The 69230-nt window shown below is 34.7% G+C and overlaps 6 protein-coding genes across 7 annotated transcripts; 4 read left to right on the forward strand and 2 right to left on the reverse strand.

The window, feature by feature from the left end:
• The first annotated feature begins 2318 nt into the window (after positions 1 to 2318).
• On the forward strand, positions 2319 to 5403 carry LOC133852373 (small ribosomal subunit protein eS24z). Its single transcript, XM_062289114.1, has 5 exons — positions 2319 to 2507; positions 3109 to 3150; positions 3484 to 3654; positions 4986 to 5072; positions 5158 to 5403. The coding sequence occupies exons 1-5, from the start codon at positions 2436 to 2438 to the stop codon at positions 5197 to 5199; spliced, it is 414 nt and encodes a 137-aa protein (XP_062145098.1). The 5' UTR covers positions 2319 to 2435; the 3' UTR covers positions 5200 to 5403.
• Positions 5404 to 15942: 10539 nt separating this feature from the next.
• LOC133851990 (guanosine deaminase) lies at positions 15943 to 20909 on the forward strand. Its single transcript, XM_062288638.1, has 5 exons — positions 15943 to 16264; positions 18252 to 18311; positions 18888 to 19078; positions 20244 to 20348; positions 20453 to 20909. The coding sequence occupies exons 1-5, from the start codon at positions 16249 to 16251 to the stop codon at positions 20639 to 20641; spliced, it is 561 nt and encodes a 186-aa protein (XP_062144622.1). The 5' UTR covers positions 15943 to 16248; the 3' UTR covers positions 20642 to 20909.
• A 2405-nt stretch (positions 20910 to 23314) lies between these two features.
• On the reverse strand, positions 23315 to 24458 carry LOC133852617 (probable transcription factor At5g28040). The gene has a single exon (XM_062289386.1). The coding sequence runs from the start codon at positions 24456 to 24458 to the stop codon at positions 23361 to 23363; it is 1098 nt and encodes a 365-aa protein (XP_062145370.1). The 3' UTR covers positions 23315 to 23360.
• Positions 24459 to 28454: 3996 nt separating this feature from the next.
• LOC133851591 (probable transcription factor At3g04930) lies at positions 28455 to 30002 on the forward strand. The gene has a single exon (XM_062288070.1). It carries the CDS (start codon positions 28641 to 28643, stop codon positions 29799 to 29801), a length of 1161 nt encoding a protein of 386 aa, XP_062144054.1. The 5' UTR covers positions 28455 to 28640; the 3' UTR covers positions 29802 to 30002.
• A 2053-nt stretch (positions 30003 to 32055) lies between these two features.
• LOC133883135 (uncharacterized) lies at positions 32056 to 34241 on the forward strand. The gene is made up of 2 exons (XM_062322357.1): positions 32056 to 32818; positions 33791 to 34241. Exon 1 carries the CDS (start codon positions 32215 to 32217, stop codon positions 32782 to 32784), a length of 570 nt encoding a protein of 189 aa, XP_062178341.1. The 5' UTR covers positions 32056 to 32214; the 3' UTR covers positions 32785 to 32818; positions 33791 to 34241.
• A 1434-nt stretch (positions 34242 to 35675) lies between these two features.
• Positions 35676 to 55023, reverse strand: LOC133883053 (5'-3' exoribonuclease 4). Of its 2 annotated transcripts, XM_062322239.1 has the most exons (22): positions 54700 to 55023; positions 53367 to 53469; positions 53213 to 53289; positions 52938 to 53129; positions 52658 to 52777; positions 52499 to 52561; positions 52238 to 52384; positions 51974 to 52138; positions 51659 to 51736; positions 47408 to 47494; positions 45764 to 45817; positions 44274 to 44369; positions 41103 to 41173; positions 40319 to 40447; positions 40086 to 40162; positions 39966 to 40006; positions 39789 to 39863; positions 38360 to 38511; positions 38151 to 38255; positions 37997 to 38072; positions 37459 to 37541; positions 35676 to 37225 (listed from the first exon to the last, which is right to left on the reverse strand). In XM_062322239.1, exons 1-22 carry the CDS (start codon positions 54892 to 54894, stop codon positions 36538 to 36540), a joined length of 2874 nt encoding a protein of 957 aa, XP_062178223.1. In that variant the 5' UTR covers positions 54895 to 55023; the 3' UTR covers positions 35676 to 36537. The 2 variants fall into 2 exon arrangements, with proteins under 2 accessions (XP_062178223.1, XP_062178224.1); XM_062322240.1 differs by lacking the exon at positions 53367 to 53469 and having other exon boundaries at positions 54700 to 54840.
• Positions 55024 to 69230: the final 14207 nt, after the last annotated feature.

A 69230-nucleotide genomic window follows, 5' to 3' on the forward strand; every position in this document is an offset into this window, starting at 1 on the left:
GTTTGAAATATTTGAGTTTCAGTTTTGAGTTTCTTAAATTGCAAAAAATAGTTTTCCCCCCAAAATGAAGAAATGACGTGGGTGTGTGATGTGGAGGTGTTTTGGTGATTTGGAAATTAAGTGAATGCTGACGTGTTTCACTGGACAGATGTCGACATTCTAGTGGTGCTAAGTGTCAGTGACGTGGCGAGCCGTTAGTTTTTGGACGGAGAAGTTAACCGAGGTACTTATTTGGTCATTTCCAAAAATTTAGGTATCGTCTGTGATGCGAATTGAAACTCAAGGACTAAAAAATAAAGTTGCCAAAACTCAGGGACTAAAAAGGTGTTCATCCCGAATACTTTTTTGAAAACGTAGAATTTTAAAGATTAATACGTGATTTTTAAGGTCAAGCTGAGATTTTGTCAAACACTTAACTACATTTTTAAAATTTACTTTAACCATTTTAAAATCGCAAATCCAAACCAAACGTGGAAGGCTGCCTTATCAAAGAAGGCTTCGAGAGGATTTTTTGTCTTCATTGGGTATGAGAGGTAGTTTATCGGTTGGTTCTAGCCTCCAGGCCTTCATTCCCTGTACAAATGAACTGACGATGTGCAAATCTTTTCTTCTTTTTATTTATTTATTTATGTGCAAATCTCTTTGAACTTGCACGATTTGAAATAGCATAACAAAGTTTTTGATTTTCAATTTTCAGTTGCTTGAGTTTTCATTAATTTGAAATAGGTCCTCCGTAAATTTTTCGTTCAATTTAACTATACACCATTAACGTTACATTAGCATTTTCGTCGCTTTACCTTAAAATATATATTTTTTTATTGTATTAAAAATTAAAAAATATTTGATGTTTTGAATTGTTTGTTAATATATTTGTTTTAAGAACAAAAAAATTAACAAATATGGCCTTGAAAAACAGTTAATAACGGGTTATTAATAACTACGTAATTACCTATTGCAATTGTGGTTGCAGTTACTTAAAAATGATAACCACCTTAAAGTCAACTTTTGAAACCTTCTTAAGTGATTTTGTAGCTGCCTTTTGCCATGTCCAAGGTATTTAGTGTCTTTAGTGACCACCTTTCCCTTATTTTCACTTCTCTCAAAAAAAAAAAAATATTAACTTCAAAATATATATATATATATATATATATATATATATATATATATTTGCTTTTTATATCATATCAATAATTTTTTATTATTATTTAAAAAAATAAAATACTACAATAAATTTTTTTTCTTCATATTAATTATTTATAATTTATATCAGATCAATTACTTTTTATTACTATTCAAAAACAAAACTTACTTAAAAAAAGTTATACTAAATACACCCATTAAAAAACACGCATAACTATTTGTTTTTTTTAATGAGGATCATCTCCATTTCATTTAAAAGTGAAACAATTTTGTCAAATTTTTCTGCCTAACCATCATATTTCAAGGATCCTTAGTAAGTGCATCGTTAACGAGCGTTAGGTGAAGGAAGCATTAATTAACTTAAAAACTGGATTGGCATGCGAGCCACAATAAGATCATATACGTTTCAAATGAAATGGATATTATCCATTTTATGATTAGAATTTAAAGTTGATGCATCTAATGGTTTACACGATCTCACACGTATCAACCTTGACTTCATGCACACCGTTAAATGCACCAACTTCAAATCTTGACATTTCATTTGATTAAATAAAAGCATAAATATATCATAACTCCCTGAGTCGGAGCGTGATTTAAAAATAATCAATCACTTTTTAAAAATGAATTTTAACTCATTCAGTTTTTCGCAAATTTGAAATGAGTCATTTCGTCATTTTTCCGTCAATTTACTCAATTTCAGTTAGTGCCACGTCAACCTTTTTGCCACATCACCTTAAAATATTATTTTTTTAATAATTTTATTTAAAAAGAAAAAAAAAAAGAGAGGAAGGGTTGGGGGTGGCTCGCGACCACCCTTGGCCCTAGGGGGTGGCCGCGCGGATACCCTCGACCCTTGGGAGTGACTTTTGAGCCAATCATTTTCAAATCGCGCTCCAACTCAAGCAGTTATCATACATTTACCTTAAATATAAAATCTAGACGATCCGAGCCGTGAATCGTTGTTAGGGCATGAGAAATTTCAAATTGTTTTCTCAAAGCCTAAGAAAAGTGTTTTGCAAATCAAGTCCAAGACCAAAAGCGCATGTAGCGGCCCAAAGGCCTATATTTACTTGGAAATTTGGGTTTTTTTTTTTTTAAAAAAAAATTGAGCCCAAATGGCCCATATGCGATTACAGGGTTCCATTTGAAACCCTAGGGCTGTATAAATTTATAAACCTCTTCTTTCACGAAGCAAACCTCTGAGCCTCCAAACTGCCTTTGCGCCTGTCTTTGCCTTAGTTGCTGTTGTGCTCCACTCAGATCGCCGACCTTCAACGACCAACAACATCAGCATGGCGGACAAGGCTGTGACTATCCGAACCAGGAAGTTTATGACCAACAGGCTTCTCTCCAGAAAGCAATTCGTGAGTTTTCTAGTCGACTTTCTGTTCTCTTTTCCCCTTGTCTTCTCTGTTTTCTCGGTATCCATGCAAGAGGTTAGGTCTGCTGGAAACAACCTTTTCATATCGAAGAAAACAAGGCTAAAAAGAGAAGGACAATAGAAATTTTAGATCTGATAGGTTAGTAAATATTGTTTTTTCTTAGATTCCTGCATTTCATTTCTTGGTAAGCAAACAGAGACTAAGGGGTTCTTGCTTTTAGTGCTTTTCTTTCATTTAAGATCACTTTTCTTCTTTTATTGTTTTTTCGTCGTTTTTACTAGGTTTATTGTTGTGGGATTATAGAGAAGACAAGAGATTTAGAAATATTGGATCTAAATAAGTTGTTAGTTTTAATAATAAAAAAAAAAGAATAAGAATCTATTCACCAATATAGTTGTTTATTGTCATCTTAGCAAAATTGGTTCTATTTTTAATTTCTTTGTTTTCTCAGAAACAGAACTCTTCATGGATTACTATTTTTTTTATCCCGCTGCCGAATATTGGAAATAAGATCAAGTTGTTAAAAGCTATTTATATTCTTGCACCACTTTTAAGAACCCCTGTTTTATCCCTGTTGTTGTAGGTCATTGATGTTCTTCATCCAGGAAGAGCCAATGTTTCGAAGGTAAATCCCTATTCAATTACAGCTGTTTCTAGTTTCTTTATTTTTTCGAATTGTAAGCTGTGTTTGTTGTTGTGAACTGGGTTGTGTGTTTCCTTAGAAACTTGGCAACTAAGGAGAAAACAGGAAATTTTATTTTGTGCAATTTATTCTGGATTTCAATCATTTCTGAAACTCAAATCTGTGTTATACCATATAGTTTCATGCCCTAGTTCGTCTGGTTTAACCTTTTGGATCTTCAGTTAAAAAAATGTGAATTTCATTCTTTCAATTATAAAACAACTAAATACCTGCATTGGTTCATTTGTTGTTCTTTGCCTTTTCTGTGATAAAAAGGCTGAGCTGAAGGAGAAGTTAGCAAGAATGTACGAAGTGAAAGACCCAAACTCGATCTTTGTTTTCAAGTTCCGGACTCACTTTGGAGGTGGAAAATCAACAGGTTTTGGTTTGATTTATGATTCTGTTGAGAATGCAAAGAAATATGAACCCAAGTACAGGCTCATCAGGGTAATTTTATCTGACCTCTTTATTTTGTTAAATTTTTTTGAGCTAGTTTATTTGTGCTTGTTTCTTGTCTTAACTTATTTTGAATGGTCTTTTGGAGTTTTTGTGTATACAAATTTCTAATAGATTAAATTAAATAATAGTGCATAGATGGGTGTTACTGCAATATTAAAATGTTTTTGGTGGTGGTGGTCATTTGGGGGGGGGGGGGTGTTGGGGAATTTTGTGCATATGCTTCTACAGTGTTATAACAATACTTTTTGGGTGGTGGAGAGGATTTTTAGGGGGAGGCCAATGAATGTTGTGTCAAATGGCACCTCCTCTCTATGGGAATATGGTGCAAAGTATCTCTTTCTACTTAGGTGTTTCCTTTGTATACTCAAAAGTGTACTAAGGGGTGCCTTATGCTTTTTTAATGAGATTGGATTATTACTTATAAAAAAAGAATATGGTGCAAAGTAAGTTTGTGGGGGTTCAAGACTCATTGGGTGCATAAAAGAAACTGCGTCAGAGGGGGGTTTTGGTTGAAAGAGATGATTGCTGTTTGTTGTGCTTAGTGACCTTATGAAATAATGCATAACCTAGTTGCTGGTCAAGTGTTTGACATAAAGTATCCAGTACCTGCCTTTTGTATTTTGAAATCCTTTGTAACACCACTCTCTTTGCTCTGCTTCTTATTTATTAAATGTCCCTCTCTTTAAATGTTAATTATTAAGATTTTGATAATAACAATGTGGAATGGACTCAAGAAAATAATCATTAGAGTTTGTGGGATATGAAAGGTTGTAATAAAAAAAAAGCATGGAATTCTGTGGCCAAAATAGAGATCTCAATAAAGAGGGATTGTAGTTATTTGTCAGTATTTTTCATATGAAAATGTGTTTGCTATTGAAGTTGCTGTGGTCAAAATAGAGATTTTGAAAGTATTTTATTTAGTTACGGTCTAGTTTAATAGCTTTCATGATTTAATGGTCTAGTAATATAGCCTCCATCGAAGTTTGTTTACTTCTTAAGACCGTTGTTAGTGCTTGCCTTGTGTTATACTTGACCTTTTTATCTATTAAGGTATTATCTCGTAATGCTTAGTCATTATCCCTCATCGTAAGACAAAGGTGTCAAAATCTGATTCTGAAGTATTAACAATGTGATCTGCTAAACAAGTTCTTAAGAAGTCCAGAAAAGGGCAAACATAGTATGTGAAACTGTAAACTCTTTTCACATAATCCTGTCTTGTTCTGTTACTAGGTCAAGGCATGCAATTATTTGCTTTGCTATTTTCAAAACTAATGGTGTATTGATCTTTTCTGTGCATATTATGCTTTTTTGCTTCGCAGAATGGACTTGATACTAAGGTAGAGAAGTCGAGGAAGCAGATGAAGGAGAGGAAAAACAGGGCGAAGAAGATACGTGGAGTAAAGAAGGTAAGCTTATTTTATTGCTATCATTTTTGTGGTTTCATGATGATAATGCACTTCTTACATTGTTGCTTCTTCCATTTCTATTCAGACAAAGGCTTCAGATGCTGCCAAGGCTGGAAAGAAGAAATGAGTTTTCAGGAGTTTTGTGCTGATCAATGCTGATTCGCACCAATGGATTTTATCTAATGGCTATAATTTCTTGTTAGGGACTTTCAAAGTAAAATCTTTCGGTGTTAGTGTTAATGTTTGTTTTCTGATCTTTTGTTGACAGTCAAGACATCGAGTATTTTGCCTAGCACAATTTTGAAATTTGAGTGGCAACACATTTTCAGTATTTTTTTTGTTTTTCATTTCATTTGTGAATCTAGCGAAGTACAATTAGCAGTAGAAACAAGTCCATGTGGTTGGGCTCTTAAAATGGTGCTTTGGGATTTCCTTGTTAGATTGTTGCCTCGGGCCCAAATCCAACCTAGCAAAGTGCATTTAGAAGTGTTGTTGGGCTCTTGAAATGATGCATTGGGTTTCTTTAGATCCCTGTAACGGGCCAAACCAAATCCCATGCTGGGCTCATTTACTTGTTTGGGCTAGTTTGGACAAGCAAAAAGCTGTCTTACTTTGGTGTCTTACTTTGGTGTTGTTAGAGCATTCCTAGTAGCCTCACCAAATTTTACTCATCAAAATAACTAAAAATTACTTTTTTCTATTCTGGTGAGCTACTTTATTAAAATTCTTTCAGCAGCCTCACCATTTTAACTAGTTAATATTCCATGTGGTTGGGCTCTTAAAATGGTGCTTTGGGATTTCCTTGTTAGATTGTTGCCTCGGGCCCAAATCCAACCTAACAAAGTGCATTTAGAAGTGTTGTTGGGCTCTTGAAATGATGCATTGGGTTTCTTTAGATTCCTGTAACGGGCCAAACCAAATCCCATGCTGGGCTCATTTACTTGTTTGGGCTAGTTTGGACAAGCAAAAAGCTGTCTTACTTTGGTGTCTTACTTTGGTGTTGTTAGAGCATTCCTAGTAGCCTCACCAAATTTTACTCATCAAAATAATTAAAAATTACTTTTTTCTATTCTGGTGAGCTACTTTATTAAAATTCTTTCAGCAGCCTCACCATTTTAACTAGTTAATATTTACTATTCCATTTAAATAATAATTTTTTCATATTTATTTATTTTTTTCTAAATAATCGTTTTATAAAAAATCATTTATATCCATGAATATAAGGATATTATCGTGTGAGAGATGAGAGATGGGAGAAAAAAGGAAAAAAATGTGTTAATCATGTGAGAGAGAAATGTGAAACAAAATTTAGTGAGTGTGTTGTTGAGTGAAAATGTTTCATCTAATTTGGTTAGTAATTTCAGTCATCAAATTTTTTTGGTTAAAATGGTGAGGCTGCTGGGAGTGGTTTTTCAGGATTTTCATCAAATTGGTTCATCAAAATAGCTAAAAAACTATTTTGGTGAAGCTACTAAAAATGCTCTTAGCTTGTTAAGTTTGCTGCTATATAATCATCATATATATGAATTAATGTGACATTAAAAAATGTTTATTTTTTTTAATTGTTATTTAGAGTGAAAATGTGGATGTGATTATTAATAACTAATATTCACATCTACATCGAATGACGTGGTTATTACTTTTAGGTAGCCGCAATAATTGAATGTGAATATTATTAAATGGTTATTACTTTTAGGTAACTACAATAATTGAATGTGGATATTATTTGTTATTTGTTAAGCGTTTATTACTATATCAAACTTAAATAAATTAAGATTTAACTTAATAAATCACGATTATTAGTCGCATATAAAAGGTTATTGTCTTATAGAGTAATTAAGATTTAGATTATCCAAAGAAAAAGGAAAAAAAAAAAAAAAGTCAATGTGATGTATAACTATGAAATATAGAGCTTTAGCATCCGGTTCTTTAATTATTTTTTTTGTTCAAATAATACCTAGCGACACTCTAAAAATGCCTTTACATACATCTCGTACTTTACAATTCTTCATGTTGCCAATGGTTATTTTTCATATATATAAAAAAACCATAAAAGCATTCCCGGTAGGGTTATTTATTGAATATTTTTAAAAAAAGTAATGCTAGAAATCATGTATTCAGTATACAACTATATGTTAATGCTTACGTGATAGTAACCAACCATTAGATTCCTTGTGAAAATGAAAATAAAAATTAAGGATTGATTTGAACTGCAACGTCAGTATTGTAGGATAGTTGTAGAAGGAAAATGTGGTATATAGCATAACTCTTCAAAGCATGAGAAAAAAAAAGAAGAAAGTTATATGATATGTAGAGTGTTCAAAGAATGAAAAATACTATATACTTTTCAAGAGTTAGGGTACTCTTGACATCAATTCAATAGAGCGAAAATAGGAATGATGGTGTAATATGTAAAATTACTTATATATTAATAGAGTAGAGAAATGAGAGTTGATGTAGAGTGCAACTGTGCAAGGGTAGTTGATACTGTGTGCATGAAAGGGATCATTTCCTTGTTTTGTTATTTTATTGGGTAAAGTTCATGCACCTCCCTCAAATTATCATCAAATTGATAATGTCTCCTCCAAACTTTCAATTTGGATAATCTTTCTCCCAAACGACCAAAAATTGCCAATGTTTCTATAATGACAAAAATGCCCTCAGTAAAATAAAAAGAATAATATTTTTTTAAAAAAATAAAACTAAAAAAAAATAAATACATAAAAACCAAGGGTGGCTAAATTTAAAAATTAGAAGAAAATTTAAAAAGTTTTCGCTTATTTATTTTTTTAAAAAATTAATTTTTTTTTGTTTTTTTTAAAAAGAAATTAAAAAAATTCGTTTTTCTTTAAAATAATTTTTTTTTCCAAATATTTTTTTAAAAAAATAATTTTTTCTTTTTTATTTTGAATTTATAAGGGTATTTTTGTTTTATTAAAAAAATATAAGGTCATTTTTGTCTTTTTGTTGGCTTTGAGGGAGACATTAATAATGTTTTAATAGTTTTGGAGAGGAACATTGTCCCAATTAAAAGTTTGGGGGACATTGTCAATCGGTATTAGTTTAAGGAGAGTACGAGAACTTTTTCCTATTTTATTATTTTATTTTCTATTCCCTTACCTTAGACATAAGGTAAGATATAATAGGATAGGATAGGAGGCAATCACTACCTTAGCATGGCTTGACCAACAACAACATCCTGGTTGAGTGTTTGACAATATCGCCATTTCACTCTTTCTTTTTTTTTTTTTTTGTGTTGGTCATCGTGCTAAACTTCCACGCCAAGCATATCTCCCTTAGAAATAATTCACTCCTTTGCTAGTTTTCCCTCTTGCTTGTCGGCTTGTAATGCTCTCACTCCTAAAGTGCTTGCTTGTGGGCTTTTGTTTCCAACTTTGACCACTCATTCTCCACATAAATGACTTTGGATATCCGCATTAAAATCCATTGGTATCCTACTTTTTTACTCCAAAGAATCAAACCCTATTGAGGGCATGTTTGACATTAAGAAGCTTAAAAAGTACTTTTAATACATAGAAAATTGTGCAAAACAAAAATAAGTCTGTTTGGTAAAAACTTTAAAAAAGTATACCAAAACGTACTTTTGGAGAAAGGCTTAAAAATGATATTTTTTTTTTTTTTTTTTTTAACTATAAAAGCTCTATTTCTTGACACGATCTCAAGCAAACTCTCTAAGTATTGAGTGTTCATGTTTTGTCAACTTTATAGGAACTTGCTGCAAAGCTAGCACATCTCAAACTCTCTTAATTTCTTGTTACAATTTTATCAAACAACAGGAAAAAAGGTCATAACCCTATAAATCCAAACCTATTATAGCTTCAGCCCAAAATCTTTATTCAACTCTTTGATCAATCAAATTATGTGAAATCACTTTCAAGTGGTTGTGCTAACAATGGGAGTTGGGGGATTCTTGGAATTCTGTGGGGCTTCTTTCTGTCCGGGCAGGAACTCCTTTCTCTAGTAGCGAGCCGATTGTTTGGGCAGAAACCTTTTTCTTTTTTCTTTTTTCTTTTTTTCTTTTTTCTTTTTTTCTTTTTTTTCTTTTTTTTGGTGTGCGGGCGCGGGGGGAGGGGTAGAGATTTGCAAAAGATCTCAATCCGTAAACCAACAAACCCTAAGACGAAATTCTGGTTGGGTTTGAAAAATAAAATTGACTTCTAATTTACTAAGTGTGTGATAGTGTGCAACAAAATATTTAAATTGCGAAACTTAAAAGAGACAAATATTTTGTTGACGAAGTAGAAACTCAGTTAAAAGAAAAACCACTCCGGGGCAGCCAAACCCAGAATTTCTACTATTCAGAAAACAAAGCTAGTACATAGAAAGTAACATTCACATATTCTAATGCAGCGATCGTTCCTATTACTCTGATATGAAACCTATCGTGAACGCTTCCCGACCAAGTCTTCTACTTGAAGGGGCCTTCAATGGAATCATTTACCTTAGGGTCAACCCCTAAGATAGACTTCATACGAACTGTTGAGCACACATTGACAACGGCTAGAGAGCTAGCGGATCTTCAAATCTCCCTAAATACCCTCTCTAAGCACTATGAAATTCTATACTGAATTCTTATAAAATACAAACCTATAGCCATCTATTTATAGGCTTACAGAAAACCTAATTCTGATCAAATTCGAACTTTGACAAGTAGCGTCTGGACAGTCACTTAGCTGCGTCCAGATGATCTTCTGCGATCGCCTTTCCAGAATAGCGCATTTCTTCCCAAAACAAGACCGCGTCCAGACAACTTGACTGAGCGTCTGGACAGTTAACGTTGTCACTCATGTCACTCATTTCCGCATCCGTAAAGAAGACCTGGAATATTCTAGAACACTGGGTAGCGTTCGGACGTGTTGCCACGGCATCCGGACGTCTGGTAGAACCTTCCAAATTAGTGTCTTCTGAAATCCAAATCCGTGTAGAACTCAAGAGTAGCTTGACCTAGCGTCTGAACGGTATAACTCGATCCTTCAGGCAGTTGCAACAGCTGAAGCTTCTAGACACTAAGGGGCGTCCAGACGCCTTCAAAGGCCCGTTCGGATGGTTACACAGTAATCAGCTGTTTCTGACTAGGAAATAGCATAGAATCTTCATAGACATCTTCTAGAAGCTTGTAAACAGACACAAGGCATGAATTGAGACACTGTCCATATTACTTGAAAACTTTGTATAGAACCAATATTCCTGTTAAAAAGCAACATTTACATAAAGTGTTTTTGTCAACTAGAATGTTGCCAATATAAAATACTAACAGGGTTTACGAAGAATATGTGAAATGCCCCGACTTTTATATAAGTTGCAAATGAGAAATATCATAATTCTACATGGCGCTACTACCTTTACATACACTCGCAGCAAAAGGAAACATGTATAATTCTTTTCTTTTTAAAATGGATCACATCTCACTCTTCATCACATAATACCGGAGCTTCTATTTGAAATAACATATTATGAATAGAACATAATATTATTACAACAACAAGAAACTACTATTGTCTTTAGATAAAATCAAAGATGCAAAAACGGCATTTTTACTCATAATTTTAAATATTGACTCAACATGAGTCAATCCTTCAAAAGGTGAGAGACCTCCTGCAAGTTTCATGAACAAAATCCTAGACAAGCATAAGGGTCATCATTTATCCCCTCCTCAGCAGTATCTGTAAAATTACCACAATTTTACAGGAAAAATGCGTGAGTCTACCACTCAGTAAGTATAAAATATACTGACCATACATGTGTGATGTGAGCCCCTCTTTTTTATTTGAAAATCTCTATCTTAAATTTACTAAATAGTTATTTTTGTAAGGTTTTTACAAAAGTGTTTAATTTCTAAAATTTCATAGCCGTTTTGTAAATCAAGCAGTTTTGTTAATACATACTTAATAAACAACCCAAATGTTTTTCTTTGCATAGAATACATGTCAAACCCATCTCATACCATATAGTATTAAAATAATTTATAGCAAGTTAATGAAAAACGATAATTAAAAACATAAAACAATCACATATTTGATTTACATAATAAATGCATTAACAAGTTCATTTATCACATTTCATACATTTAGACATTCATTTTTCATTTAATTTTTCCCGTAAGTCAAATGTATACTCTTACTTGGCCGCTGGAGCTTGCTAAGTGTATACCCCCACTTAACCGTTGGGTTGCTACCAATTTATCATTCTTATAGCTTCAAAGTGCTAAGTGTATATCCCCATTTAATTGCAGGGTTGGCCAGTCATTTTTATTTTCCCCTTACTAGCATTGGGGTGCTAAGTGTATAACCCCACTTAACCATTGGATACTCATATTTTACAAACTTTTCACATATCACATATAATGATATCTCATTTTCCTTTAAAAAATCATTTTCTTTAAACATATGAAATATATCATGTCAAAATAATTTATCATAATCATATTCCAAAATATACAGGCTCATATCACACTAGAAATATTGTACAACTTATGTAATAAAACATCACGTGTAGGGTCAGTAAGTTTTACACTTACAACTTTCACGCAATCTCATTTACCACTTTCACGCAATCTCTTGAAGTGATCTTTTGTATAATTAATACATACTCCCTTTTGATAAAAGAATCACTACTCTTTCTTGATCCTCACTCTTAGTTTTTTTATTTATGTGCGCAATGAACGAAAGAAAAAAAAGTACACAAAACACAGAAACCAAACAAATGATAGCCAATACATGAAGAGGCAACAGTTACTCTTATAGCTAAGGGCTTGGAATTATTGAATGATTTTGTTGAGATTTGTTTCTCCTATATTTGATCTTCTTTGGCTTCTTTGGTTGTCAAACATTTAATGTAGCCTACCTATTATTTCTTATCTTGCCTGTAGCCTGTAGGTGGCATGCATAATTTGAATTTATCAAAACATAGACAAATGATGTGCATTTTAGAAACAAAACGTGGAGGTGAATTAAATAAAGAGAGGCATGTGCTTTATCTTTTATTTTTCTATTGACAGAATTTCTCCATAATAAATGCAAGGCATGCCCTCTCATTTGATAAAACTTTGCTACTAATATATTTTTTTATTTAATAATTTTTTTTTTCACTAGCTTTCACGCCATGAAAGCTAGCCCTTTTTCTACGACATTTACAGAGAACCAACATTTACATCTCAATGCTATCTTGACTTTTTTGATTTATTTTTGATTTTATTTTATTTGGGGTAGAAGTAACTTGTGTGCATTTTCTTATAAATTTTCATGTCAACATAACTAGGCCTTAGCCTTGTCTTCTAGATGTTTTCTACACTTTTTTTTTTTTTTTTTTGTTTTTCAAAGACACTTTAGTTGACTAAATCAAATGTGTTTTTTCCTCTTTTTTTTTTTTTTTAAAAAAAATTTAATTTTAAAAAAAACTTATATTATTATTTTATAAATCACTTCAAAATATTATCTATTACTAGTAATAACTACTAGCCACCAACCTTAAACTAAATAACTAACTCTTTCTCTAATTAAAATAATTAATATAAATATTACCAAAATAAATACTACTTAAATTTAATTACTATATTTTTATTAATTATTAATATTCACAATTCTTTTATGCTTAGCTTTACAATATGTAACACTATTCAGAATTCAAATTCTGGGTGAGAATAAAGCCAAGCATGGCGACAAATAGTATGTGGTCATAGCTGCTTGTGATATGGACAAATTCATGCCTAGATTGGCATGTGGCAGAGCTCTCCATGATCTTTTCAACTCTACATATTTGTATTATTTTATGTGTGAAATATATATAATCTTAAAGATTGTCCATGACCACATTCAGATTCTCCCTCCTTAACAAGATCATATAAAATTTTATGTTGAGCCGCCCATACATACCACAAGACATATATAAAAAGGGAAAAAGTAGATCGATGGTGGTTGGTTCACAAACCATTACATGCTTTTGGTTTATCAAAAGAATAATGATAGTTGTACACCAAGTGTACAACAATCATACAACACCCTTCATAAGGGGTGGGTCCCACAGTGTATGGGGCCCACCCCTTGTGAAGGGGTGTTGTATGATTGTTGTACACTTGGTGTACAACAATCACTCCCCTTATCAAAAATACATAAATTAGTCCAAATTGTATTTATACATCACCCCTTTTTTTTTTTTTTTAGAGAAATGATCCATACACTCACATCTCACAACAGCCCCACAACAAGCTGACGTGACTGGTAATATTTTATTATTTTTTTTTGTTTTCTTTTTGTAAAAAAATAAGAAAATATTACCAGTCACATCAGCTTGTTGTGGGGCTGTTGTGAAAAATGAGTGTATGAATCATTTCTCTTTTTTTTTAACCATCCATAAATCCTAAATCCTATGTGGCGTGTTCTTTACAACTAAAAAAAAAACGAACATTAAACAATGAGGTTTGATTCCTACACTTACCGGTACAATAATTGCACAACACCCCCTCACATGGGGGTGGACCCTACATACTGGGCCTCACGGAAAATGTTAGATTTATAACACCAATACAACAACTGTACAACAATCCCTCATATGAGGGTGGGTCCCACATACTGGAGTCCACCCTCATGTGAGGGGTTGTTGTATTGGTGTTGTACAAAAATCAAATCCCGGGCCTCACCCCCATGTGAGGGGGTGTTGTGTAATTGTTGTGGTGGTGTTATAAATCCATTATTTTCCTTAAATAATACGACCATCTCCCTCTCTATAGAGGAGGGGAGGGGCTACCTAATTAGTGGGAAAAGAATATGATTAGGGGAAAAAGATTTGTGGGGAGGGGCTACCTAACTAGTGGGAAAAGAAACTGATTAGGGGGAAGTTTTTCAAGGGTAGGGGCTACTACCTAAGATTATTTCTAATAGTTTATGTATTTTTATATGTAAAATGGCTAATTAAAATCTACTTTTTTTATTTCAATTAATTGGTTTCAAAAAGTATCATTCATCCTATAATCTATTATTTCACTATATCATTTAAATATTATTTTGTTATTCTTTCTTTCTTTATTTAAAAATGACAATGTTAAAAAAAAAAACTAGCTTATCATTGAAAAAATATCTAATAATTAAAATAAAGAAAGATAAAGAAAGAATAAAAAAAATATATTTAAATGATATAGTGAAATAATAGATAATCGGATGTATGGTACATTTTGAAACCCATTAGTTAAAATAGATAAGTAGAATTTGGTTAGTCATTTTGCATATAAAAATACATAAGTCATTAAGAGTGCTTTAAGCCATTGAAAATGCTCTAGCTGGTAAGAAGAGAATCTGATTAGGGGGAAGTTTTTCACGCGATAGGCATGACAATAGAACAGAATAAATACCCAAAAAGTTATTTATATTTTATCCCACAAACTTTTTGTTTTTGATCTGAGCCATCCAAAAGCTTTTGTCATTTTTTTTTAAATGAAACTATCCCCTCAAAAGAGAGAGAGAGAGGTCGACAGATGGAGGATTTAAAAATAACCCTTCTAAATTGACACTTTTTGCAAACAGATTTCGTGTAAAAGTTCATTGATATTCTCAAAAGACGCATTAAAAGAAGAAAAAACACCATAACTTATAAAGTGATCAAATCATGTATCTCTCAGTGATATGTAAAATACTTTTAACATCTCGAAACTAGTATTTATAACATTTAGTCCTTACAAATTTCAATGCCTCCTTCAAATTTTAGAATTAAAATGCGTGCAAATATTTGATTTGAAATGGTAAAACTATCCATCCTTGTAAGAACCTTTTATTGTTTTTGTTTAGTTTAGTTTTGTACTACATGGATATTCCTTCAAATGACACGTCTATTAACAAAAATAATCAACCCTCTACTTCTTTATTACCTTTAAAAAATTATAAAACATAAAAATATAAACAAAAACAATAAACGGGGAAAGAAGGACAATTTTGATATTTTAAATAAAAAAAATATGGATGTGGGAATTATTTTGTTTAACTTTTCTGTATATTTTAACATCAAAATCTAAGAAATGGTACAAATTAAAAATGAAACGAAATGATGACTTTTTGGAGGAGTAAAGTGTCATGAATAGGGTAAGAACATTGTGTGTTTGGCTAACCATTTTTCGAGGTTGATGTGATATAAATATGAAAAGATTAGTGAAAAAAAAAAAATTACATTACAAGAAAAGAAAGGTAAAAGAAAATTATTTGTTAATAAGTCAATGTAAATAAATGATTTTGACTTTTTCTTCGAAAAAAAAAGGGAAGAAAAATGTAAAATAAATTTTGGAGTCGGCGATTTGAAATTAATTTCTTATTGTTTAAAATTAGTCATTTTGTAATTTTTTTCATCTAAATTTTTTTTATTTTCGTTAGTGTCACATTAACATTTTTGTCATATTATCTTAAAATATTTTTTTTATTATATTATAAATTTAAAACATAAAATTTTCTTTTTTCTCCTTTCTTTTTTTTTAAAAAAAATAAAAAAAATAAAAATGGGGGCTTGCTCGCCGCCTCCCCATGGGCCGAGGAAAGCTTTTAATGTAATTTTATAAATTTACGGGAATATAAGGGTTATTTTAGCATTGGCCTGTCTAATTTAACTCAAAATTTTAATGGGAATTGTGAGATTGTAAAATGTTGAAAATTTGATACACTACATTAAAATTGTAGAGAAAATATTGTAAAAATGATAAAAATTAGGAGATAATGAAGTTTCTTCTAAAATTAGTGAAGACCAAACTAAATTCGAGCTTTATAGTTTATTGTAGGTAAGTATTCTTTAATTTATATTTTGTAAGGCCCTGTTTGGTTTGTGCGAATAATTGGAATACCAGACGTGGAGGATTTATTAGGCGGAATAGAATGTAGTCTTTTGTAGACTTGAACAATGGTTGAACTGTCGTAGCAACGTGCTTCTGAAACTGAAAGTTTTTCTTTTCCATGAAGACCCTGAATTTTCTTTACTAGGAATCTCTCTCTCTCTCTCTCTCTCTCTCTCTCTCTCTCTGACTCTCTCCGTGAGTGTATAAATATTATCATACGTGGACGAGATTTTCGCGTCCTCCTCCTCAGTTTCTTCCTCTTTATAGTAGTTTATCCCCTCTTTTCTCGACCTTTTCTTGAATACCCATTTTCTTAATTAGTTCATTACCCTCTCCTTCGCATTTCCGGTCATGGAGGAGGCTAACGGTAAAGTCCTCTGCAACTGTTTTTCTTTGTTATAATTTCTCTTCTTTTGTTCTGTGGCAACTATTTGAGCTTGCTAGAACTGCAATCTATCTTGGTTGTCATTCTTTCTTATAAATGCTGAATTATGATTTAGAGTTTTGTTTTATGGAAATTGCCAGATGGATCCATTACCATCACCATGCTGCATTACATCTGTGTGTACGTATGTATGTATGTATGTATGTATGTATGTATATGTTTATGTTGTTGATTACAGGTTAAGATTCTTTAGATTGTTGAAAATTAGGTGTTGGAATTCTAGGTTGGGTCTGTTCTGTTTTCTACTTTTCCTGCAAATATGTTTCAGGGTATGTATGGATTTGCAGCCATAGACCCCCCTTCCTCTCCCCTCCTTTCTCTCTCCATGCATGATTTTACTTTTAGTTTTAAGGTGTGTTTGGTAATAGGCATCGCGACTTTTTTAATGAACTAATGTTGTTTTTGCAAAATGTTTTCCAAATTGATATTGTTTTACAACTCTTCTGAATCAGAGTTTTTTTCTCCCTTTTTTTTTTTTTTTTTTTTTTTTTCCCTTTTGAAGTTGATGAATTGACTTGGCTAGATTTTTTTTTTTAATTCAAGTTATTCACTAAGGAACTGAATATAGTCAACGGGAAGAAATGCACATCAAAAGCAAAATAATTAAAATAAACTGAGGATGCTAACCTTCAAATACAATATAATTTCAAACTTTCATGTTTTCTTTAATATGTTACCAATAAAGATGAAAATGAATGAAACATCGCAATTGTGATAAGAGAAATAGGAAGGTTGAAAGAGATAAAAAAAGACTAGATGTTGAGAAAGGATTATGGTTTTAGTGTACAGAAAATTAAAGAATTGAAGAAAAGGAGGAAGAGGCAAGATAAAACAACACTCCCTTTTCTTTTTAATCTTGGTTATCACTTTAAAGTAGTTCTCTTGCTTTCAAAGCAAAACATGCCTTGATGTAGCTCAAGATGCAATAAAAATGCCTTTTGAATGCTACTTAATGAGTTCCAAAATTGTTTTTATTTATTTATTTATTATTTGTTGAAATTAGTTCTTATTCCAAGTAGTAAAGGCTAAACAATGTGGTAAACACGTTTGAAACCTCATTTCTGAGAGCTGATTTCTTATGCACTTTCTTAATATGGCCCAATATTGTAAAGATCTAATTGCCAATTTCAAATATGATGACATTTTTCTTCCATTTCTCCATTGATTATCAAGTAGGTTGGAAACAATTGAAAAGGACATATTAAAATATTTCTGCATATTTTGGGTCTGGGTATTCAATCATTTGACTGTTTTTCCTTCAATTGACAATGGGGCCATTGCGGAAAAGAAATGCCATCAATGGTCAAATATGAAAATGGCATCATATTTGAAATTTGAACCTGATGAGTTTCCTTCATTTAGGGTGATGGTTCATAGTTTCTGTGATACTCCTATTATGCTACTAAGAAGCAACTGAGAATTAACCTTCTATTAGAAATAATACCTTGGGACAGATGTAATGATGTAAAGCAAATTGCTTCTGCTCCAAGAACAGAAGCCGTGTCAGTTGTAAGAGACGTGAATCCACATTTCCAATGGATTTTCTTGACTGTTCTTTCCAAACGTGGCATCATAATTTTCTTTTCAGAAATCACATACTAGTATTCATCTTGTGTTTGTTTTGTGAACTTTTCTTCCGAATGTTCCACCTACCTATTATTTCCCCTTCCATGGCAGTGCGAGATAAATTGGCTCTTTTATATATATAATATCCGTCCTGACTTTGAGAGATTGTAAATTTTTCCCCTTATACTGTTTCTAGCAATGCATATTGATTAAAATAGTTAATTTATTGAGAATTGGAATTATTAGACAATGATACTTTTTTTCTGCTTATATATGTTTTATGCATCTGGAAAAATTTCTAGTTGATGTTATTTACTCTCTTTTGCCCTCATTCTGTTCATAGTGGTGGGAGCTAAAGATGGAACAATTTCTGTAGCTTCTGCCTTTGCTGGCCATCAAGAAGGTAATTCCAAAGCCATCTCTTATTTCATCCCCCCCCACCCCTGAATTTGAGAGTTAATTGTTTTTACAGCCAGATGTATACTTCTTGGTGGTGAAGTCGGTCTATTATCTTCTCAAATTGTACATGTTGCTATACCATTTTATGTGGATATGTTAAGCATTTTTTCACCCATTTTGTACTCGAGTTTTTACCATATATCAGCTGGTAATCATCTTTAAAAGAGCTAAGCTTTTTCTTGATCAGTGTATTTTTGAAGAATGGCTTTTGTAAAAGAATTATATAAATCTAAACCATTTTACCAGCCTTCCATATAATCTACCAACTGAATTGAATTACTTATATTATGTCTGTTTTACTCAAATGGGGCATTGATTTGTTCACACCTGGTCTTGTGTAATTCCGCAACCCACCGCCTCTGCGACCAACCCCCAGCAAGGGGGGGGAGCCAAGGTCACAGAGGGGCTGACCCACCCCCTCCGTGGCCCCATCCCTTCGAATTGTTTTCCTTCTATAAATTGCAAGCTGGTACAAGTATGATTACATCATGATGTCCTTTCTTTGTGATTGTTCAAACAGTTGTACAGGATCGAGACCACAAATTCTTAACCCAAGCAGTTGAAGAAGCATATAAAGGGGTTGAATGTGGAGATGGAGGCCCATTTGGTGCAGTTGTTGTTCATAATGATGAGGTAGTTGTAAGCTGTCACAACATGGTTTTGAGAAACACTGACCCGACTGCACATGCAGAGGTTACTGCAATAAGAGAGGTTAGACCAAGAAATTATCCTATTGGCTTGTGTGGGTTATTTAATTACTTTGAGTATGGTGGTGCCAACTTCGTAGATTGTTTCTGTAGAAACTTAACTTTTAAATTGAAGGAAAGCTTATTTAAAAATCTTCAGTGATGCGTGAGGTTGAACCTATCATGAGAAAGGGCAGGTGCTTAGTATTAGTCGATATATGCTTTTGGCCATAATGACACACATGAATGGGTAGGACTTCTCCACACACACACACAAACACACAAAGACACACATGCAAGTTACCATAATTCTTGAGAACCATGTATGGGTGGATCTTTCATGTGGTTAGGAATAAGTGGTTTCAGATTGGTTTTGTTTCTTTCATATAATAATCTTGTTTCTATTGCCAATGCATTATTTGTTTCAATTTGTCCTAAAACACCTGCCTGCCCCCTATAAGTGAGAATTAATTGTTGTGTTTGATTAAGTTTTACTCTCTCTCTCTCTCCCTGACACACACACACACACACACACATGATGTCTAAATTTTTTAGAGCAATGGAATTTAGAATTAATATACAGATGCAATTCTCAATGTATGGACTTATGGGAATTTGAAAATTCTAGTACTTTATTGTGGATACCGAATAGGAAAAATAAAGTCTTCAATTGGTAATGTCTTACATTACTAGCGAAGTTGGTCCCAGCGTTATTTTGTTGGCAGCTGCTTTGAGCATCTATATGCTGGAGCTTTTCCAAAAACCTGATAAGCTACCTGAACCATGTGCGCAATCATTTTCCCCCTTTTGCTTTCAAAACAATGGTTAGTGAAGTGAACTGATAATAAATAACTAAATTTCTTGTTTTCATCCATTGGTTGGGACTATTATCCTAAACTTGAGTGAACCGGTGATGCTCGATATCTAGGAGTGCCGGTTGTTCTTTATCAGTAATGAAAATACAGACGATGTTCGGAAGAAAAATTAAAACAAAAAATATTTGGATTTGTGTCATTCAAAATTTCATTGTAGAGTTGCCAAAGTAATTACTTAATTGTAAGCATGGATATGCATATAGATCCAGACGAAGGAATCTTACATTATAATACCGAGCTTAAAATGTTTCTTTACAGTGTGTAATTAATTCTGTTCTTTTTGGATCTCATGCTTGGAATGGACTTCTTCCATAGGCCTGTAAAAAGTTGAATCAAATTGAGCTCTCAGAGTGTGAGATATATGCGTCTTGTGAGCCTTGTCCAATGTGCTTTGGTGCCATCCATCTTTCAAGAATCAAGGTCTGATTTTCAAAACTCTTTAATTTTGGATGACAATAATCACTGTTCCACATTACCTAAAATTTTGATATTGTCTGTTTGTTTATTAATTTTATTTTAAAAAGAGGTTGGTTTATGGAGCCAAAGCTGAAGCAGCTATATCGATCGGGTTTGATGATTTCATTGCGGATGCATTAAGAGGCACAGGGTTTTACCAGAAGGCTCACCTGGAGATCAAGAAAGCCGATGGTACTGGAGCTGTTATAGCAGAACAAGTGTTTGAGAAGACAAAAGCAAAGTTTACCATGTATTGATCTTCATAGTTTCCTCTATCCACTTCAAATCAAGAAAAAGAAAATTTCCTGTCTCATAATAAGTTACTCAAATAATTAATTTGAGTGTAAGAACAAATAATAATTTAAAGAGAGATAAAGAAAAGAGAGAAAACATAGATTTTAGGTGGTTTGACCTACAGCCTACAGCCACACGTCAAAGCCTTTTCTTTGGCTACATCTTCTTCTTCTTCTTTTTTTTATTGTATACAAGACTCTATTTATAGAGAAATATTTTGAACGTTACAAATCTCTTTTACTTCTACATTAACAGCAATAAATCTAATTTATCATCTTGTAACTTTTGTCTTTTGAGTGTTTGTAATTTTTGTCTTTTGAATACTTGTAACTCTTGTCTCTAAAGTTATTGTAACTCTTGTCTCAATACTGAGTTTTCTTGCTTGACCTCCGCAAATGATACATGTTTGAATTGTCAAGGGTTCTGAATTTGCATGATATTCTCTTAGTTCTTTTTACATGAACTCTGGGACACTTTTCAAGAAAGGAGAGGCAACGCTAAGACGAAAAATGGGAAAAGTCGTAGGTGTTATGTGTTAAGTGCATGTCAGATAAGGAGAATTGCTAATTAAGGTGCTTGTGAGACCATGAGAACTAGGGTTGTAAAGGCGGCAGCGGTCAGCAGTTATTGCCTTTAATTGCTAATCGCACAATCTTAGGGGCTGTTAGCAGTTTTGAGTACCAGTTAGTAGTTATTTATATCCAAACCGCCTGTCAGGTAGGAGCTTTTCGGATATATGTTAGTGTTTTGAGCCTCTTTTTAGGGCTTGTTTTATATGGTTTTTGGGCTGTTTTAGTGCTTTGGTATGAAACCTTATAGCTAAACGATGTTGTTTTTCTATACTATTTAAAATATATATATATATATATATATATTTTATATAAAAGGGAAGGCGGTTAGGGGTTAATAATTGTCCATTTGTACTGCAAATCAAAGATAATGTTCCTTTTGCTTGCTGATAACTTGATTAGGAATTGAAATAGGGGAACTTTTGAGTGGGGATGGATATGGCTTTCTTTTTCTTTTTCTTGTCTGAGCAGGAATGAGATATGGGTGTTGCTCCATATATTTAGTTTTTCATCTCTATGATGTTATGACGTCTGGGATTGTATTCCCATCTGATTTTCATTTACTTAATTGCTGTTTTTTCAGTTAAAAAGTTATTCCATTAATTGGTTTTTATTTTCATTTCCTTACCAAATTAAGACCATGCATACCAACTTTTGGTGCACAAAACAAATGAAACATTAATTAAGCTTCAATTCGAGGTAAAACTTCTCTTTCCTATTTTTTTTTTTTTTTGTTATATAAAATGTTGGGATAAATGCTAAATTGGTCTTGTGGTTTGAGGTCGTGACAAATAGCTTCTTAATGTTTAAAAAATGACAAATAACTTTGAGAAATTATTGGTGTATAACTTTTGTCTAACTTTACTTACGTGACAATTTATTTTTATTTATTTTTTTAAAGAAAATGACTTAACATTTCTCACACAGAGGTTTTATTATTTTTTGAAAATAAATAAATAAACTGTCAGGTAGACAAAATTAGACAAAAGATATATCAAGAGTTGTACAACAATCATTTCTCAATAACTTCTTCAAGAAAACAAAAACTTGTCGTGTGGCAAATAGCTATTTTGCCTATTACTGTGAGATATGGTCTTAAACTTCATGTCCTTATGACTTACATGCCCAATAATGAATTGAACAGAACCTCGTGTACATCAATTAAAGAATCCTGTGGCATTCTCAGAATGAACAAAATTAGCTACCTTGCTTCTATCAACGATCATTTAATTTTATATATCAAACCAAGATCTGCAGCACCTATATATGCAAATCATATGAACAAACTTTCAAAACCTACCTACTTCAGTGCTTACAAATCGTTGCCTAAAACTATTCTATCAATTCATGAAAAGATAGAACCCACAAATTATACTCAACCGTTGATCAATCACCTATTAAAGATTTTTCAAAATTAGTATATATATATCCTTGGCAGTTTGGTAATGTTTTAAATGAAAGATTTTAAAGAGCTTTGAAAGAACAAAGTCACAAAGAAAAAAAGAAAAAGGGCCCGTTTAATCCTACTCCTCTCCTTCTCCCCTTATTTTCACCTCCCAAAAAACATTAACTTCAAAACATTTTTAACATTTTTTACTTTTTATATCAAATCAACAATTTTTTATTATTATTTAAATAAAAAAAACCAACTACAATACAATTTTATTTTTTTTTCATTTTTTTCATATAAATTCGTTTTACTTTATATCACATTATCACATAAATCACTTTTTACTTTTACTCAACAAAAAAATTCTTCCCATAAAGGGAGGAGTTACTAAAGGTGGCCAAAGTCACGTTGACATTTATAAGACCAACTCACAAAAAGCTATTGCTTGAGTGTATGCTTTAGTACCGTGCAAGCAAAACATCGGACACGCCCGTGGCAGTGGTTTGTAGGGCAAAGATTTTTTTTTTATTTTTTTTTGACTCTGTTGAATCATAGAGAAATATTGGGCAACTAATTTCTTATAGATCATCTCATTTTATGCCAAAAAAAAAAAAAAAGAACAAAAAAGAACAAAAGAACAAAAAAAAGAAAAAAAAAGAAAAGAAAGAAGAGAGAGAGAGAGAAGAAAATCAAAGACCCAAAAAGTCTACAAATTAAGTTCCATCACCCTCCCATAGACCGCAATTCCTCCAATGCTCCCTTAATCTGATCCTGTATTAACTCCAACCGCTTCGAATACTCCTCCAACTCCAAAATCCGTTGCTCCCTCCACTTCTCATCCACCGCTTCCCCGCTCCGCAAATTCATTGTCGTCGCCGACACCCCGGCAGGACTCAATGGCGCCGACATCGGACTGAAGGCATTACTCAACAACTCCTTAAACAACGGCGACAAACAACTACTCCTCATTGTCTCCTCAATATTATCGTTATGATCATCGTTGTCGATGTTTTTGTGGTTTGACGCCGACCCATTATTCGATTTTATCGCCTTGGGAGGCCTCGAATCACCGACAACTTCCTCGCTCTCCACCTTAACATTGACAAGATTGAGGTCCTCAAGGTTAGGACTTGGTTCATGATCATGATCATCGTCCACGCCCCAGATCTTACGAGAAATTTCAAACGTGGCCTGATCGTGAGCGCTCCTAAAAGAAAAATCTTTGTCGGAGTCGATTTTGTAAAGAAAGTTCCGGTACTTCTTCTTTAGCCTGCGGAGCTTTTCGAAGAGTTGGTTCTTGTTGAAAACCACCTGGAGCTTGGACCTGATTTGGTCGTAGAACAATGCGGTGTCGTTGCAGTGAGTGCTGCCACGTCGCGTTTTGTAATCCAGGAACCCTTGCAAGAGCTCCATCTCGTCCTCCTTGGTCCAAATCCTATGGAACAGTGATCTCCGAGCATCTCTGTCGTCGTCGTCGTCATTGCGACGCCGTTTTCGATTGCCGATGACGGTGGTGGTGGTGGTGGTTGTAATCGGAGGGCGATCCCCTACCGCAGCGGCAGTGGCGGGGAGTGCTAAGGTGACAGACGCGGAGGCGTCGGTGACAGCTATGCCGACTGGAATATTGCGATCATCGTCAGTCGAGACGACGTCTTTTTTCTTTTTCTCCTCCTCGTCGTTGATGATAATGTCAATATTGTGAGTCGAAATGTAGTCGTCATCGTCTTCTTCTTCTTCTTCGCATTGGGAGGAAGAAGAGGAAGACGAAGAGGAAGACGAAGAGGAAGAGAACAGAATCCAGCCAACGAATGAAGAAATCATTTTCTTCGCTCATTTTAATGAAAAGGTTTAGGAGTTCTTAATTAATGAGTATTTGTTTGGTACGGACGGTTTCCAAACATGCTTTAAAATGGTAGGTCCGATTTGGAGCCAAAAAAACGTAGAATAAAAGGTGGTTGAAATTTGCCATTAAAAGAAACGCTGGAATTCCGGAGACAAAACACTACAATCCATTAGTTGCACTTGCAATATCCCAAGGATTTCGGACACACTTGAGGACATTTCACATTACTGGCCTATATATACGTAATTATCCCCGAAGAATAATAATAAAATAAAATAAAATAAATAATGAAAAATATATATGATAAAACTACTTATTTTTTACAAGTTCATCAAGTTGGATCTTTAGTTATCAAAATTAAAGAAAACAAAATACCACAAGTGAGGCTCCCCTCTTTTCTCTTTGTAAAGTAATTAATTAGGAAAAATGTAACTTATTACTCTTGATCTTTTATTATTTTTGTAATTAATTAACGTGTCAATTTAGGGTATTCATCTTTCAATTTTTTTTCAATTTCAACCATCCGTTAAAATTTTCCGTTAAATCCTGTTAAAATTTCCAAAACACCCTTATTTTTTTTGGGCAAAGAAAAAAAAAAAGTGCAAGGATTTAGGTGTTGGTCAGAATTTAATAAAATTTTCAAAAATACCCATGCTTGAATCTTTGAAAATTGTTATAATTTTTTTTTTAAAAAAAAAAAAACACAGGAGTATTTTGAAAATTTTGACATGATTTAACGAAAAATTCTAACGGATGGTTGAAATTGAAAAAAATTGAAATATGAATATCCTAAATTAACACTTTTTAAAGTTTGAGTATTTAACTGCAAAAGTGATGAAAGATCAGGGGTTATAAGTAAAGTTTCCCGATTAATTATTTAAGTCAGGATAGAAACCACACTTTTATCTTATTTTTCTTTTATTTATGTGGCACTATCAATTAACAATTGTTAAGAAAAAAAAGTTTAAAGAGCTAATTAGCAGCGACACATCAACAAAATATGATAAAAATGTGGTATATAACATTACTCATTATTTAGTTATGTTGCATTATATTATTAGAGAGTAATGTTACTTTTCACACCCATTTATCACATTCATTTCGAACTGCCTGACATTGTTTTAAGTGACAAAAATGAAAAAGTCACTTAAACACATCACGTCAGCCAATGTGATAAATGGATGTGAAGACTAAAGAGTAGCATTATTCATTATTAGGAGACAAGAATTCTCTCCATTTTACTTGAAATGGAAAGGAATCATTTCATTGTCAAAATTTTATTTTGTTGTATCTAATAGTTTATATGACGCTACATCATTTAAAAATTTAAAATGACGTGATAATATATTTACCATTAAATTTTATAAAATCTAATATTGGCCATTAAATAACGCATCTCATTTAATGGTCTTAAACAAGCATCTTAATTGCCTACCCATTTAGCTATTATATATAAATTATACAAGTTTCAAATTCACCATTAAATTTGTGAGACCTAATCTGTAGGGGCGGAACCAAGATTTTTGATGAGGGGGGACGGACTTGCATAAATACAAAAGTATATAGATATTTAAAATCTTCATAGATTTGTGTTTGTGCATATTGTTATTAAATAAAAGCATTGTAGTCTTATATTTAATCTCATGGCATCACAAACATACAGTGGTATAAACAACTAGCAAAATAGCTTATCTCTAAAAAAAAAAAAAAAAAAACAAGCAAAAAAAACTAAACATAATCTATAAGGTCTAATAAAAACGATACTTATAATCGTTGATTTTTTCTCCTAACAATCCTTTAAAGCCCCAAATAACAATGCTATGAGTCGAGCCAAACAATGGTGAAATCATAAATGATTAAACCATTTAACTTGTGTTACCAAAACAAATATTGTGAACCCAAATGACTGCAAAATAACCACTCAAAAAATTGATTATTGGTTAGAAGTCACTTAGAATAACCACTCAAAAAACCAAACCATTTAACTTTTTTTTTTCTTCGCATTTTCAGAGTCTTAAACCAAATTGAGTTTCTAGTTAGAAGCCAACTAGAATATAGAAGGAAATTAAATGAATGGGGTATTTTATATTTTGTGTTAAAAGATGGGGCAAAACTAAAAAAAAAAAGCTAAAATGGGACACATATTATTTTGGGGTGACAAAAGTATAATTTTGGGAGGAAAAAATTATTTTTTTGGTATATTTAAGGTTATTTTTAAAAAATTTGGGAGGACCTGCTAATCTGAGTTCTATAAATTCAATGATTGATTCGAAAATGATACGTGAAGAAGATATATTTATATAATTTCTCATATAGTTAACTAACATGTAATTTATTTAATCTTTTTTTGGTATGATCTTTTTTCAGCATCAAGGTGGAGAAAGAGTAAGGAAGTTGAGAAAAAGGTGAAGAATTTGGACCAAGAGCCCAACCAATCACTTTAAAGCAGTTAGGTATCAACCGATCGACAACTATCAAGTCAGATAAATGAATAAATCTTTTAAGGATAATTATTGCGTCGACAGTTTCTAAACAACATTGACGCCTTCAAAGAGATTTTGATAGCCTCACGTATTATTGGTGTTATGCCTTGAGACAGCTAAGCTTTAAATATCCATAACTTTGAAAATTATAACTGTATGTTAAGCTATCTGTTTGAGGTGTTTTTTTTTTCTTTTTCTTTTTCTTTTTTTTCTTTTTTCTTTTTTCTTTTTTTTTCAAAATTCAAATAATAGTAAGCTGCTGAGCAAAATTTACTTAACTTACTTTATAATTTGAAAGTATATCAACAAGGTAACGGGACAACATCTTTACATATTAAACGTTTACTCTGATACGGTTTTAAAAAAAAAAAAAAAAAAAAAACGTTTCATCTAATGCAATCTAGTGTATCCAGGCCCGCCTTTGCAAAGCCCACATTTTGAAGAGCCCATCTGGAGGGAGTGATGGGCTATCAAAGCAGACCAAAATCAGGGAAGGCCCCAATGACCAAGCCCACACCAAGTTCAAGATTAACGACAGGATGCACATGCGCCCCGATAGGAGTATATCCATTTGAGAGTCCCTTCTATCTGAACCATCAGTAAAACTCTATTTTTACAGCCTTGACACATCAGCTAAACATGCATGATAAAATAAGGATAAAAGCAGCTAATCCATCATCAAATTGGTGCACTTTTGTCTTTTCCTGTTATGGTCTAACTGGAACTGAACACCAACGACGGTGGCCGACTACACCCTCACCACTCTGGCTGAGTTTAGCCTCCACCACAGTCGGCTCTGATTACAGGTCCGGTTTATCTTGACTCCCGATTTCTCTTCTTTTCCTTGACACCCAACCCACAACTGGTTACAAGTTCGGTTTCTCTCTCTCTTAACTTGCAGACCATGAACCCCATCTTAGGTAAAGCATCAAACTCACCCAAATCAGCCACCCTAAATTGACACTTTTTAAAGTTTGAATACTTAACTACAAAAGTGATAAAAGATCCGAGATTATAAGTACTTATTCCTTATTTGTGTGACATTGTGACTTATCGGACCGATGCTAAAACTGTTCCAACTGCATTTTCATCTCTCTCCTTACCCTATAACTTCCTTTTCTATTCGGAATGGGAATGACTCTTTCCCATTCTGTTCTACTTTTAAAAAAGAAAAGTAAAAAGAAAAACAATGAAACTTAGTTAAACTCTTTTTTTACCAAACCAACAAGAATAAAATTGGGACGCACGACTCTGTGTGCGGATGAAGAGATAGCGTAACCTAAAGGAGTTCGTATTGACTTGTAATTTTTAATGGTTTAAGGGTGTGATTAGTGATTAGTGATTAGAGAGAAAAAAAAAGCCATAACCCTTGAAAACTCACACGCACCCCTGCATGCGCGTGGGTCCGCTGGTCCCCCCCACCCCCTCATTCTCCACCGAAATTAACCAAGTCCACCACGGATATATAGTCATATACAACGAAGCCTCGTGAGCCCCTTCACTCTCGGCCTAACCTAACCACCTCGCCCAACCTTAGCCCCACAACCCCAGACCCCAATCCCAACAAAAAAACAAAAAAAAACCAAAAAAAAAAAAACAAAAAAGAAAATCAAACCCAGGCTCTCTCTCTCTCTCTCTCTCCCTCTCCCTCCCTCTTTTACTCTAAAAATTTGTCTAATGGCCTCCTCCGAGCAAGACGACACCGTTTTCCCCGAAGAAGACCTCGACGATGACGACGACGAATTATCCGAAGACGACGACGAGGACGAGGACGAAATCGAAATCGAAAACGATGACGTCATCAACTCCGCCTCCCCATCCACCTCATCGCCCGCCGCCGACGCTGTGACCGTCGCCGTACCGGCTTCCTCGGTCCCCAACGGCGGCCTGGCGATTTCCACGTCGGCAATCGCCACCACCATGGCGATCGTCACGTCCTCCTCTACGCCTTCCCCTATACGACACCGTATCGAGGCCGAGGAGAAAAAGCCCCAGCCCCAGCCCATCGACGACTCGCGCAGGCTGTTCCAGCGGCTTTGGACCGACGAGGACGAGATCGAGCTCCTCCAGGGATTCCTCGACTACACGACGTCGCGGGGCTCCACGCACCACAACGACACCGCTTTGTTCTACGACCAGATCAAGTCCAAGCTCCAGCTCGACTTCAACAAGAACCAGCTCGTCGAGAAGCTTCGCCGTTTGAAGAAGAAGTACCGCAACGTCCTTGGTAAGATCACCGCCGGAAAGGACTTCTCCTTCAAGAGCCCCCACGACCAGGCCACCTTCGAAATCTCCCGCAAGATCTGGAGCAACGCCGAGAACGCAACCGGCCGCCTCGCTGTCGACGATTCTGTCTTCGACGACGAAGATCCCAACCTCAAAAACCCTAACTTCACCGACGAAATAGTCGAGAAGAAGCCGAATTTGACCCCAAAGTCGCGCAAGCGGCCCCGAACAGCGACTCGCAGCGAAGAGAAGCGAATTCCGTCGCAAACAGATAACAAAACTAACGGCAATGACAATACTAACGCTAGCAATTTGGGGGGTATGATTGAAGAGACGGTGAGGAGCTGCTTGTCGCCGCTGTTCAAGGAGCTGCTGAGCAATGCGATGGGGGTTGGGGGAAGAGGAATCGGAATTGGGTTCGGGGGATTGGGAATGAACGCGATGGCGATGAACGCGATGCCGTTGAGTTTCGGCGGAGGGGAAGGATCGGCGACGGACGAGCGGTGGAGGAAGCAGCAGATACTGGAGCTGGAGGTGTACGCCAAGCGGTTGGAGTTGGTGCAGGATCAGATTCGGGCGGCCTTGGAGGAGTTGCGGTCCACGGGACGGTGATTGGTTGATTCTAATCTATGGGGGCGTTGTAGTAAGTGGGCTGGTTTTTTTTTTTTTTTTTTCATATCATATTCGATGAATATTTATTTGGTGTTTATTGATAGCGTAGAGGGTAATTGCTTTTTGGGGTTTATACTTTCTGTTTATTTCGACACAGAACTCGTTCAATAATCGTATCTAATTGTTTAGTGTTTGGTAGTTTGTTCTTAATCTTTAAATGTTTGTAGAAAATGGTTTTATATAATATATATATATATATAGATTGTTTATTTCCAGAAAATGGTTTATTATATAGTTTATCCCCCGTAAGTAAATTAATTACCTTTCTGCATTTGTGTGACCTTTTCTCTGTTCATAAATGCTTAGTTCCCTTTGCTTTGTTTGCATAATGAAATTATTTTTCGGATCAGGATCTTCTACAATTATTTGTCAAATTTGAAAAAATTTGAACATGTGATTGTGAGAGATTACTTATGGGACCTACCTGACTGGATAAGTGATTGAGCAGTTCAATTTTTTATTTGGTCAAGTGTCTCTCACAATTATATGTCGAAATTTTCTGAAATTCAGACAAATAATTGTATAGAATCTTAATCTCCATTTTTCCCACCTGAAATGGCTGTTGAACAACCCCATTCAGGATCTTCTACCGGTTGTTTCACATTATTGGTTTCACCTTGGTACAATTCCTCCACGTTCAAACTGTTCTCAACTCGTGGTGATGTTTGCACATATTCCAGAGTCAGTCTTATCTTTTTTACATGCTCTACACACTAAAAATGGCCTCTTTTCATTCTTTTGTTATCTAGAATTTAAGCTCAGGTTGCTTCGATATAAAATGTATTTTGAAAATAATTTTTCTTATTTTCCGATATAATAGAAAATCATGATCAATTGAAAAATATTTTTGATTGACCAAAAAAATCCTTTTTAATTTCCGTAAAATAGTTTATTTTTAAAAAAAATAGTAAACTATTTTTCAAGTTAAAGCTTATACTTCTCAATTGCCGGACCATCGACAGAACTTCACCGGAACAACGTCGGACCACCGTCAGAACTCAAATTCTTAGGTTAATATTTTTAAAAAATTATTTATATTAATATTCTTATGTAGTAAACAAATAAATAAAAAAAATTATTTTTATTGGTTTATACGATTAAATGAAAATATAAAAAATATTTACGATTTTTTGTACGTTGAAAAATATTTTACAACAAAACAAATGAAACATTAATATTCGAAATAACATTCAAAACATTACTCCCATCAAAAAATCTAGTTGAAACTGAATGCTTCTTCACCGTTGTTTAATTTCTTCCTTAATTGTGAGAGGCATAGAATCCACAACAATATGCGGCTTGTTTGGTAGTCACCATTATAAATGTATTTTTAGATGGTAAATAAATATAAATTAATAGACCTTATTATTTATGCCCTCCTTTTTTACAACATCAGAATAGCACAGGTAATGGCGACGGCAACGAATGAACTACGAGAAAGAAAAAGGTGAGGAGGAGAAGTTCAAATTTGAATTTTTTTTTCTTTTTTTTTTTTAAAAAAAACAAAAACAAAAACCTTTCTACACAGCTTAAACGAGATTAACTACAAATATTTTCGGTTTAACAAAAAAAAATTTATCGTACTAAAAACCGAAAAAATAGATAAAGCTTTTTCCAAAAAAAGGTTTTCCGTTCAAACAAACGAGCATATTTAAATGAGATATGATGCATTGTTACTCCAAGACACAACTTTTAACCACTTTTATCCACGTGGCAACTTTTATTTTTCTTTTTTTTAAAAAAAAAAAAACAAAAAAAACCCTAAAGCTAGTTAGGGAACCACCTTGCCACATTAACAAAGTGGTCAAAAATTGTGTCTTAAGATAGCAAAAGATTATATCTCTATTTAAATTGTCATTTATATGCGTGTTTAACGCTTGAAATGATCGTTGTACAATCGTAGACAATTCCCGTCCAACTTTGTCTACGTAGTAGTTTATTTTCGTTATTTTTATTTATTTTTTTCAAAAAAAAATGACCTAGTATTTTTACTATAGTGATTTTATTATTTTTTTAAAAAAATAAAAATAAAAATAAACTGCCCGCAAAATTGGACGGAAATTGTTTCTAGGATTGTAGAAACAGCAGATCCCTCATTGATGACCTTCACCTTCAAAGTTCAAACTATAAATAATTAAATAAAATAAAATAAAATAAACTAAAATTCTAAATAAATTAAAATCTTGGCAAAATCTCAGACACTGCTCCCACCTTATCCAACTCAGTCCCTCTCAAAATCAGCATATACCTTCGCATGGATCCCTTTGATTACTCTTCAACCCAACACCAAGGATCAACAAAGAAACAATCATTTTAATCCACAGTTTCCTCAAAAGCACAAAGAAAAACATTCATGGCTTGTGCAGCAACAAGACCCACCTTCTCTTTCCACCTCTCATCCTCTTTCCCTCAATCCTCACCGCCAAAACCCAGACCCCATTTCATCAAACTCTCAATCCTTCACAAGCCCCACAGGCTGATCAGCACCGCACACTCCATTGACATATCCAAAGAAGACACGCCCACATCAAGCGAGCAACCAGCTTCACCCCCTGAAGAGCCGCAAGAATCTCAAGAAAAGATCGACAAGCGCCGCCTGGAAGAGAAGTTTGCGGTGTTAAACACCGGTATCTACGAGTGCAGGTCTTGTGGCCACAAGTACGATGAAGCGGTGGGAGACCCGTTATATCCGATACCGCCGGGTCTGCAGTTTGATAAGTTGCCGGAGGATTGGAGATGCCCGACTTGTGGGGCGGCGAGGAGCTTCTTTGAGAGTAAGAGTGTGGAGATTGCTGGGTTTGCCGAGAACCAACAGTTTGGGCTTGGAGGAAATGCTCTGACTTCTGGGCAGAAGGCTGTGCTTATATATGGGAGCTTGTTGGTTTTCTTTGTGTTGTTCTTGTCTGGGTACTGGCTGCAATAGTTTGGAATTGGAGAGGGAAAGATATGGGTAACAGGTAAGAGTTTTTGTAGCTCTTTTTATTTTTCATTTTAAGTAATATTGGCGGTGTTCTGTTTATGTATATTGGATTGTATTTTCTGAAATGAGAAAATGTTATGATTCTGGTTACTTGAGTAATTAGCAACGGTATATTTTGTTTTATGAAATTTTCTGTCATAGTAATATTTGAAGAACTGTAGTACAATTAGCTGAAAAGTATATTAGATTTGCCTTTTGTGTGGAAAATCGAGAGAAATTAAGAGGAAGGTACTGCTCTTTTATTGAGTAATAGAAGCAAGAATCGAACCATTGCCATCTAATAAAAAGATTTTTGGTTATAAAGGCTGCTTAGCATTGCAAGTATGGAGGATGTCCTTTAGATTGAACCTTGTGGCGTTCATTAGTTTGGAAGAATGGGTTCTTATAACCCTTTGGCAAGCAGAAGACTAAGAAGAAGAAGAGGAGGAAGAGGAAAAAATCAATAAGAATTCAGTAAATTAATTGGTGTAAATGAATTTGAAGAAGAAGAAGAAGGAAAAAAGCAATAAGAATGCAGTAAATTAATAGGTGTAAACGAATTCTCCACCCTTGTGTATGTATTGCAAACATCCTCAAGTTCAGTATCCACATGGCTAGAAGTACAGTCCTGCTTTTTATATGTTTCATATAATTTGGTATGTGTAAGTCAAACAAATTAATGTTCAAGAGTACTCCTTCACTTTAGCCACCAGCCATCACATTCTAAATTTATGGCAACTTCTTCAAATCTCTCATCTCTAACAAATAATCATGTCTGGATAACATGAATGACTACTCCTTGGTAGTATTTCGTGCTCTTTGTCCTTAATTTCTTCCTAAAATATCTGTTGTTCTTATAGAATTAAGTTTCCTATGTTGGAACCTTGTCCATATTCTAAAAGCTTTTCCTGTTCTAAAACTCAGTAGTATGTACAAGTCTTTAACAAAGCATCTTCCTCTGTCTATTCAGGCTTCATCAAGCAAATATATATTGTCGATTGATATCAATCAAAAATTGATCATTTGGTGGTATGTGCTCCACTGGTTAGCTGTGTTACAAGTAACTAAATCTAAATTTTAAGAGCAATGGAGGAGTTGCAGTAAGGTTTTCCAGCTGAATCCACTGCATTTATGCTGTTCGATGCATGGTATTATAGAAGTCTAAATGATGCGGGATGAGAAATGAATAATTGGATCTTTTAGTTTTATTTAGGTTATTAGTAATTAATTTATGTTTTAATTAATTTTTATTAGTTAAGGGTGTTATTTTGTAATTCAATAATGGGTTTGGCTCAAAGTCAGTCAAATTAGGGTTAGGATTTTGGTCAGTGTCTATTTAAGTGTATTTTTTTTTTTTGTTATAATCCAATGAAGACATAATAGAATTGAATAATTGATGAATGAACAGATTTATTCTTTGAGGTGTGACTCATCTTCTTCCTCTTCTTTTCCTAATGGTGTGACTCCACCAAATTTTCCTTCTCTTTGGATTGCGTGACTCGATCCATTTTTTTACAGCATATTTTTTCTCTGTTATTTTTCTACCAAATTCATTTGTCATGCACCACGAAAGTTGGATGGGCTTCAGGATTTCAGACCAACCTGTTTCTTTGGTTCCATTAGATTCTCTACTGGAGGCTACCAGCTTTCTTTGATTCTCCTTAATGGAATGCAGTTAAGAATGATGAGGTAATTTACAGCCTGATTAATTGCTAATGCCCTAGTTTCCCATCCATTAGAATTCCTGTGGTCTTTTGACTAGTATTTGAGAGTTCTAAGAGGTGGTGGTTGAACAACCTTATAGAATAAGGCTGGCCTGGAAATGTAGACAAAAATCAATGATGTTGCTGTTTTCCCATTCAAGCTAACGAATATCCTGTTGCTGCATGAGAGACTGCGATTGTGCTGATCAGGGTGATCTTCTACGTTTGTTCTTAAGTCGGCCAAGGGTTATCCTAGAAAATGTAGGGAAAAAAAAAAAATTGTAAGTTATCTACTGCCAAGGCCCAAGAGTTCTTGGGTTATTTACTACCTTTAAGACAAAGCTTGCCTTCAACTCAAAGCCCAGACACCACACACCAATCTTCCAAATAAAATATGAAAAGGGAATCTCAGGACCTCTGCTCTTATACCATGTTAAATTATCACTTGTCCTAAAAGCTTAAACTGATAAGAAGAGATAAATTTAATTACTTAATCAATACTTTAACACACATCTTCAAGTGTGGTACTCAAACTTCATTTTAATAGGTGATGCCCAATACATAAAATATTTAATGGAATTGAATAAATGACAGAGTCAAGGTTCAAACTTAAGACCTTTAGCTCTGATAAATTAGATATATTATTGTTAATATGAAAGTATAAAAGACTTGCAATTCTTGTGACATTATCTCTTGAGTTATTGTTACTATTATCTCAATAAGCCTGACAAGTCAAGCATTAATTTACATGAATAGATTCACCGAATAATGGAAGCAAAAGAATCGGGAGGGGAAAAAGAGTCGCAGATATCTTGGCAAACGAATCAACTCTTTAGCCCAAAATCCCATTCCCCCAGATTTATGTTGTCCTAAATTCATTTTATATAACACAAATGACTTATGTTCCATGGACACTTGGACAGTTGCAGAACAAAATAATCCCCCAAATCTTAACTAAAAGAAATAATCATCTGCAAAGTTCAGATTTTTTATTTTTTATTTTTTATTTTTTCAATGCGGGGAAAAGGGGAGTAATAATAATATTTTATAAATTTCTTGGGTACAACATACATTTTACATCACATGTGGTCACATAATGCGTTAGACCGCATTAGGTCTAAGTTGACAAAATAAAATTTAAAGATAATAAACTAAATGAAAGAGCTTGATAGATTAGCAAGATACATCGTAAATTTTTTTCAGTATCCGGAAACATTACAAATTGATCGGTAATTTGAGAGTGTAAGTGTAGTTTTTTTTTTTTTTTTTTTTTAGAGCTGTCAATAAAATAACTTATCCAGAATGAACAGCATACGCACCGATTACATCTTCCCATCTATAAGATGGAAGATCAGAGTCTGCGACTGAAATGTACAATCAGTGCTTTCTGCTGACTAAAAAACAAAACAATTACAAAGAACAGCAAAATGAAAAGACAGATAATGATTGTTCCTATGACCCTAAACCAACGGCAACCAACAAGTATTTTACAGTCGTCTCGGCCAACCCATTAGCTAAGCTGACCCTAATATAGCTCAAGTGAGACCACGTCCAATTGGTAAAAGCCAGTATCCAAAAAGATGCCCCTACCATTTGTTCCAAATTTTTTGTGGCTTGCACTTGAGTTTTATCATCAGTTCCTGTGGCTGCAAATTGGGTGGACCGATCACTTACTTAGCAAAGGGGAAATGTACATTGGCCAGCGCATGTTGTCGTGAACCATCGAACTCAGAGATGAAACTTTTGTAATCCCAACTGGCTGAAACCTTTCTCTAATGGTATAGAAGATATGCTACACAAACTTCAAGTTTACACTCTCAAATGCTTACTCCTTAATGTGAGAATGAAACTCACTATTGAATTTTGGATCTAATATTGATTTTCGTTGCCACGTTAGGGAATAAGCATTTGGGAGTGTAAATGGGGAGTTTGTGTAGCATTTCTCCGTACAGAAAGAGTGGGGAGCACAGCATTACTATGGAGAAACCGGCAAGATTAACCCAAACCATAATCCTCACTGCCGGTTTCCAGATGGTGACATATCCTGGATATGGATACCTAAATCCAGGGAATGATTTCCAGAATCTGAGATATCATTGGGGCTGCGAGTTTTAACCTGATAAACCTTCTTCACCTGCTTATCATATATTCCAGAAGATGCAGTTTCTTGTTGTCTATTATGCATTCCACCATTTGCAGCTGGTGCTCTATTGATCCACTTTGGGGGCGGTATTGGAGGAGGCCCCATGTTGTGGACAAACTGGTTAGGTGGGTCTGTGGAGTGTCCTAAATTTGGCATCCCAATTGGCATCATTCCAGGTGACATCACTGTAGGTGGTCTAGTTCTCGCACTTCCTTCTATTGTCAAAGAGTAGAAGTCTTCTAGATGTTGTAATCTATCTTGTGTTCTAAGATTCTGTCTCTCGCCTTGCACGCCGCCATTTGGTACGAGGTGAAACCTAGGCCTAGCCATCATCCCTTGAAAATTATTGTAGTGTCCATTGTAAAAATTTGGGTCTCCATTAAAGCCCCTATGGTACCCAGAGGGTCCAGCTGGCCTAGGTCTGTTGACTGTATAGTTGCCTGGGAAGTTTTGACGTGACGACTGCTCCAAAGATGTTTTGATGTTTAGTGTGTTCTTTAGAAGGCGATGAGCTGCTTCTCCTAGTAATGGACCTGCTATTGCTCCAGGGACTTGCGGCCTGCAAAACAGAAGCATTACATACAAATACTAAAAATTTAAGTTGGTATTCTCTTTCATATTTTCTATTTGGGCCGGTGGAGGTGAAAGCACTACCTTCCACTTAAAGGAAGGGACTTTCATTCCAACACTTATCCCAACCTAGCCCCCAAAGAGGGGCGTAAATAACAGAATAACATAAAGTAAGACCATGCAAATTTTACCAATGACTTGCTTAAGGAAATAAATTCTCACCTTTCTCTGCCTTGGTGCCGCCGGAAACCATTGTCTTCATGCCATAACGCAGGGGATGGTTTGATATCGATAGGTGTTATAATCTGCAGACATAACGAATAACATAACACATAAGGCACATAAAATTATAAGCAAATATTTCAAATAACCCTGATGATTTCAGCACCTAAAACAACACCCCCTTCCTGCAACCATGCTAAAGAGCATATAAGCAGGGAGCAGGGTCTCCCTTAATCAAACAAAAGAGTCTACAAGGATATAGCTGATTCAAATACATGTCTGTCGTGTTATTAACCATGAAGAAAAGGCAAGCTGGGTGTTCTAATAATATCTTTTAAACAAATACGCAGGGTCAAATCTCCATGTTACTCAGATGAGAAGGATTTAAATTCTTCTAACCAACAACATTAGGGTCCATTTTCTTTCATGTATTTAAAGGATTAAACACAATCCAAAGGATCAATAACTGGAATATTGTTCATTTACTTTTCTATTCAGAAACAATTAACAAGCAATTTAGCAGCAAGAGTCCACGTACCTTTTTGGGCATGTCTACACCTTTCGGAGGTTCTGGAATGTGTTTATGGGTTATAGGTAAAAGATATGTTACATTGCTGCAAGGTAAAAATGCAACGTGAGAAAGGTCACCAGGCTTAAACTTTTCAAACTACTATAGTACGAGGGGCACTTACAATACTTGGTTATTATCAATGTCTTGCAATCCACTGACAGGGGAACGGACTACATTGATCATACCATTTCTCTCACCTAACCAAAAGTATCCATTCATTCCACCACTGAAAAGGACAACAGATACAGTAGTTAAAACGGTGGATGTTCAAGATGGCAAATGATCATAATTCTCAAAATTGATAAGTAACTTATAATGAGATTAACCAACCTAGCATTTACGTCAATTGGCGAAACAAATTTCTCATGTGGGGGTAAATTGAAACATATTCTATAATAATGGAAAACGTGTGAAGCCAAAGGATGAGCATGATGTACATAAAGCAAATCATACATCACGCTATTCCGAACCTGCTCTTCCCCCTGCATATACCAGATAGAAGATGAGCAACACTTGAGCATTCAAAACATGAAAAATAAAATGCTGACATCATCAATGTTTTTGCTGCTGGTGATGACCCTAATGATTCATGAATTGTAGCCATCCACCTTGCTTGAAACTACAATTAGGGCAAAGTGACTCTAAAGTGACAATTCTGGCAGAAGCAGGACAGCACATAAAAGGGTTTGCAGTCATTCATTTTAAGTTACGAACCAATGAACATATTTCAGAATGTCTTATAAAGAGTTTCAATATGAAAAGGATGGCAATACATTTTGTTAATTTTTCCCATAGATGGCTTATGGTAAATTGATTAGACTGAAGAATCAAACTGATCAATATCACGCAATATTACCACACAAAATAATAATTCAAGAATTTCATCAAAAGTTTTTTTTTAAAAAAAAACATTCCTCAAACTTTCTCCACAGTTTCTGAAAAGAAACAGCATGAGTGAGATAGAGATCAAGAATATCAAATTTAAATGCAATCTAGGCCACTTTTACAAAGGTCTTTGATGGCACAAAGTTCCTCATCCCCAATGCTAAAATCAGATCTTAACTCATCAATTTGTCTCCCAGCAAGTTGGCCAAGAATCTAGATTTGATACAAACCCAGAGGACATAAAATTTAAAGCTTGTTTCTCTGTCCACACTGCTTAATTCATGCATTGTCTACATATATCAGTTTCTTGTCTGACTCCTCAATTCAGTCCCTCAACTGAAATGATAATTTTCCCCTTTATAAAACCGTATGTTTCATACCATCACAAAGAAAGTACTACAGGAAAGTGGGTCTCAAGAAAATTGATTGAAAAGGAACTGCAAGGAAAAGAAATCATCTTTTGCGCTGTCCCTTTGGTTTACAAGAGAAGTTTGTTGAAAAAGTCTCAACTTTCCCATGATGCATTATCCTATTAAAAGTATAGGATCAAATTTGCATGAGGATCAGTCGCACGAAAATAATAGTGGTTTATTACAAGCTTTTCTAATCAAATGCAAGAAAACAATTTTATTTTGCCTTTTCTTTCCTTTTCCTTCCAACAAAACTGAACCTTAATTGAGTGATTTCAAACAATTCACATCCAGCAGAAATATGGTGGACATGATGATTGATTTACTTATGTATTTGGAGGAAATTAAAGTTGTTAATCAACAAGGTTTACTAAATGATTTTAGCATCAAACAAGCCGATAAATTTTAGAAGTAATATGTAAGTTGTAAAAAAGGAAACATTTAAGAAATCCCCTCTTCCAGACCGTTAAAGTGTCTTCAAGTTTCCTTGTCGCAGCGAGCAACTTCTTCTCATCGATGAATGGCAACTTGACAACACCCTGTTTTCCACAAAATACACCCCATATAAATTCCATCACTTTGTCAAAGATGCATAGAAAAGAAAAATACCAAACTACTTTTAATAACAAACAAGAAGCTACCTGCCATGCAAAGCGCTTGCCATTCATGTCAACCTCAAAATCTGTCCACAAGGAACCCTGATTAATATTGGAAAGGAGACAGAAATTTTACAAGTTAAACTGCATAACAATCTATCTTACCAGAAGGATAGAATTTAAGGATAGGTGAAGACGGGTCAGTCATCAACTTTCTGTATTTTTCCGGCAGAGCACTTGAACTGTCACATGAAAGTAACAAATTTACCCACCACCACAGGCAGCAGAAAGAAAAATAAGCAGCTTTATGTTCCATATTCAATGAACTCAAATATCAACTTAACTATTAAATTTATCAAAAATAATAATAATAATAATAAAAGGAAGGAAAAAAAAACCTTGCAGCTGGCAGAGTTCCCATGAGTTGATCAAAGGGTTTAAATGGCGTTCCCAAGAAAAAAGTTATTTCCAAGTCAACAAGATCTTTGAGATCAGAAGCAAAAGGAGCATAATGGTATGGATAAAACCTGAAATTGGCAGTACAAATATGCAAGTTTTAACAAAGAACTATAATGAAGAAAGTATCCTATGCCTTATGAAGAAATAAATAAATAAAAGGAGATAATATCCTGTCTTAAAGTGTGGTGAGAATGAGAGAGAAAGATACACTCTTTAACTGTTGCAGTTAACATAGCTGTACACCATACAGGATTAATTGTTTGGCAAATTATAACTACTTACCTTGGGCCAAAACATAACAAAGACACAAATTTCCCACAAACTGGTTTGTATAAAATTTCCTACAAACCAGTCTCTAAAAGTGACGTGTCCTTTACCATGTGCGAAGCTTCTCATGTGCTTTTTTAATAGCTAAAAGGTCACATGTCGCTTTTAGAGGCTGATTTGTAGGAAATTTGTCCTTAACAAAAGGATCCTATATAGTGCACACAAGTTCTCAAAATTTTCAACTTCTAAAAAGAACCAATCGCAAAGTCTTTCTAGACAACTTTCTCTTCTTCAACCATTACTCAACAGTAGCTCAAATAGCACCTCCGACCCTCATAACAATAGGGTGGAGGGTAAGGTCATAGATTCAAAACTCATAGGGTGCATATGTAACATAACCCCCCCCCAAAAAAAAAAATATATAAATAAATAAAAGAAGAAAACACCAAAACTGACCATTGCCAGGAGCGAACACCTTGGTAGTAATAGTGGCATACCCAACATAAACCTTCCACATACTTCAAAACCTGAAAAGAAAGTGGTCAGCCCATATGAACAAAGATGCCAATGGCACCTTTACATGGTATATCAGCTACGAAAAATACCAAACACGATTTATATCAAGAAATAAGCATTCCTGACCCAAATAAATACACCCCCCCCCCCCCTCCAAAAAAAAAAAAAAAAAACTAACCTTATGGACTGTGCATTTCATAAAAAAAATTAGGGGAACTACACTTTACCCACCCATGATTTAAATCGAGCTCATATTGCGAACATGTGAGTCAAAAAGTTGCACTTTTACCACCTGATGTATAATAGTATTTGTCTATGGTTCGTAGTCTAATGTATTCAAATTGGAATATGGCAACTATTGTATTCTCTGATCTTTATTTTCTATGCATGTGATTTACACATGCAAATTTGAATGAGACTGAAAGAACATTAAACAATGTGATCTCAGAAGGGTAAAATGCAACTTTTAAGCTATAGCTTAGTAGATCAAACAAACCCAAATCACCAATAGATCAAATGTAATTAACCCAAAAAAATGTAAAAATGTTAGTTACAAAAAAATTGATGTCTCTAATTCTTCAATGTCCACACACACTTTAATCTCTAAAGATCATATAGCTAGGTTATGAGTTCATCGCCCTAGAGAGGATATCAGAACATCAGTATTGAATATAAACTGATTTACAAATATTGGGTTAGGTGCATGTATCGTCCACTCACTGTTTACTTTTGCACAAGATTCTCATAAGAAAATTTTAAAAGATTTTAGTTAATAAAAATCTATATCTTTGGGTAGGTAAATTAGGATAAGAGAGTTAGTTATCTCTATGTAACAAATTTCAAAAAGATACAAGTCTTTATCTAAATTGTTTAATTTATGTTTTTACTAATAATTCTACTAATCTTTATTTCTTTCTGAGGACAAAAAAGAGAAAAGAGAACAAAGAATCACATTAGAGTTGCAAAATGTAGAGATGCCTTCTCATAGTAAGAAGCAACTACACAAAGAACAATGATGCAACCAAAAAAAAAAACTCCCAGAAAAACAAGATCAATGATAAAAGTAACTAGAAAATATAGCCTAGTTTTCATGTGAGATCTAATTAGCACCCTTCATAGGCTACTTTAGCTACCATTGAGTCTTAGTATTTAAGTTTAGGGAAAACTACAATTACCTCCTCGAATTACCTCCTAATTAGCAATGTTCCCCCCAAACTTGAAAAAGCTGCTAAACCCCCAAACTACCTTACCCTTTCACTTAACCCCCCTTCCGTTAAGATTTCTTGTTAAATCCGACAGAAAATGAGTCACATGCAATGAACGTGAAAAATAAAAAATCCAATTATGTGAAAAATACAATTTTGCTCTTAGATTAAAAAAAAAAAAAAAAATCCTGGCCATGGAGACCCACGGTCTCCTCTCCCGGTGGAGTTCTTTTTTTCTTCTTTTTTGAATTTTTGTATCTTATGTAGGGGTATTATTGTCATTTTTTGAGTCACCTGAATCACACGTGACCTATTTTCTGTCAGATTTAACAGAAAATCCTAACAAAGGGGGCTAAATGAAAGGGTTAGGTAGTTTAAGGGGACATTGCAACTTCTTAAAGTTTGGGAAACATTGCAAATTTAGTGGTAGTTTAAGGGGGGTAAGTGTAGTTTCCCCTCAACTTTATTTAGGTTAGATTGTTGCTGTTCAGTTTCTCTTGTATACTCAATGGAATTGGGTTGCACCCTTCAGCACTTTAATAAGATTGATTTACTTAAAAAAAAAAAAAAAAAAAAAAAAAAAAAAGGAAACTACTAAAAAACAAAATAAAAATACTCCAAAACTTAAGAGGAGACTCATGGACACAGCCCATTCTAACAAATTTAAGAAGATTATTAGTTTCCCCTTAAGTTTTTATGGAGAAACTAATAATCTCTTGTATTATCCAGGGCCTTGTCACTGTTCAGCGTCTTCACCACTTCCAGGACCTCACTCTCCTCAAAGGCTCTTTCCAACCACAAAGCCTCGTCATCATCAATAGAGTTAAAGTTAAGACCATCCAGCTTCGGCCTCCAGCTGAATTTTTTTAAATAAAGACGTGTAACACTGCAGTACATGCTCACTTATCTCTGTGTAAAGCTGTAGCCAACCCCAGTTTAATTGGGAATGATGCTTAGTTAAGTTGAGCAAAGTTTCATTTCCGACTAACTTTAGACATTCTTTTAGTTATTTTTCTTTATTATTTAGGAGTCCTAATCTATATAGGAAAAGGATTAGCAATAGCCTGTGTAAAGGCCTTTATGTAAACTGTCAAACAGTCTTAAAGAAAAGGTATAAGTTGTAAATGCAAGTCTCAGATGAAAAGTCAATTTGTTACCTAAAAGTTTTGTGAGTATCAAAGGAACATAGATAATGTATAATCATATAAAGAGTAGCTAACGTCAATAGAATGAAGTATCTCCACATTATTATTATTCTTTCTTTACGAAAAAAAGAAAAAAGAAGCTTGGAACGTGATCCCTCCTGAAATTCTAGAGAACATCTCATATATGAAATATCTCAACTTCTATAAAATACAACGAGCATTACAATTGAATGATTTTCTTCAGCATCCAAATAACTCAGATTAGAGTTTGGTGTCTCTGAACCCCTTTCTCTTTCTTTTTCTTTTTTTTCCTTTTTCGGCTATTTATCATAATTCATGGTCCTCCCTTTCAGTGTGGTCATACAGTACTAATGATATTCTTCCATTTGGTCTTCCTTAAAGATTTTCAAATGCCTTTCAATGGCCTACAGAAAAATGGTTACATTCCGCAGCTGATGTTACATATTGTTTTAAATCGACAACATTTCTTATTCCCAGAAGTAAAAACTTTTTTTTAAAAAAAAAAAAAAAAAAAAATCCACTATTCTACCATGCTCAGCATAGAAAATGATGAGAGCACTGCAGTTAGTGGGCCAAAAGTTCGCATCGTATTTAAAGTTCCAGCATTAAATGTAGTAGCAGTTTTGTATGTGGCAAGAACAAAAGAAGGGGCCATGGATATTGATTTAGACAAATAACTTATAATAACCTCCAGAGATCATTAATTGTAATGGCCAATTGCAAGAACAAATAAAACTTACCACATCTCTTTTAACTTTCTCAATCTCCTCCAGATCTGATACATTAAATTTCTCGGCATAATACCTTTGTTTGTATCCAGGCTCCCCTAGCTTGACCTGAGGAAAGAGCAAAGTACAACTAAAAAACTCAAATCACAGGATTACGGTTCATGGTTTTGGCTATTTTCCTCCCCATCTTGCGGGCCCACGGTCAATTGGGATCCCATTAATACAAATGTTTAATGGAAAAACTGCAATCAACCAAGCGCAGAGCAAAGCAATGGAACAAAACAAACTCTCACCATATACGGACACCTAACAACATTAACAAGAAATTGCAACGGTCAACAGAATGGAATAAGAGGTTATTGAAGGAAGGGTAACAGCATTTTCCCATCATTTAAAGGTAACTTGGGACTCATGGTGGACAGAGCGTTAAAAACCATTAAAATTAACCAGATCATCCAAGACAAGGAGCAGCACAAAAATTATCCAAAGAATTGATAATGTCAGGGAGAAAAAAATACACATCAGCTTTGGATGTCAGTGACATGCTAGTAAAAGATGATAGAGAGGATAATGGTGCATTTGGCAAAAGAATTTTGAAAAACAAATATGATTCTGATTTTACTTTTTTCAAAAACAAATCATATTTTATTCAACTTTTTCAAAAACAAATCATATTTTATTAAACTTTTTTTAAAAAGTCAAACCTCCAAATTAGCACAGCAAATAAGAATTGAATTCTGGTAGTTTTCAATTATATTCATTCATTTAGCCAAAAGAAAAATCAAATTCCTAGTCGCTCATTATTGACAACATCAAAGAAAAACTCAATGTGGGATTTTCTCTAGATTGTCGGAAACGTCACTCTCTCTTCATAACCTCATAACACGTTAGAAAGATAGACATATTTACTTCTCAATTTTAAATCAATAATTGACCAGTTTGTTTTTTTTTTCTTTTTAGTGAGTAATAATGAATAAATGTCTGATTTGAATGTATTCCAGATGGAGGTAAAGCTACAAGCCTGGGCAGGTTCACTACGAATTATTTACATATTACTGAATGATATGAAAGAATTTAAAATTAATGCTTGGAAAATCAAAGAAGTAATCTTCAAAAGTTCCTCTGCAACCAACATTACCAATAAATGCATGACATCAACTTTATCATTTTATTCAAAATAAAGGGCTCCTTATGATTCAAGGACTTTCAAGGTATCAATTTCTGAATTGTCCTTAATTATGATAACAAATCCTCCTCAATTTTCTTCCTGAATCAATTTTCTTCCTGCATCAATTTCCTTTCTCAATGAGCTTTTCTATTTGGGGGACAAATCTACATGGAATTTTCACAGCTGAAATATAGTCACACCTAATAATTGTTCAACCTTAATTGATATGCAGCCCCAGCAACTGAATCTGCCGGAAAGCTCAGATTCTAACAGTTTTTGAGACTCCAGATTCAAATTAATGCAAAAAATTTGTTACACATGTTAGATCACAGACCTTGTCTACCACTGGTGCCTCTAGCTCTTCAGAAGACTCTCTTCTTTCATAAGCCTGCAATAAATCATCAACATCAAGTCCCAAACAATTCCTACTATTCCTATTCTTGACAATAAGTTATTGAAGAACAAATACGGGAAGAAGCACAAAACTAGTCCAATTTCATATTGGCACTACAAGAAATAAATTACATTTCTATATAAAAATTAGGGTGGAAAATCCAGAATTTCTGGGGCCAAACATCCCCGTGCTTTAATCTTGTGCAGAGAAATTCAGTGCTGCCTAAATTTTATATGATAAGGGCTCAATAAGAGGAAATGGCAAAAACTGCAATAACTGATCAGTTGCTTTCCATGAAAAGGGCCACTTTGTCCGGATTCCAGAAAGTAGCTTAGAAATCCTCCTATGGAATTATTTCTAGCAAGGGCTCTCTCTCTCTCTCTCTCTCTCTCTCTCTCTCATGCACAAACAAACTGGGACTCGTGGGTAATGTTGAATAGGTGGCTCTGCTCCTACCAGTACAATCAACCTACTATAAATGCAGATGCATCCAACTATGGTACTGCAAGATCACGACCATACACTTAATTTTGTAGGCTGAGATTTCATAAACATCAGTAATTTTACACAAATGAACATAAGATTGTTACAAATACTATATAGCTAACTACTTTGGTCAGGTACACGAATCCACATTCCACAGAACTACTTGGAATAAGTTATATGAATCCCTCTTCACCATTAAACTCTATCTAGAGTGATTTCCTTCATGTCAGCCATTCAGATGGGCACTGAACTCGGGCCCTATTGCACCTGAAGCAAGAATAATACCACTAGACCAAATGTTACATTTTCAACTATTACTTACAGTAAAATCTTACAACTTCTAACATTAAATTAAGTTAGTTTTGATTACACACCTATAAACCAACTATTACATAAGTTCTTAAAAAGCTTTCCATTTTTTGGGCCAAAAATAATGCATGCAATGCAAGGGAGAAGCATTGGCAGATTAATATAATTCCATACAAGTCAAATAATCACCAAGGACTTAAATGCAATTTGTTGGAATATCAGATTTTCTGACCAATGAGACGTCCAAGCATACAAGAAAAGTTAATGGGCTGAACAAATAATAATAATATTCAATTTCCATGGAAAGAAAAGAATAAATACTTCAAACATCATATTATAATACAAATAAAAAAGCACTCAAAGATATGGAATCTTGCTGAACCATATATAAGAATCTATAAATCTAGAGGTTACTGAGAATAAAAATCATGCATAAATCAGCAAAAAAAAAAACATCACGACGGTCCAATGGGTAGGGAAACACTACTTTTTTTTTGTAAGTAATAAAAGTTCTATTATGTACCATTTCTGCTTTACTTATCAAAAAAAAAGTAATAAAAGTTTTATTAAAAAGAGTAAGGCACTCCTAAGTACACAAAAAGTATACACAGGAACAATCCAGTCAGTCCACAAAAAAGAACCAAAAAAACCCACAAGGACCTAACCCTCAGCCCGAAAACCCTAAAACCTCAAGACCCACAAAAGGCACATAACACTACGTCATGTGTGCCTTGCCTTTCCAACGCCTAGAGGGAAAATAAGAGTAGAAACATGGAGAAAGCAGAATACCTGCTGAATTCGAGTCCGCTTCTGAAAGATTTGATCTTCATAAACAGCAACAGATTGGATAAAATGTTCTACTCTATCTAACAAAACCTGGAGATATAAAATAATTGACAGTAGTATGTTGTTAACTACAAATAGCATGGCTTCCAATTAGACAAAATATGCCTTAAAAAAATGCGCAGAATTCCAATGGCAAAGGGATTGAATAATCATGAAAATAGCTTCATGACCTCACAAAACATATAACAAATAATAAATAATAAAAATCATGAAAATGATGATGATGATGATGATGATGATAACAAACGACGACAAAAATGTTGATGATGATGAATACCATTCAAAAGCTCAAGAAAAAATTAGCTTTTGGTAGAGTAATCACAATAACATAACAAAGAAATAACCATGACGATGATGATGAGAACATCACTTAATAGCTCAAAATAAAGAAGCTTCACATAGAATAATCACAAAGACTAAATTTTCAAAAATCAAATGAATAGATGAAGTGGAGTATACCAGATTCAGCAAGGTCTGCCGCAGATAAAGCTGGCCTTTGACAGTCCAAAACATTAATGTTGCAGGCCAACCATAGCTAAAGCTGATATAGGGCTTTGAAAAAGATATTAAAGCCTAGCCCCAACCTCTTTTTCAGGGCCCAAACCCAGTCTACTCTGACACTAAAATATTGCACTAAATACAGCACCATACAAATTTATCTGCTTTTCACCTTATCTATTTAAGTATGTATGTGGACTTCCAATATTCCCACCACATTGGGAGGTAAATTAAAGAAGTACTCATGTCTTATATTACCTAAGGAAAGAGTCTAATCTCACTTTTGCAAAGAGAATGCCCTGAATTAAAGTAAGTGATGCTGCTTGCTTCTCAATTTGTGTTAGCTATAGTAAACTCATACTTTTATAGATTACAGCAAGGATACATTCACCATTGATTCAAGAGATATAGGGTTTCTGAAATATGGGCTACCATTATGCACCAATAACATATTATTATTGGCAGAGAAGTGGAAATTTATCGCTGCCCTCATTTCCCCCGCTCTCTTTTTCCTCCCTTCTGCTAGTGGTGGCGCGTGTAGGCGCGTCCCACTAGAGTTTGGTTCTGGTTCTTTTTGCTGGGTGCGTCGAACTGGTTTTCTCTGGTTTCTCCCTTTCCGAACTCGCTTGGGGCTGGTTTTTGGCTGGTGGTGTTGAGGGGCTGTTCGTGGGAGTTTCGTGCCGGGGTGTATGCCGATGGGCTTTGCGTCTGGGTGGTCTTCCTCGCCAGTCATTATGCTTTCTTTCTCTGGGTTGGTCTTATAAGTTCGGGTATTTCTGCGATGGAAAGGAACTTTACGTTGGAGTCGAAGTCCTTTTCTCTCTCGGTTTTGGAGGGGGCTTCGTTGGTGCGGGTGGAGGAGAAGAGAAAAAGCTTCTTCGGGGCGATCGTCTTGAGCACTCAGTGTTCAGATTGGCTTGCGTCGACGTTGGAGACTCTCTTGGGTTTCTCTGGTGATCATGACTTCGTCAAATCCTTCAGGGAAGGGTCTAAACTTCTGATTGCCCGTAGAGGTGAAAATAAAGCTGGCCGGTTCGTAGAGGGGGCAGCCTATGGGTTGGGTGGTCGGAGAGGACTCATTCTAATCCCTGAGGGGCGCGGTGGATGGGGTTGGCATAAGTTTTCCGATGAGTTGAGAACTGTTCTGTTTCTCTCTCTGTGGGTTGTGGGCTTGGTTTGTCTGCGTCGGACAAGAAGAATGGGAAAGTAGAAGGGGCAAAGTTGAGCACAGGTCTGGATTCTCTTGGAGCCACAGAAGGGTCTTCGTTTTCTGGTGGTTTTCCGACGGGTGTTAAGTTATGAAAGGGAACTGGCCCTCCGTCGTTCGCGAAGGTGGTGCGCTCGGGAGCAATCGACTCTGCCTTGGGTTGCCGGTTTCCGAGTCATAAGTGGGGTTCATGGGATGCGGCAAAGGTCGTTGATGTTAGGTCAATGGCGGGATGGTGTGATTTGAAGAAGTAGCCACCAGTGGATTGCTCCGCCATGGAGAAGCAAGCGCCTGATCCCCTGGGTAAGGACCTTCGTGTTGATGAGCGTCTTAGTTCCAGAGTTTGCGTCAGTTGTTCGGCTTGCGTGTCTGGGGTAGCCGTTGTTGAGGGTGACACTTCATTGCAAAAGGAAAGCGTGTCTGGAGTGTTCGGGCAGATTCTAGAGATCCTTGGGCGCCTATCCAGTGCTTTGATTTGGGCTTGTGGGTCTTTGAAGAGAATGCGCTTTAAGTCCTCTATTGGGCTTAAACGCAGGTTGGGTTTTGTGGCGGGCCGGATGCTTAAGAGGTGTAAGGCAGCTACTAAAGGGTCCCGGTTTCGGGATGGGACTAAGGTGCTTAAGCCCTTTGCCAAGAGGGCTGCTGTTTCGGCTCCTGAGTCGGTTTTGGGCTAGGTTTCGGCTCCGGATTTGGGTTGTCCGGCACCGGAAGTGGTAGGCGTTTCGACTGCTACTTTTTCGGCGTTTGTTGAGCATTCCTCTTCCATTCCTTCGGCGGTTTCTGCCCTGGAGGTTGTCTCGAAGAAGTCTTCGTTCTCTTCTAAGGATTCTATGACTTTGGGGCCTGCGTCTTCAGGATCAGCGTCGCCGGTGGCTAGGTTTTCTTTTCCCCCTGTAGCTTCTTCCAGGTTGGAGGGGATCTCTCCGGTAGTTTTAGATTTCTCTTCAGCGCCCCTGGTAGCTCCTACCAGATCTGATGGGACACCTCTGGTTCCTTCTTTTTCAGGGGCGGCTTAGTTGGGGAAGAGGTTGCGTTTATCTTCTCCTCTTGTGCTGTCGGATTCTAAGCCGTTTCAGAAGTACTTTCGGAAGGCTAGGGAAGCCAGAAAAATGCATTTGGACGGTTTCTCCGTTGCCGATGCTTTGGAAGCTTTAAGGCCATGTGCTATAGTGCCTGGGTCTATTTCTCGGCTTCCCCCTGCTAGAGAGCCAGTCGAGACAGTGGCTCTTGCGCTTCCAGTGCAGGATTCTGCCGTTCTGGCAGTGTCCGTCAAGGATAAGGGTAGTTCTTCCGCGCAGATGAGGGGTTTTCTTCAGTGGGGGTTTCTCAATCCGAGCCCTGCGTCGATTCCGATTGTTAAAGAAAGTGCGGCAGCTTCGAGTTCTTCTATCGCCATTAAGGGAGAGGATAGTTTGACCCAATCTCAAAAGTGGCCAGTGGGTTTTGGTCCATCTAGGGAGGTGGTTGCTCAGGAGCAGGGCAATGAGTTATGGGATGGGGAGGATGACGATTTCCCTCTCCCTTTGGGTGTCTTTCCTCCCGATTGGGCTGTAGATTGGGAGTTGGAAAGTGACGAGGGTTTGGACCCGTCCTTGGCAATTTTGGATGCCATTGAAGAGAACTTCCATCGAGGAGTTAAGGCCGCGCGCCCAAAGTCCAAGGGTAGGAGGGAAGTTTTGAATTTGGCAAGCTCCATCAACTACGGGGATTCTTGTGCTTCCTCCCGACGCAGGAAAGGCAAGGCGCACATGATGTAGGGCTGGGTGGGTTGATCAGGTTTTCTTGTGGGTTTTGAGGGTTTTGTTGGGTTGGGGTGCTTGTGGGGCTGGTTTGGGTGTTTGTTGGGAAATTCTTTGGGTTTTAGGGTTGTTCCTTGTGGGTTTGTTTGGTTTTTCTTTTTGTGGGTTGGCTTTGATTGTTCCTGTGTATACTCCCGGTGTACTTAGGGGCGCCTTACGCTTTTTATAAAATTTTCTTACTTATCAAAAAAAAAACTATTTAAGTAGATCTTTTACAACACAACTACAAAAATCTGAGAAGAAGCGTACAGACATTGTGAGAAAGAGAGCAGACAATAGACACACACATTGACATGGTCATCTAAAGTGAGCCCAAGCCCAATTCTAAACAAGCAAGCAAAGCAGGTCAGGGACATTAGGGGAAAAAAGAACGTAAAAAAGGACACATGACAGAATAAAAGATCTCCATCAAACACACAGTATCTAGCATTATCTGATGTTGTTGTCCTTTATGAAAAAATAATATTGTCTAGTCATGCTCATGATATTTAAATTCAACGGCACAGAAGCACTATCACTATATAACTCTCTTTTTTATAAGTAATCAAAATATCATTATAAGCATAAGGAGCCCCCACCAGGTATTCAGGAAGCATACAAGAGAAGCCATAAGTAGCAGACACATCAAACAGCGTAGAGAAATCATATGGCACACTGAACACAGACAAATAGACCATTTATAGAAATTACCTCACCCGCATCAGTAAGATAACCACCCATCGCAGCAAACTCACTTCTATAAATATGCATCAGTAAATTTATAGCACCCTGAAGTAGCAAAACAAGCATTATGATTTAGACTTCAAAAAAAAAAAAAAAGAACCAGGGTTGTCAGTCAAAGAGTTTTAAGATGCTCAAAGAATGGGCATTTCTTAATCAAATTTATGACAGAAATATGGATGAAATATTTACAATCTTAGTATCTAAGAAGAAGAAATGTGCAAACTTTAGTAAATTTTTAACTCCCAACATATTAACACAACAGACTGCCTGCCGCAGACATACCTCCCTGATCTCCAATGTTGGCATATGTGGAAGAAAGTCATTGCCAACGAAAAAACACAGAAAGACAAAATCATCTACTATCCGTTCAAAGTTAATCTCAAATGGAGGGTTGGCAATCTCCAAATCATATTGCAGATATTCTCGCAACACCCAGAGGTTGAGGAACTGCGAAGACAGAGAATGATTTCCGATATAATAAGACAAATAAAATATAAAGAAGTTTAAAATTGCAGAACTTAAAAGGCAGGAAGTCAATTCTCCGACCTGATATTTCCTTTTGTGAATTGGTGTATCATCTACTGCATTCTGATCCTCAGCTTGACCACCTTGCCTACCACGACATTCAGCTGCCAGATGACCAACTTGGCCACAGAGAAAACACTTTTCCTGATGCCCGGGCAGTGTAACCACCTGTAAACTCGGTAAAATAATAGATCAACACTAACAATAAACTAGTTTGTTTCTGAGCAGTAGCAATAAACTAGTTAATGTTATGAAGACCGTTTTGCAACATGAGCAACTGACCTCTCTTAATATAGAAAAGTGAATCTCATGTGTAGCTAAAGATAGCATAATCAGATCTGCATCCTGATTAAAGAACAAAAAATAATTTGCCAATAAGAAAAGACGAAAACTACAACAGGTTAGGAATGATGAAAAGCCTAAAATTGGACAAATACTCACCAGACCATATAGGCAATGCCGAGTGTTTGGGTTGAAACCAGGAAGGTTACGTTGCAATCGAATGTATGACATGATTTTGTGTTCACCCTCGCCCGGCATGTTTGAATCAGAAAGAATAACCTTCAAATAATCACCCAATGCAGCCCCATAAATAAATATAGAGAGACAAAGTACCCTGAAACCCAGAAGTATTTGTGGAAAAAGATACAGAAGGGATTAACCATCCGATCTTGAAGGCATAACGGAGACATGGAACCATGTAGGATAAAATCAATCACACCTTTGTATACCGCCATCCTGGGTTGCGGTTCAACCTAGAATGTATATAGTACTGAAGCGCTACTGAAAGCGCCACCATAAACTGAGTTCCGGGAGTGATAACATTTGAATCAGAAGTTTCAGGCTTTTCTTTAGAGGTCAAATTTCTCCCCTCAGCCTCATATTCTTCCCTCAACCTTTCCTCTTCAGCTTCCTAGCACATCAGATTTAACATGACAATAAATTCACAAATATCATGAATTAGGAACCATTTAGACAACACGAGAAATATCTTACTGCCTCAGCTGCATCTTTTGCAGCTCTGTAGCGCCGAGAACGTTGCTGATTCATTTTAGCTCTTGGTGCAACCCCATCTACAAAAGTCAAATTTACTAATCTGATTCTAGTGCAATGGAAATGACCATAGAAACATATATTAACTAGAGCTCACCAATTGCCATATAAAGAAGCTTCCTTGGACGAACTAATGAGAAGAGATGGTCAATGTAATCAAATATTGATTTGAATACATCATCATAGGTGGTAGGCGGAGGCTGCATGAACGTAGTATAAATATGTTACCAGGTCATCATTTTCTATTAATGCAACTCCAACACAAGACTCTAATTCCAAGTATGAGTCTTGTGTGGCACAACTTCATTCGAAGGCTGTTGATAAGAAGACTACTCTCATCCGAAGTCCTAGTCCTAAGCTAGAGTCCTAAGCTCAATTGTAGGCTAAATGGATGAGAGTAGTCTTCTTATCAACAGCCTTCGGAATCAAATATTTACTATGTTTATATACATGTCTCTTTCGGACATAAACATATCTATGTCTAATTATTTGCTTGCGCGCAGAATAACCAGTCGGTAGAACAATTATGAGAGAGTACCATTTCTTTGGTAAATGGAGGTGGATTCTTTATAAGGATTTTAATTTCAAACTTCAGAATAATCCAATGTACTTCCCAAAATCAATTTCTTATACCCCATCCAATAGTCTCTTTCTAAATAGAAAACAAAAAAAGTGCATGTTGCATAAACAAAAACAAGCCTAAGAAGCAACTTACAGCTGATTATTTTCTATGTCACACATTCCTTATGCGTTCAAACTTACTATCACAGTTGCTATTAAGGCTTAGTTGAGCCTCATTATAAACACTGTAACAAATTTCACCCTTATTTTCACACTGAAAGCCAGTCCTAAAAGTTCGAGTTGATATTATACGTTCCATAAGTTGTTCTTCTTTTTTTCCAATTTTCTTTTGGCAAATATGGAAAAATTTCCTAATTAGAGATTAAAATTGACGTTTAGTCGTTTATCATAAAAAGATTGTTTCTCAATATATATATATATATATATATATATATATATATATATATATATATATATAGAGAGAGAGAGAGAGAGAGAGAGAGAGAGAGAGAGAGAGAGAGACCGACATGATTACAGAATCTCAGCTCATGTCATCCATTTCCTCTATACATACATACATACTTGAATTCAAACACACATAATTATAGCTGAAATTTCTGAAATCATGTTAGTTTCGTCTTCAGAAGCCAAAAAATAAAACCAGAACAAAGGAATTACCAAAAGTATGAAATCGAAACTAAAATCTCTCTCTCTTCTTTGAAGCAAATTCATTCAACTAATTCAAAATTTGTTCAAGAAACTTCCAGCTGAGCTAAAAAAAATCTCACTCTCAACCAAAATGTGAATTGAAACCCAAAGCCACTGAAACTGATCCAAGAAAAAAAAATGATGAAGTATGAAACGCATACCTTTCCCTCAGGGTGAAAGCAAGGGTGAATGATCCCATTCATGTCCAAGTATAAGTTGTCGAACTCCATGCCATTAGGGTTCGGCTTCGACACGTCGACCACCCCGTTCTCGCCCTGCGGCTCCTCCTCCACCACTTCCACGATCGACAGCGGGCACCGGTCGGATAGCCACCGGTAAAACGCAGGGACGCCCATGTATTCGGGTCCGGTCCGGTCGGTATCGAATATGACCCGAGGTCTTAGAGAGCGAAAGAGAATAGAAGAGAGTTCGAGATCTGGTGGGTTAGTTGAAGAGACCAGAAAGTGTACGGCGTCTTGAGAGGTGGGCGATTGGGGGGTGTTTGGGTGCGAGGAGATTTATAGTCGTGGTTTGGGGGTGGGGATTTGCTTGAGCTGGTTGAGGACGGAAATTGTAGTGACGTGGATTAGTGGGTAAAAGGTGTTTGGGATGGTTACTAACGGAATTATGCTATCCGCTCAATCAAATGTTACGGAATATGCTACCAAAAAGTCACAGGAACCGTCTGATTTCCATGTTCTGCCGTGTTTTAAATTTTTTACCGTTAAACCAAATTTTTCATTTTGCAAATTTAATTGCTCATGGTTTAGCTCTTTGGGCATCTGGTATAGTTTCTTAAATCTTAATGATTATTTTAAAATTAAATTATGCAGATTTCATAAAATATTTTTAATTTGTTGTATTTTATGTTTGATAATATACTACGATGTGAATCAACTGACACAAAACACAGGAAAATGATAAATGGGCTCGTTCAAGGGAACTGTGACCTTCGATAGCTACTCCGATAAAGCATGATCTCCTAAACACAGTAAACTATATTATACCAAATAATATTCATCACGCATTTATTTTATATTTATCTTGCGCTTAATTGTTTTATTTTTCAACTAGGATGGTTAATTCTCTTCCTAATTGAGTTAAAAATATACATCTCAAGAATATGTAATAAATTGCTATGTGAATCCCTGAAGCCTTAGTATTTTCTTTTATTAATTTCATTTAGTTAATTTAATTTTAGTTTATCGTCTTTCAATTGCTCAACTTTTTAGTGAAAAAATCAATTCAATTTACTTTTTTGCACAATAATAGGAATTTTACTTAATATCTACCATTCCCCATTGATCGACACCGTACTTACCGATAATTATTACTTGCGAAAGCCTACACTTGAGTTTGCACCATTTTTGGTACAACAAGTTTTTTGCGCCATTGCCGATAAATGTGTATAGGGCACTTAGTTTAATTTCTATTATTTTTATTTTCTTTTATTATTAATTTTCTTTTTTGTTTCCAAATGCAATAATGGTTGAGCAATCCTTTGTCGGGTGTGTACCAAATATCATTTTGCAATTCATACTTAAAAACTTATAATCATAATTGGCAAAATCACTCAAATTTTAGTTAGAAGAATAATTCATTTTTCAATGAGCCCCAAAGATTTCATTCTCATCATCCTTTTGTGCCACCATATCGGAATACCTTTGAGGATACATTGCAAAACTTTCTACAAGTCAACAACCAAATCCTTCAAACCAATATCGTAGATGACACATTGCAAACCAATACCTTCGACGACATATTGGAAGCCTTCATGCAAAGCCAAGCCCAAATCAACCAAGAATTGAAAAACTCACTTGATAGAACTGAGTCTCATTGGAAGAATGAGATTGAGAATGCAAATTTTTCTAACCCAATGACTCAATATGGGGACAATGAAATCGAAAACCTTCATGTGGATGATGATATGTTTGGTGATGTTGAGGAAGATGTGGATGTCCATGAACTGAAGTTGGTTGAGACACTTGAGCAGGATCACTTTGATATATCTTGTTTTTATGAACCTTTAGAATATTGCTTGACTAACTCTTGTGATCTGAATTTTTGTGAGGATTATACACATGGATTGGAGGTGATCACCTAGAAGCCGTTCGAACTGCCACCTCATGAGCTCAACCCGTTGCCATCGAATGATATTGTACCAAATGATAACTCAAAATCCTTGCCAACAGCACGCAAGTATGCACATTTAAAATTCAATGACGATTTTCCCCTTGTAAGTTTATATAAACTTGATGTTTTGCAAAGAGATAAGTCATTTGATGTTTTGAATGATTATAAAAGCATGGTGAGTTTGAACATTGCTGATAAGAAGAAGAAAAAATGAAGTAGAGAATCATACTTGTTAAATTTATGTTAGTGTTTGCGTCGTAATTTGAGTTGTCTTTGTTTTTGCTTTTTGCTTTTTGCTTTTTGTTTTTTTTTCTTCTAATTTTTGCATGTAATAAGTTTAGTTTGTTTTCATCACTTCAAGGTACTCATTTTAATCTATACTTGTGTGCTTTATTTTGTTGCATTTTGGACAATATAAGTTTTAGGTTGAGGGGAGGAGCTTGATGCTTGTTGCTTGTCGTTGTTTTTGTGTTATTTTGTTTATTTTATATTTTTAAAAAAAAAAACCAAAAAAAATAGTTTTTTGTGTGTGTGTGTGTGTGTCTTGCGTGCTTTCTTTTTCGTCTAAAATTTGTTTAATAAAAAAGAAAAAAAAAATGTTACCTTAGCATGAGTTTTTGTTTAAGTTCAATATGCTACGTACTCCTGCAAAAGAATTTCATTACTTTTATGCTCAATTCATTGCACATGCACTCAGCCACATAAACATATTTCTCTGTTAAGAATAGAAGTGACTTAGAAAATCTTGAGGATAAAATTGTGGAGATTTTTTTAACCCTTGTGAGCTTTGAGCCAATTATTCTGTGGAGAGGGTAAATTTTCATGCTATCATATTTATTTTGAAAGCGCAAACATTATTTTGTTGTTAGTCTCATTATTATTTCTCTTGGCTAAATGCTAAAAATTGATGTCATGAATATTGAAGAATTATGCAAATCCTTGAGAGATGAAATTAGGCTATTTCTCTATACTTTGAGCCTGCAATTTATTTTCATGATATATTGTCACTAGTTACCCCGCTAAGCCTTGTGATTAACCTTTATTTCTTAAACCATTTTCCAAAGTGTTCAAAGAATGAGGTCATTAACTTATTCCAATGAGGTGGCATGTCATTCAAAAAAAATAAAAAATAAAATAAAATAAAATAAATTGGGGTAGATGTTCAAGGGTATAAGGTATATTTTAGAAAATAGATATAGTGCTTATCGAAGGAATATTGGAAAAAGAAATTGATTGAAATGTCAAAAGATGATGAAGTTCCATTTATTCTTGAAAACATTTGTCATTTTTACCATTACATTGTTGCTAGTTAATTTCCTTCTATTAACCCTACATTACGTCCAAATAAAAGTCCTTAGTTGATCTTAAGGAATGTATGATTCATAAATTTTCATGATTAATCAATGAGTGTGATGTCAATTAGGACTGTGTATATTGGCCGCCTGCCGCCCACCGGCCGTCACCGCGCCGACACCGAGCCGCCACCGGCAACAAGCGGCCGGTAGGTGGTATAGATTTTGCTTGCCAACATCGGTTCGGTCGGCAAGCGAGATGATTTTCGCGTAGTCGGTTTTCGAACTGACCCGAACCGACAGTCGTATTTCCTTTAAAAAAAATTATTAACAAAAACAACATCGTTTTGTAAGCACAAGAAGTAGAAACAGATTGGGAGAGTTTTCACGTTCTTTGTTCTTCCACGGAGTTCCATCCTATTATTCCTATATATACATCCCAATGAAAAAACTCAAAACCCTAACCTAACTTGAGGGCTGAGGCTGAAAGGCTGCTGTTGCCATCGTCAAACAACTAAAACTCTGCAAGCTGCATTCTGAAACTCAATCTCTTGCCGAGCCGTGCAGTTCCTTTGAAGGGTAAACAAAAACATTAACAGCTAAAGATTCAATGTTCTTTTATTTTATGCCTTGCCTTATTTCTTTTTCTTTTTGTTTTTTCTTTTTGTAATTCTTACGCTTTATATCTTTTCTGTACGTTTATATCTTTTAGTAAAATATTGCTTTTTAATTTTCGTGGTTGTGGAACACAGTTTTCACTTAGAATTTTCGCACGTCTTACTGTCTTAGTCTTAGTCATCTCTGTACAGTTTCACTGCAATTTGTTTTTTCCTTAATAGTTTGGCAAGCCATTTCACCCGATGAATAATCGCCTTTTTTTTCTCATCATAAACAGTAACTCATATCAATCTTACTGAATCGAATCCTGCAACATATTTTTTCTCTGACTTCTCTTCGAGTGACGTGCCCTTGCCTTCCCAAGTAAGCTAACTTTTTGGCCTTTTGTTTTTTTGTGGAATACCTTGCGATTGGCAAATCACACAAAGGTCTTTTGTTTTTTTGTGGAATACCTGGCAAATCACACAAAGTGAGAGAGAAAAAATTATTTTTTACATGATTGGTTTAGTAGGATTGATACGAGTATGATGGAAAAAAAATGTGATTTTTCACCGGGTGGAAGAGCTTGCCAACCTAAATATTATCTGCAGACAGGTTTAAAATTTATATAAAATTTTTTAGATTGATTTCTCTTAGAAAAATAAGAATTTATAGTTAAAAATCATAATAATTAATTAAGAATAATATTAATTTTTAGGTTGCTATGATTATTTGTTAGAAAAAAAATTTCATTTTGATGACCAAAATCATGAAATTACTATAACGCATCATGTTTGTTCACCATAATAATTAATAAGGAATAATATTAATTTTTAGTTCTTAATCAATTACAGATGGATTCACCTCTAGGCACACCTTCAGTGAATGGTACTTCTTGTCATATATCTTCTCCTCTGGACACTCCAGTGACTCCCATAGAGATTGAAGACACTCCAGTGACTCCTATAGAGATTGAGGATGTAGAAACATCTGCTACTGGATCTATGCCAGTGGGTGGTCATGGTCGTGGTGGACGACCACCACTCCTTAGGAAAAAAAGAAATGTTACAAACAAATCTGCAGTGTGGGACCATTTCACTAGAAATAAAAGCACCCCTGATGACGATCCTATCGCACATTGCAATTACTGTGGAACTCCCTATAAATGTCACCCAAAGAACAATGGCATCTCATCTATGTTGTATCATGTGAACTCATGCCAAAAGTACAAGAGCCTAAAAGCTAAACAGGATAGGTCTCAGTCTAAGTTCACCTTTGGGGCCGGGCAGGGTGGTAGTGGTAACAACCTCATGATTGCAAAGTATTCTGAGAAAGTTATTAGGGAGGCACTTTGCGAAATGATTATTGTTGATGAATTGCCTTTTATGACCGTTGAGGGAAAGGGATTTTAGAAATTACTTAGGGTTCTTGAGCCTTGATTTAAGGTTCCTTCTCGATATACAGTAATGAAGGGATTGTGTCAAACTGTATATGAGAGATAAAAACACATTTTTTATGACTGGTCAAAGAGTTTGCTTGACCACTGACATATGGACTTCAATTCAGAATATGAATTATATGTGTGTCACTAGACATTTTATTGATACTAATTGGACTTTTCACAAAAGAATATTAGTATTTCGTCAAGTGTCAGATCATAAGGGGCAAACAATTGCAAGGGAATTAGAAGAGTGTTTGGTTGAATGGGGGATTCATAGGATATTGACAATATCAGTTGACAATGCAAGTGCTAATAATACTGCAATTGATTGGTTTAAAAAAAGAACTGTAGCCAATAAATAAGTTGTTTGTCGTCATGAGTTTATTCATGTGAGGTGTTCTGCACATATTCTTAATTTAATTGTGCATGAGGGTTTGAAAAATGTTGACAATTCAATCATAAAGGTCCGAAATATGGTGAAGTATGTGAAGTCTTCTCTTCAAAGATTGGCTCTCTTTAAGTCTTGTGCAGAAAGAAAAAACGTTGAGTGTAATGCTTCCTTGACACTTGATGTTCCCACTAGATGGAATTCTACTTATATAATGTTGGAGGTGGCAGAAAAGTACCAAAGGGCATTTGAACTTATGATAGAAGAAGATGGACATTTTTTAAACTATTTGTACGAGGATGGTGCGGGAAAAATGGGGTTGGGTTCTCCGACTGATGATGATTGGTATAATATCCGTCACTTTATTAAGTTCTTGCAAGTGTTTTATGATGTCACAATGAAAATCTCTGGTTCTTTGCATTCAACTTCCAACTTATATTTCGACGTACTTTGTGATGTTCATTCATGTTTGACAGAGTATTTTGAAAGCAGTGATCCATTGTTGAATACCATGGCGAACAGAATGAAAGTGAAATATGATAAGTATTGGGGAGATGTTGAGAAGATTAACCCGTTATTGTTTGTGGCTTCTTTGCTTGATCCACGTTACAAGATGGCTGGTTTGGAATATTGGTTCCGGTTTAGTTTTGGGGCTGAGAAAGCGGAAAGAATTGACTCTCAACTGAAGTGGGTATTAGGTCGGTTATATGAGCATTACGCCCGTGGTTCTAAAAATGTTGGAAGTGGTTCTATGTTATCAAATGATGAAGTGCGGAGTAGTACAACATTAGTTGGTATTTCTAAGTCTAGAACTACTTTTTTACAGAATTTTCATTCATTTCGGGCGTCTCAAAATTTGATGCAATGTAAGACGGAAATAGAACAATATTTTTTGGAGGATGTTGAGACACCTAGTGAAAACTTTGATATTTTAATGTGGTGGAAGGTAAATTCGACAAAATTTTCAATCCTCGCTGAGATAGCGCGAGATGTATTGGCAATTCCAATTACCACGGTTGCTTCTGAGTCAGCATTTAGCACTGGAGGTCGGGTGATAGATCCTTATCGGAGTTCTTTGGCTCCAAAAACAGTTGAGGCTCTTGTATGTACTCAAAATTGGTTGAGATCTACTCCCATTAGTGCTCATGAGTCATACTTGTCTAATGTTGAAGATGAAGAGAGCTACAAGCTTGACTCAGGTAATGGTAACAAAATAAATTTCATATTTTGTTTATTGTTCCAATTATTCATTGATTTTATTAATTCTTTTAAAAATTTATTGTGGTAGAAATAATATCCAATTCCATCACATATGATGTAGATTAAGGTTTGAAGGACGTGCTTTATCGAATGATCTCTTTTTTTAGGTAATGATTTTTTTTTTCTTGCATATTATTATTATTATTATTATTATTATTATTACTTAATATTTAGTTTGTAGTATTTTTTTTTTATTAATCACTATGCTTATATTTTGATTTATTTGATCAATGCAGGTATCAAATAAAAGTAATAGAAGGATGTTTAGTTTAATTGGATTATTGAGAAGATGAAATTGAAGGATGTTATTTGCTATTTAAATTGTATTAGTTTTCTTCTATAAATTTTAATTTGGTTTGCGAACTGTTATTTTTTTTTTGTTTAATTGTTTTAGTGAACTATGATATAAGCACTAAAGTTATTTATGATTTGGAAGTATGAATAATAAAGTTAAGTTTAATTGTTATATAGTATCTGTATATTTGTATTATTTAAAATATGATTTAATTTTTATTAGTTTTTGTTTTTTAAAGTGATTACACTACCGACAGAATTACACAATGTGTTTAGAATATGATTTTGGTGCCATCATTATTTGTTTTTTTTTTAAATTATTATTTTGTACTTTATTTATTAATTTTTTGGTAAAAAATGTATGCATATTTGTATTATTTAGAATATGATTTAATTTTTATTAGTTTTTTTTTTAAAGTGAGTACACTACCGACAGAATTACACAATGTGTTTAGAATATGATTTTGGTGCCATCATTATTTGTTTTTTTTTTTATTATTATTATTTTGTACTTTATTTATTAATTTTTTGGTAAAAAATGTATGTATATTTGTATTATTTAGAATATGATTTAATTTTTATTAGTTTTTTTTTTAAAGTGAGTACACTACCGACAGAATTACACAATGTGTAAACACAATATGATTTTGGTGCCATCATTATTTGTTTTTTTATTTATTATTATTTTGTACTTTATTTATTAATTTTTTTGGTAAAAAATGTACACAATCTTGCGGCAAGAATCTTGCCTTCACTACTTGCATTTACACAGCCCAATGTAAGTAAATTCATGTCATCATTACCTTGTACTTCGTGCAGTGCCATAATTATCTTCTTCTCTCCCCGTTTAAACACTGTTGCACCTTCTTCTTTCTTTGAATTCTTTCCATACAGCAGAAGCAACCTTCCTCATTTTTTTGTTTTTTGTACCCTCTCCTTTCTTTGAATTCTTTCCATTACAGTAGAAGCAACCTTCCCCTTTTTTTGTTTTTTTTGGTACCCTCTCCTTTCGTAGCAACCTTCCCATTTTTTTGTTTTTTTTTTGGTACACTCTCCTTTCTTTGAATTCTTTCCATTACAGCAGAAGCAACCTTCCCCCCCTTTTTTTTTGTCATGTTTAGTGGTTACAGTGAAGTAAATTCCGTTACTTGAGGCCTGATTTGAAGAGAGCTGAGGTACATTTGCAGTTTCGCACAGGAGGAAAAGAAACTTATCTACCAGCCACCTTCTTCTTCTTCTGCATGTCTAACCTTCCTTTAACCGACTTCACCGACCGTTACCGTCTCCGGTTAACCGATGACGGTAACGGTCGAAATATGAGATATCGGCACATTGTCGGTGAAATTACCGATTTCACCGACAAAGTCGGGACGGTAGGCGGAAAATCACCTACCGTCACCGATTCCCCCGATACCCAGGCCTAATGTCAATTATTTTCAGCATCCTTTCATGAGACTATTTGTTATTTCTTGATTAAGCAATTTTTATATGATTCATATGTGAGATGTTCGATTTTTGCTTACATTTTTCCACTCACATATACTTGAGAGTGTTACACCCATTTCAGAGTGATTTCAATTATTAAATGTTAACACCGGTAAAGCTTGAATCAAAACATAATTATTTTTATAGAATTTCAAGGTCATGTACATCTGAGATTGATAGTGTGTTTATGCTGGCTGAAAATTCCACTCATATTGAGTTATGGAAGCATCTGAAAATTCTTTGGTCGTTATTAGTGTTTTGAACTTGGACTAATTTTTGTTAAGTTAAAAAAAAAAAAAAACAAACTCTTTTCTTGAGTCTATGTTTGTAATTCGTTTAAACTCCCTTGAATTGCTAGAGATTGGCAATAAGCTGGTTGGGGTGTGATAATAGCTTAAAAGTGCATATTTTCTCTATTAAAATAAGCATTATCATACTATGTTTTATTATGATTCTTGCATTTTTTATTTAATTGTGGAAATTGTTAATTATTAAATTTGAGCTTACACTAATATCAATGCAATGAATTGTATTTTTTTTATTTTTTATTTTTATTTTGTATGAATTACAAAGGAAATAAAATGAGCAAATTTTGAGAGAATATTTTGTTTAAGTTGAAGAGCATCATAGGCCTTAAGAAGTAAATAAAGCAGTTAGTGCAGCGCAATGAATTGAGAAGCGAAATTTGTGATTCTCTCTAAGATTGATGCCACATTTTTCTCAAGTAAGATATATTCTGAAATGGAAAGGAAGAGGTGCTACATAGGATATTTTGTTAGAAGATGTTTTAATTCTCCAGATGTGCATGCGCCGATTATTTCCAAATAAAAAACAAAAAACAAAAGCAGCAGCACTGAGTCAAGATTCTTTCCAAATACTTGTAGTAACGTGAGACATGAAGACAGATTTTTTTTTTAAGAAGCAAAATTGGAAATGGTAGCACCATTAGACACGTACATTATTTCCTTAAGAAGATGCCACCAATTCTTTCATTAACAAGAGAGCGCCGAAGCCCTAGGTCATACACTCTATATATATATATATATATCATGTTTTGCTTTTGTAAAGGGGGGAGCAGAAGGAGGTGAGACATTGTTGAAGCAAGGAGCCAACAGAGTTTGAATCTTTTTTATTGTTTTTGTTCTTAATTTATTTTATATTTAGCACTTTGATTATGAAATTTATTTTCATAAACATGAGTGGCTAAATCTCTAGCTAATGCTATGGGTGAAGCCTAGAATTTTTATTATGTGTTCTTGAAACTATGTTTTTTGTTCTTCATAGATTAATGATTAAATGCTAGTGATTTATTTTATTTTATTGTAATTTAATGAGACAAGTTTATTTTGATTCATTATGATTTTTGTTTATATCAAATACTTACTTTGTTTTATTTGATATGATTTGAAAATATATTGAATGCTTAAATTATTGTGTCATATTAATCAATTTCTCAATCAACTCATGTTCAATTTATTTTATATTTATCTTGCGCTTAATTGTTTTATTTTTCAATTAGTAGAGTTGATTTTCTACCTAGTTGAGTTAAAAATATGTCTCAAGAATATCTAATAAATTGTTAGGTGAATCTCTGAAGCCTCAGTGTTTTCTTTTATTAATTTCATTTAGTTAAATTAATTTTAGTTTATCATCTCTTCATTACTCCACTTTTTAGTGGAAAAATCAATTCAATTTAATTTTCTGCACAATAATATGAATTTTACTTAGTATATACCATTCATTGTGGATCAACCTCGTACTTTCCGAAAATTATTACTTGCGAAAGCCTACACTTGGGTTTGCACTATTTTTTGTATAAGTTTTTTGCGCCGTTTCTAGGGAATGCGTCTAGGACACTTAGTTTCAAAAACTTGTTGTAACAAAAATAGTGCAAACTCAAGTGTAAGCTTTCGCAAGTAATAATTATTGGTAAGTACAAGGTCGATCCACAGGGAATGGTAGATACTAAGTAAAATTCCTATTACTGTGCAGAAAAGTAAATTGAATTGATTTTTCCACTAAAAAGTTGAGCAATGGAGAAACGATAAACTAAAATTAAATTAACTAAATGAAATTAATAAAAGAAAACATTAAGGCTTTAGGGATCTACCTAGCAATTTATTACATATTCTTAAGACATATATTTTTAACTTAACTAGGTAGAGAATCAACTCTCCTAATTGGAAAATAAAACAATTAAACGCAAGGTAAATATAAAATAAATTAAACATGGGTTGATTGAGAATTTGATTTCAAAAACATGACACAATAATTTAAACATTCAGTATATTTTCGAATCATATCAAATCAAACAAAGTAAGTATTTGATATAAACAAAAATTACAATGAATCAAAATAAATTGTCTCATTAAATTACTCTCAAATAAAAAACATCACCAACATTTAATCATTAATCTATGAAGTTTCAAAAACACATAATAAAAATACTAGGCTTCACCCTTATCTTTAGCTAGAGATTTAGCCACTCATGTTTATGAAAATAAATTTCATAATCAAAGTACTAAACATAAAATAAATTAAGAACAAAAACAATAAAAAAAGATTCAAACTATGTTGGCTCCTTGCTTCAACAATGTCTCTCCTCATGCTTACTCCCTTACAAAAGCAAAGCATGATATATATAGAGTGTATGACCTAGGGCTTCGGTGCTCTCTTGTTAAGGAAAGAATCGGTGGCCTCTTCTTAAGGAAATAATGTATGTGTCTCTTGGTGCTGCCCTTTCCAATTTTGCTCCTTAAAAAAAAAAAAAAACTGTCTTCACATCTCACTTTGCTGCAACTCTGCAAGTATTTGGAAAGAATCTTAACTCGGTGTTGCTACTTTTGTTTATTTATTTATTATTATTTGGAAATAATCGGCGCATGTACGTCTGGAAAATTAAAACATATTCTATCAAAATATCCTCTATAGCACCTCTTCCTTCCCATTTCAAGATATATCTCACTTGAGAAAAACGTGGCACCAATCTTGGAGAGAATCACGAATTTCGCTTCTCAATTCTTTGTGCCGCACTAGCTGCTTTATTTCCTTCTTAAGGCTTGCAAACTGCTCTTCAACTTAAACAAAATAATCTCTCAAAATTTGCTCCTCTTATTTCCTTTGTAATTCCTACGAAAAAATAAAAATATAATTCATTGCATTGATATCAATTTAAGCTCAAATTTAATAATTAAACAATATTCCACAATTAAATAAAAAATGTAAGAATTAAAATAAAACATAGTATGATAATATTTATTTTAATAGAGAAAATATTCACTTTTAAGCTATTATCATGCATTTTCTTCATTAATAATCCCCTTTAAATAGAGGAGCAATGCTGATAGGACTCTTAAACTATCTAATTGACCGACTATGATTACAACGGACTCTATTAACTCTAGGCTAGGACTCTTAACTCTACTGAGAATAATTGAAACCAAGCTCCTTATCAAAGCTTATTCGTTATTGGACACTAACACAAATACTAGATAACATAATCACATCATCCCCTTCTCCTAACAATTTTTTTGTCCCCAAGGAAAAATTTTCTAAAAACTACTCTTAAAACCCTTTAACCCTTTTAAAAATGTCATTTAACAATTATAAAAATAACAAATATTAAAAGCTGAACCAAGGCATGCTTTCTCTTTCGTAACCCACAAGAAGTTGCTTGTCTTCTTTTGCACTTTTTTTTTTTTTTTTTTTTTAATGAGTTTTATATGTTGATTGAACTTCAAACTCTTGATTTGGATTTTCACATCTTGTTAAGCAAGCTAGCTGCCACCTCTCTTGTTTACTTCTCTGCATTTTTTTTTCTTCCCTTTTTATAAGCCACACAAAGGCTCGTCCTTGCTTTATCTCACTCGCACCACAGTAAAGAAGAAACCAAAGGACTGAACGATGCATATATGCGTCTGAGGGTGGTGCTTTTGTTTTATTTGTTAGCAACGCAGGCTGAAGAGATGGCGACATGAGCTTATGGCGCTGCCTTATGATTCGTTGGTAGCACGAGTTGAGGAGATTGTTGCAATGCGAACCCTTGTAGTGTTGTCGGCTCCAGTGATGTCGGGATCTGCAGCTGGGGTGGGTGGGCGGATCTACGGCTGATCGACCGTGGTTTGGTGCAATGTTAGCGCATATGGATTTTTGTTGTTTCAGCAGCCCTTTTCGTTGTCTTTATTGTGACGGTGGCAGTTTGTGGGGTAGGTGTTACGAGCAATGATTGGTTTGCTTGAGAGGGGCATGTTAGATAAAAACTTTCAATTTTTCTTTTATGTTCCTCCATCTACTTGGTGAATTTAGCATCCCACGCTAGGAAATCTGATCGACTGCTTTATAGCTTTGCTAATTGCTAGTTGCTCTTGCTCTAGCCATGAATTCTCCCATTTTTCTTGTTTGGATAGAAGATTATAGATCTTTGTCATGCGCTCATGCATCTCTTGTAGAGTATCACAAATTTTTTGTTACCCATTAGTGACTGCTCCATATTTCTCATTCGTTGGTCTATTGCTCCTTATTGTCTTTCTTGTGTCACCGAGCGTGTTGTTGGTTGGGTTTGTAGCGGAAAATCCTAATTCACCCAACTCTTGCTCTAATATTTTCCTATGTTGTAGATTTTCTGGTTTCTTTTGAGGGAAATCGGGCCTCTTGGCGATACAATTTGATGTGAACCAACTAACACAAAACATAAGAATTGGTTGTTTTGAGTGTGCCATAGAAGACTGTATTTGACTTAATAATATTCAACATGCATCTTCTTCATTAACAATCAATTTTAAATAAATGAGCAATACTGATCTGTTATAAAAATAACTAATAATTAAAACATGACTCTTCAACTATCTAGCTGACCGATAAGGATTACGACGAACTCTATTAACTCTAGATTAGGACTCTAACTCTACTAAGAATAATTTGAATAAAACTCCTTATTAGAGACTATTCGTTATTAGACACTAACACAAATACTAAATAATATGATCACATCATACTAAGATGATAAACTCTCAACTATCTAATTTAAAAATAATAGTTACAATTAAGAAATTATCATCTATAAAGATCTTAATCCAAAGATAGATTGTAAACAGTTGTTTTAAAAGAGTTTGTTTGAGAAGAAATGAAAAGAACAAAATGGAAAAAAAACTAAAAAAACATTTAAAAGTATATTGCCTTGTTTGTATTTCTAATGGAAGGGAAAATAATAGAATAACGAGAGGGAATGCCTCATTCCACCCTAATATATTGAATTTCATTCTATCCAAACGAAACATAGAGAAAGTTGATTTTATTATTTTTGTCAAAATTTTTTGAGTACGTTTGTTACACTAAAATGATGATTTATCTAGGAATAAAACATATAGTACAAGAAATATAAAAAAGGTAGAATGAAATTCTCAATCGTGTTCATTCGTTTAACGACAATACATATGGCGTCAATTGACGATGTCGTTTTTCGCATAATCTGAAAATGGCCGACAGAAAGTCTCTGATAATTAAGTTAATAATGAGTTCCGTAGAGACTAGTGAACAAATTTGTGGATTTTTAGTGTAAGGCTCCTAGTCAGTTATAGTCCCGCTGGCTATCAAATTATTTTCCACCGTGTCATAGCTATCTCTTTTATGCAAGTCAACCTTTATCTGCTTATTTTCCACTCTGTAATAAATTGGGCCTCAGCTTTCGGCTTTGGTTCGTAGGCTAATTTATTCTCTTACCGGATAATTACAAAAGTGGTTATTGAGATATGTAATAATTACAAATTATTTTTTATGATTTAAAAAGTTTATTAAATTATAATT

The sequence above is a fragment of the Alnus glutinosa genome, chromosome 12 (genome assembly GCF_958979055.1).
Source record: "Alnus glutinosa chromosome 12, dhAlnGlut1.1, whole genome shotgun sequence".
In the NCBI taxonomy this organism is placed as follows: domain Eukaryota; kingdom Viridiplantae; phylum Streptophyta; class Magnoliopsida; order Fagales; family Betulaceae; genus Alnus; species Alnus glutinosa.

What these genes read in the sequence shown, in the direction of transcription:
- LOC133852373 (XM_062289114.1), top strand. Translation starts at nt 2,436, where the DNA reads ATGGCGGACAAGGCTGTGACTATCCGAACCAGGAAGTTTATGACCAAC. An exon ending in TTCTCTCCAGAAAGCAATTC is followed by an intron (nt 2,508 to 3,108) that starts GTGAGTTTTCTA and finishes CTGTTGTTGTAG; the next exon opens with GTCATTGATGTTCTTCATCC. An exon ending in AGATACGTGGAGTAAAGAAG is followed by an intron (nt 5,073 to 5,157) that starts GTAAGCTTATTT and finishes ATTTCTATTCAG; the next exon opens with ACAAAGGCTTCAGATGCTGC.
- LOC133851990 (XM_062288638.1), top strand. An exon ending in CTTTGCTGGCCATCAAGAAG is followed by an intron (nt 18,312 to 18,887) that starts GTAATTCCAAAG and finishes TTGTTCAAACAG; the next exon opens with TTGTACAGGATCGAGACCAC. An exon ending in TCCATCTTTCAAGAATCAAG is followed by an intron (nt 20,349 to 20,452) that starts GTCTGATTTTCA and finishes TATTTTAAAAAG; the next exon opens with AGGTTGGTTTATGGAGCCAA.
- LOC133852617 (XM_062289386.1), bottom strand. Translation starts at nt 24,458, where the DNA reads ATGATTTCTTCATTCGTTGGCTGGATTCTGTTCTCTTCCTCTTCGTCT.
- LOC133851591 (XM_062288070.1), top strand. Translation starts at nt 28,641, where the DNA reads ATGGCCTCCTCCGAGCAAGACGACACCGTTTTCCCCGAAGAAGACCTC.
- LOC133883135 (XM_062322357.1), top strand. Translation starts at nt 32,215, where the DNA reads ATGGCTTGTGCAGCAACAAGACCCACCTTCTCTTTCCACCTCTCATCC.
- LOC133883053 (XM_062322239.1), bottom strand. Translation starts at nt 54,894, where the DNA reads ATGGGCGTCCCTGCGTTTTACCGGTGGCTATCCGACCGGTGCCCGCTG. An exon ending in TTCACAAAAGGAAATATCAG is followed by an intron (nt 52,139 to 52,237) that starts GTCGGAGAATTG and finishes CTGTCTTCGCAG; the next exon opens with TTCCTCAACCTCTGGGTGTT. An exon ending in GTGTAGACATGCCCAAAAAG is followed by an intron (nt 37,542 to 37,996) that starts GTACGTGGACTC and finishes TTATGTCTGCAG; the next exon opens with ATTATAACACCTATCGATAT.